Source organism: Coturnix japonica, chromosome 17 (assembly GCF_054131305.1).
Source record: "Coturnix japonica strain WE chromosome 17, WE-NBRP24, whole genome shotgun sequence".
NCBI classification, from domain to species: domain Eukaryota; kingdom Metazoa; phylum Chordata; class Aves; order Galliformes; family Phasianidae; genus Coturnix; species Coturnix japonica.
Genome location: NC_140679.1, coordinates 12,553,011 through 12,615,925, shown reverse-complemented (window position 1 = coordinate 12,615,925; position 62,915 = coordinate 12,553,011). Strand labels below are relative to the sequence as shown.

Genomic DNA, 62,915 nt, shown 5'->3' with positions numbered 1-62,915 from the left:
TCCCTCCCAAAGGTGATGCTGCATCAGGGAAAGAAAAGGAATCCGACTCTGCTCTTCTTGCCTCCTCTCCCCTTGTTCCTCTTGAGAGGCACATGAAAATCATCCTGTCCAGGAGAGGCACCTGTACTCATCACCATCATTGAGGTTCCATGGAGTGGGAGGTGAGGACACTGTCCAAATCCATAGCAAAACATAACAGCTTCTCCTTTGTCTCTCTCCCATCCACTCTGGAAAATGATCACCCACATCAAGTGTCTCTTACATAGTGGAAACCCATCCTTCCCCTGCTCTGCTGCCATCTCTCATTCCTGCTGCCTTGTCTTGGTGCAGATCATTTCCTTGCTTCCACTCATCAATTTAAACATGAGTTAGAAGCTCTCAGCTGCCTCGTCCCATCAGCACACACACACACACACACACACACACACACACACACAGGGTTTGCTTCTGCTCCAGCTAATCAAGCAATTTCTCCCTCTAAAAGTCCTTGCAACACTCCCATCTTCGACTGCTTTGTGCCTCAGTATCGTATCCCTTTGTTATCCACCTAAGCACCCCGTAGTTAATTACAGAGCTCACGCTTTTCTCTTGGCTCTCCTGCTTCCTGCTGCTTCATGATTCATTACTTGTCAATGAGGCTGCACGGTTCCCCTGGCAAAGCTGTGCAGGAATCCTCCCCTCTGCCCTTTGGCGGAGCTTTCGCTGCTAAAGCGTGTGGCTGTGGTGCTAAATTGCTGCCGAGGTCCAAAAGGTTTTGTTGAGCCAGCGAGGTCCTGATACCCAGCATGGAGAGCATCAGTTAAAAAGCAAAACTCACAGGCTGAGATGGTTCAATAGCAGAAGGAAGGAGTGGGAAATGATGCCCTCATCACCCATAACCAGGATGGTGTCAGTGTGTGCAACCAGACTTGGGCAATCATATGGGGGACTTGCCTTCTTCTTGGGAAGCACTTGGAAATATCCTGCTTACCTAATGTGTCTGCACTGATCTACCAGTGAATAGCATGGGGATATTGTTGATGAACGCCATGGGAATCCACTGGAGAACACCATAGGAACCTGTTGGTGAATAACATGGGAACAGACCATTCACCAGCAGTGATGGTGGCTGAATCAGCGCTCACAGCTCTGCTCCATCCCCTGCTGCACATGGACAAGCTGCTTTCCCTGGAGCCGGGCTCAGGCTGCACGATGAGAGCCTTCATCCTTCCCCTTTGTAGTTGGATAATAGCGATGATTTCGGTTTTGTTTCACTTTCCTCCTTGTCACCAACATTTCTTTTGTCCCTTTCTTCCTTCACAAGCGTTAATTTCCCTCTTTGTCTCAGCTGTAGCTGTTTCAGTGCATTGTCTTCGCCAATTGAAATGAATTCCTCCTCGATTGGCAGATCTTCGATCAACAGCATCTGGAACAAGCACAGCTGAAGCAGCTGCCTGGCTGAAGAGAGAGAGACAGAGACAAGAACAAGTTGCTTTGAGAAGCACCTCCAACACAGAAGAGCTCTGCAAACTTCAAGCCATATTCTTCATGACAGGCATTACTTGGAAGTGGGAAGGAACAGACAGCTGGGCAGGGAAGGCAATGCAGTGCAATGCAATGCAATGCAATGCAATGCAATGCAATGCAATTCAGGCTGGGCAGAGCTATGTTGAGGTGCTTGAAAAGTGGTCAGCACATTGAGCCCAGTGCTCACCAGCAAGGGACTGGTAGCCCTGGTGGGGTTTACATCATTCAACACATAGGGAACTATCACCCTAATAAGCCAAGTTAATTATAGTGATAAATACTGAGGACCCAACTCTTCTGTTCCATAGGTTGAGAGCTGTTCCTGCACCTTAATGCTTGGCACAGCAGGTCTGGGCTGTAATGTGGTCTGACACCTGCAGTGAGCATCGGGGCCAGCAATGCCTTTGGCAGCTCCATCCAGCAGCCGTTCCCTGTCACTTGGGTTTAAGACCATCCCGTCCTCTGCATTCCTGCAGTCATTCCTGCCCTCCAGAGGCAGGATGCGGGCAGCGCCTCCCAGCTCAGCCCGGAGCTCCTATTGGGGGAGCATCATCATCATCATCTTGATTTGGGTGATGGGAAGTTGGAAAGGACGTTTCATTGATGGGAAGGAGCCCCTGTGGCTCTCTGATAACCCCTTCAAGTTTCCACTTCCACACGTTATACCTTGGAAAGCCAAATTGAATCAAAGAGTTCTTAGCTCACAGCTGCGTTACGTATTACAGCTGCAATTGGTGCAACGAAGCAAGAACAAAAGCTGAACGTCTCCTTGTGATGCAGAACGAGATCTAACAAAGGGCACAATCAGCAGCAGCTGCACATGGAGAGAAAAAAGGACTTTTCAGCACTTCTGCTTCCAAAGTTAAAGCTGCCCCTTGGGCTGTGGGCAGCACAAAGCAGCCAAGGGGAGCACATAGAGCCCGGCCAGCACCAGGATTGCAATGGAAGCTGATGGCATCTTGTTATTGAGCTTACAGGACTGTGCCCAAACACCATGGGAAGCTCCAGCTCTGGGAAGCTGACTGATAACCAGCAGAATGCCTTCATTAATACCTCGATTAGCTTATCAGATGTAGGGCACACTGAGCTGGACGAGGCTGCTGATGCCTCAGCAGAATCCTTTGCAGTGCTGGAAGGAATTTGGGAATCATTGTGGATTAAAATTCCTCCGGCCCATCCGGTTTGTCCCTGTGCAAACACAGCAGCTCCGAGCATCCCTGCATTAGGAAGCAGCGCTCCCCATGCCACGCACTGAGCTCAGCTCTGCCCCATCCTTTTCCTATTCAATGGCGCCCCCTAGCGGCCATCTCTGGTATTACACTGCACTACCACGCCGCGCTTATTAAGCCCCGCCCCCTAAGCCTGCTAAGCCCCGCCCCGTCAGCACTGCGCATGCACCCGAGGGGTCCGCGCATGCGCACTGCAGCGCGCCGGCCTCATGCGCTTGTGCGCCCAGCGGCTCATCCCGCAGGATCCCGCGCGCGGGAACAGGTGAGCGCCGGTCGTTCAGTGCGGGGGGCGCGCCGGCGGGAAGGAGGGGCGCGCCGGCGGGAAGGCGTGGCGGGAGTTGTCTTGGCCCCCATCCTGAAGCGCGCTGTCAGACCGGCAGGCAGATGAAGTACATCCTGGTGACGGGAGGGGTGATCTCGGGTATCGGCAAAGGGATCATCGCCAGCAGCATCGGCACCATCCTCAAATCCAGCGGGCTGAGAGTCACCTCCATTAAGATCGACCCCTACATCAATATCGACGCCGGAACCTTCTCACCATACGAACACGGTGAGCGCCGGGCCGGGGGGAGCCAGAGAGCTGCGGAGGAACATCCAGACCCACCCCACCCTGAGTGCATCCCTCAGTGCCGCAGCCCTGTTGTTCTGGAGCACCCCCTGGGCATAGATCCCTCTGCATTCCTGTTTGAGGATCTCCTGTTGCTGTTAATCAGGAGCAGAGGCTGATCCTTTCGGTGTCTAGTGCTAGATCAGACTCTTCAGCGGGGTCTGTGTGGTGATTGGATGGGGGGAAATGGTTCCAAACTGAAAGAGGGGAGATCTAGATGGGATATAAGGAAGAAGTTCTTTACAATAAGGGCGGTGAGGCGCTGGGATGGGCTGCTCATTGGGGTGGGCTGCTCATTGGGATGGGCTGCTCATTGGGGTGGTGCTGCCCATCCCTGCAGACACCCAAGGTGAGGCTGGAAGGGCTGTGAGCACTGATGGAGCTGTGGGTGTCTGTGCTCGATGCTCAGAGTTGGACCAAATGGCCTTTAAGGGTCCCATCCAACTCAAACCATTCTATGATTCACAGCCTCATTGCAGGGAGCTGAAGGGAGCACCGAGGTCCTGCTGAGCCCCCTCCAAACCGAACCACCACATCCCCCAGCTGCTCCCCCATAACACTTTTGTTGCAGTCCCTCTGCCGCACACAGCCTTCAACCAGCAGCCACATTGCTCTGAGCTCTGTGTATGTTCCTCTGTGCTGCAGGAGAGGTGTTTGTGCTGGATGATGGCGGGGAGGTGGATTTGGACCTCGGTAACTATGAACGCTTCCTCGACATCCGCCTCACCAAAGACAACAACCTGACAACTGGGAAGATCTACCAGTATGTCATCAACAAGGAGAGGAAGGGAGACTACCTGGGCAAAACTGTCCAAGGTGATGTGAAGCTTTGTATCTTGATGCTGAGGAATGTGGTCTGTATTCCTGTCCTGCTTTTGGATTCTGTCTCAGTTTGAGGCCTGGCCCGTCCCTGTGATGTGTATGATCCTGTTAGATGAGAAATATAACACGAGCCAGCAGTGTGTGCTTGCAGCTTGTAAGGCCAGTGGTATCCTGGGCTCCATCAGTAGAGGGATGGCAGTGGGTGGGGGGGATTGTCCCCTCCTCTATGCCCTCATGAGGCCCCATCTGCAGTGCTGTGTCCCGGTCTGGGGCCTCCAGCACAGGAAAGATGTGGAGCTGTTGGAGAGGGTCCAGAGGAGGCCACAAAGATGATCAGAGGGCTGGAGCAGCTCCCATACAAAGACAGGGAGCTGTGGGGTGACCTCATTGCAGCCTTAGTGTGTTTAAAAGGGGGTTATAAACAGGAAGGGGGGGTTATAAACAGGAAGGTAATAAACTTTTTACATGTATAGATACTGGTTGGGCAGTGAGGTGCTGGCACTGCTGCCCAGAGCTGTGGATGCTCCATCCCTGGAGGTGTTTAATGCTGGGTAGGGTGGAGCCCTGGGTACCTAATATAGCACTAGACCCAGAGGCTGGCAGCCCTGCCTGCAGCAGGGGGTTAGAACTCAATGATCCTTGGGGTCCTTTCCAACCCCAGCCCCTTTGTGACCCTATGGATGTGCTGCCTGACCTGTAGCTAGGACTTAGATCTGTCTTTCTGACACAGCCAGTCCTAAATGGGAACTTCAGACCGACATGGATAATTTGCTGTCTGGCTAAGACAGTTACTTAAGGCAGTTAACTCATTTAAATAACACTATGGTGTCATTAGAAGACCTAAAGGATCTCTGAGGATCAGATCAGCCTCTATCCTTCTCAAAACCCCCACACAGCTGTTTTGGATAAAGATTTCTGTAGGCAGTTTAAAACAAGCTGATTCTCTGAGCTCAGTGCGTGGAACTGTTTGTACTGGAAGCTTCAAAGAAACATCACTCACATCTGTTTAAATGGAAGCTGGGCTGCATTTCTTGCCAAGGCACCTCTTGCAAATGGCAGCCAAAAAGAACCATTTCAAACATATCCAGCCTTGAAAAATGCACATCGGTGCTTTGGGAAGAGATTTGGGAAGCAGCAGCTGTTAGTTATTGAGAATTTCATCTGCAATGAGTGGAGATGGGGTCTAACTTGTTCTCTTGGCTTCTTTCTCAGTGGTCCCCCACATCACGGATGCCATACAGGAGTGGGTGATGAGGCAGGCGCGCATCCCTGTGGATGAAGATGGAGTGGAACCCCAAGTTTGTGTGATTGAGGTGTGTGATTCAACTGAATTGTATTCATGTGTTAGTGCACTTCAATGGGCCTTTAATGGATGCCACGATGCTAACTTGAATTCTAAACACCTTTGTCTTTCCCAGCTCGGTGGCACAGTGGGTGATATTGAGAGCATGCCCTTCATTGAGGCCTTCCGCCAGTTCCAGTTCAAAGCCAGGAGGGAGAACTTCTGTAACATTCATGTCAGCCTTGTTCCACAGGTATGGAGCTCATCCAGGTGGATGCTTCCTCTGAACCACCTGTTTCACTGCATTCTGAAACCCTTTCAATCTTACTCGGGTTTCTTCTGGTTGCTCTCAGCCATTGGGATTAAAATACAGATTGAATTGAAGCTGGTGTGAATTGTCTAAGAGCCAGGTCAAAGGAGATGAATAAGGATGGGGGGTCCCCAGTCATGTTGTGTAGCATCAGAACTTAATGCAGCCAATTCTGCTCTTTGACCAGCCGAGCTCCACAGGAGAACAGAAGACAAAACCCACCCAAAACAGTGTCCGGGAGCTCAGAGGTCTCGGTCTCTCCCCGGATCTGGTAAGCTTTGTTGTTTGGGTTTGGGTTTGGTATTGAAGCACTGACAGTGTGATCTGGCACTCAGTGTAGCAGCTGGGGGTTGGAACTCCATGATCCATCAGGTCTCTTCCAACCCAAAGCCATTCTGTGGCTGTGTGACCCTATGCTACAGGGGCAGCCTGGCCTCTTTAATGCTGAGGCTGGGAGCTCTTGCATTGGTCCTACACCACAAAGCTGTTTTCTCTCCCAAGTCAGAGCCTATGGAAGGATGGCTTTGTTCAGCTTTGTTAGCGGGTGCCTGAGTGCTTCTGTTTTGCTTCACAAGGGTGATGTTGCTGCTCTGTCAGATCGTTTGCAGGTGCTCCACTCCCCTGGATACCTCCGTGAAAGAAAAGATTTCCATGTTCTGTCACGTCGAACCAGAGCAGGTAAGTATTGCTGTCTGCAGGTACACGCAGTAAATGTTCTGCCTGTTTGTTGGGTGCTGTATCTGAGCACAGAGCTGATGTGTTCCAGCTTTGCCTTTCTGGGAGCTGCATAATTCATTTGCTTCTTTGTCTTACCTACATCTTTACATCAGCAAACATTACAACAATGGTCCCTTTTATGCTGGCATTTTGTTATAAGTAAATAAATACACTTAGTCTTGGAATTCAGTGGCATCCAAGGTATTTTCTGTCTAGCTTTTGACCTCTAATGATGTTATTCTTCCACTCAAGCCTATGTGAAGGGAATTGCACAGGAGTTTAAGTGGGGCTCGCAGCTCTGCTGCCGGCCAGGGGCTGTGAGTAAGCTGGATCTCACCATGCACTTCCCAGCCCTAATGCTGTTGGTATTTGATGCACAGGTCATCTGCGTTCACGATGTCTCTTCTATCTACCGGGTTCCTCTGTTGCTGGAGGAGCAGGGGGTTGTGGATTACTTCAGGCACAGGTTGGACCTCCCCATTGGCAGGCAGCCCCGCAGGATGCTCATGAAGTGGAAGGAGATGGCTGACAGGTGAGCTGCGGGGTTGGGAGCCTGGTGGAGTTCCTCTGCTTGTAGCTTCTGGGGTTATGAGTGTAACCCTGTTTCCATTCAGTGTCGTCTCCTGCCTTGTTTTCCTCCTGGGGGGAGAGGATGGAGGTGAAAAAGCTGTTACTGTATAGCACTGCAACCTGTGTGTGGGCATGTGTGGCAGTCATTGGCCACGTGGATGAAGAGCAATGTGTTTTGGGTGCACATTCAAGAGAATGTTCTGTAACTCAGTGATGCTGGGACACCACAGGGCTCCATTGGAACACCAAGCTGAGGGTTTTCAGTCTGCACCTGAGCCCTGACACATCTCTGCCCTGGGAAGGAGCAGAGCTGAGTGATGCTTCCCTCCCATTGTAACACAGAGCATCTCATTTGGGCAGGTAGAGCTCTCATTGAGCAGCGTGATGGAAGGTACCTAGCAACTCTGGCATAAAACTCCATCAGAATCCCTTAGCTGGGAGCTGGGAGTTCACCACGTCAAGTGCTGGGGGCACAAAGGAGGCAGCACAGCATAAGCTTTTTGTATCCTTGTATTCCTGGCTGTTGCTTTGAGCTCTGTCAGCAGTGCAGGGATGCTGTACAGGAGAAACAGGCAGAGTTGTGCTTTGATCTCTCCTCATAAATTACTGCTGGCTTTTTGGATCCTCCTGGAAAGGCACTTTGGATCTATTCCTAACAGCTTTTCCTCTCACTTTGCTTTTTGTTTCTTACGTTCTTGCTTTGACGTTTTTAGGTCACACTTGCCATGGGAGGCCTGCTCTTCCACAGGAGGTTTCTCTTCCCATTGGCAGACATGCTGAGCTGTTCCTGTCACTCCAAAAGGATTGTCAGTGCTTTCTACCCCCATTTTCTCTTAGTAACCCTCACATTTTGCTTTACCTTCAGGTATGACCGTCTCCTTGAGACGTGCTCCATTGCACTTGTTGGCAAGTACACCAAGTTTTCAGACTCCTACGCCTCCGTCATTAAAGCACTGGAACATTCTGCACTGGCTATCAACCATAAACTTGACATCAAGGTGTGTTATTTCCCCCTCCCAAATCCACCTGCAATGTCACCCCTCTTCACATGGTTTCTCAGACCATGTGAGAGTGGATTATTCCACTGAGCTTTGAAGCTGTGTTGGGTTATAGCATCCAGACATCTGCAGTCAGGTATAGAACAGCAACATCTGTGGGTATTTCTCACCAGTTATGTTTAATGATGGGGAAGGGGGTCTGGTGTCCATGCATGGAGGCCTTGCATCGCCTTATGGAACTGTGTAGCTGTGTTCCAGGCTTCAGAAAGAGAAGGGGATGGTTGTCGCAACTGGAAAACCCATTCCTCATTGTCTTTTCCTTTTTGCTCAGTACATTGACTCTGCTGACTTGGAGCCTGCCACCCTGCAGGAGGAACCTGTCCGATACCACGAGGCCTGGCAGAAGCTGTGTGGTGCCCAGTAAGATCCTTATGTTTCTTTGGGCCGTGGCTGATGTTTGCTGCTGTTGATGCTCTGGGAATGAAGAGCTGTGCTGTAAGCCTGGGTCTTAGGCACCGTGCACAGCTATGCTGCCCCCAAAGTCTTATTGATGGAATTTAGGAGAGAGGCAGAAGAGGTGATAAATGGGATGGAGGGGAACTATTAAGAAAGGGGGGGGCATCCTCTGAAGGGCAACAGGAGGGAAAATTGATATGCACAACAGAAAGGAAGTGGGGGAAGAGGTGGGCACTGCTCAAACCAAAGGGGGAGGGAGGGAGGGTAGAAGTGTGCCATGCAGTTCTGTAGGGAGATATGAGGAGGGGAAAAGTTGTTTTGCAGTGCATGGAAATGCTGAGAGCCAAGGAAATGAGAAGAGGGGCAGGTCCAAAGTGTCATGGAGGAGAAGCTGTGGGAGCTGTGCTGGTGAGCCCTGTGTGAATGGAGTCTTTCATCCTGGTGCAGTGGCGTTTTGGTTCCTGGTGGATTTGGTGTTCGGGGCACAGAAGGCAAAATCCAAGCTATTTCCTGGGCAAGAAAACAGAAGAAACCCTTCTTAGGTGAGAAATGGTTTTCATCCATATGGAGAAGTAAAGCAAAGAAGATTGAATAACAGTGTAATGGACTTCAGTATGAGCTTTGATGACTTCCATCACTATCCAGACTTCAGAATGTCAAAGATAAGTGCTGAGGGCAGCAGTGCTCTGTGCTCAGCTGTGCCACCACCTGGAGCAGGACATCATATAGTTGGGGTTGGCTGGGGTGGTAACGCACTGGAACATGTTGCCCCATCCCTGCAGCCATTCAAGGCCAGGCTGGATGTGGCTCTGGGCAGCCTGGGCTGCTGGTTGGTGACCCTGCACACAGCAGGGGGTTGGATCTGGATGATCACTGTGTTCCTTTTCAACCCAGGCCATTCAGTGATTCCATGGGGTGAGATGGCAGATCCCTGTGCTGAGGTCTGAGCTGCAGGGCAGGCTGTGATGATCTCACTGTGTTTGCAGTGTTGGTGCACGTGCTTCACTGCGTGGGCTCAGAGATGCTTCATCCCCACCTCATCTGTGTTCTGCCTCTTCTGCAGGAGTCTGCTTGGGAATGCAGTTGGCAGTTGTGGAGTTTGCACGCAGTGTTCTTGGTTGGGCAGGTAATTGCACAGCACCATCTGTGAACTTCTATGAGAGGGACTTAAAAAGTGTTTCTAAGTCCTGGATTTAACATTGCAGATGCGAACTCAACAGAATTTGATCCCAACACCACTCATCCAGTGGTGAGTAATGCCACAACTTGCTTGCTGTATCTTCACTATGCTTGAGTTGGTTTCCATCCCTTCTTAATCTGCATGGAAAGTGCTGTTTCCTGCTTGGCTGTATGGCACCTGCTGCTTCTGAGGGCTCTGTAGAAACCAAAGTGTTTTCTCAGAGGGGGAAAGACAAAGCTGCCCCTTTTAAATGGCACTTGGAAGGCTGTCTGATTTCATAGGGGGATGGACCACATGCAGTGATAACCAGGTCCAGTGCTGTCAGTATCAGCTTAATGATGACATCAGTAATGAACAGAAGCAGACAGCAGTTTGTGGGTTGTTTTTGTGAGCTGTGTTCTCAGGCTGCATGCAATCCCACCACCCCCACACTGTATGTGTTCCATATCGCCTTCCTGGAACATCACTCTGTCTGCTGCTCTGCCTGGTCAGGACATCATCCCTTGGGCTGCTCTCCTTGTTTTCTGCAGGGATTTTGCTTTTCCCCTGTTAATGTTCCGTTGTCTACATGGGGCTGTTTGTGGCCATCAGCCTCATCCTGCTCTGAATATTACCCCAGGTGATCGACATGCCAGAACACAACCCTGGGCAGATGGGTGGAACTATGAGGCTTGGCAAGAGAAGAACTCTCTTCCAAACGAAGAACTCAGTCATGAGTAAGGGATTTCCTACCTGCCTTGTTCTGAGGGCTCATGGCATTGCATGGAACCGGTTGGTGTTTGCTCACAGATGTTCACTTTGCTTTTGGTGCAGGGAAGCTGTACGGCGATCATGATTTCTTGGAGGAGAGGCACAGACACAGATTTGAGGTACAATTGCTGCTGTGGCTGCTGGTCTCCCATGTACAACCCAGGCACAAAAGGGGGATGGATTCTCTTCCTTCTCGTCCTCCAGGTCAATCCAGAGCTGAAGAAATCTTTTGAAGAGCAAGGCTTGAAGTTTGTCGGCCAGGATGAGGAAGGAGAGCGGATGGAAATCATTGAGTTAGAAGGTGAGTGTGTCACAGGGTGAGCTGTGGGTGTCAGCATCTTGTAGGAGCAAGAATCGGGGTAGGGAAGACCCTGTTATCAGCAAGCACATTCAGCCATAGACATGCAGACTTGTTGCTGATGCATTTTGCTTTTCTTTCCCTTGTAGAACATCCATTCTTTGTGGGCGTTCAGTACCACCCTGAATTCCTCTCCAGACCCATCAAGCCATCCCCGCCGTACTTCGGGCTGCTGCTGGCGTCTGCAGGAAGGCTCGCACATTACCTGCAGAAGGGCTGCAGGCTCTCACCCAGGTGGGTTGGAGAACAACCACAGGCCTCTTGTGGGGCAGCACAGCTTCCCATGGGGTGAACTGGAGTGTCATTGATTGGTTCTGAAAGCTGTTTGATGGATTAAAGGCTGTTGGCTGTCACCAGGAGGCTGGAAGGGAACACGTGGTGCAATGGCTGAGCAGTCTGTTTGCTGGTAGCCTTGTTGGTGTGCTCTTAAAATATCTGTTCCAGAATTAACCTCAGGGTTTGCCAATTGAAATGGACACACGTGGCCCAGCCCCAGCTGGATGGCTCTGCATGCCTCACTTCTCATCCTCGGGCAGAAGGAGGCATTGCTCCCAATGCAGAGCTCTCATCCTACAGCATTGCCTCTGTCCTCTGCAGGGACACATACAGCGACAGGAGCGGCAGCAGCTCGCCTGACTCGGAGATAACAGAGCTCAAGTTTCCATCCTTCAATCACGACTGATGCTCGGTAACTCCTGCTGCTCCCAACCCCTTCCCTTATGGAAAGGAAAGCTCCTTGGCTGCAGTGCTGTGTGTGTGGATGTGCATCTGCTGCCATTCAGCATCACTGATTCCTTTTCTTTTCCTCCAGCTGCGTCGTGGCTGAAGAAGAGCCCCCATTTGGATTTCTGGGCCCTCTCACAGCAATACATGACAGCTCTCCGCTTCTGCCTTCCCTAAGTTATGGTTTATACACTTTTGTTACAGCATCCTGCCTGTTTCCTCAGCTCTTCTTTTGCTTTTCGCCGTTGATGTTGAATTGCAATGGGAGGAGCCTCAGTGAGCTCCATCCTGGTGGTACAAGAGTGAGATTTGGGTACAAGGGGGGGGGAATCCTGTCTGCCTTCTTGCAGGGATGCCATTAGCACAGAGCAAAGCACGGCTGCCAGGAGAGTGCGCTGTGGCCAAAGGGCAGATGGGCAGCAGCACACGGTGCCCCCAGCTCTGCTGTGCACTGCTGGGGCAGCAGCTGTGCTCTCCTTTCTTTTCCTGCCTCTTGATGCAGTGTGAGCACTGCTCCCTCTGCTCTGTGGCCATGGAAGAGAAAGGAAGTTCCCCACATCAGCATCTCCTCTTCCCCCAATCCCCCCCCTCCTGCCTGCGCACACAGCAGGCAAAACTCTTAGTTATTCTTTTATTTATAAACAAATAGAAGTAAAATAAGTGCAGAAGGAAAACACGGGCTGAGCCCATGCGGGGGCCTGGCTGCAGCGGGAGCGGCGCAGGTATGGGTGGGGGGTGCAGGACCCCCATCTATGGGACCCCCCTGTGAGCAGGGAGCGCAGTGCTGGCAGTGCTGTATGATGAAAGCCTTTCTGTCACTTTGGGTTTGCAAGTTTTGCCTTCTTTTTGCTTTGCAACATTCCCCTTTGGGGTAAACCTGCCCCTGCCCCCCTCCATCTCTCCCCCCCCCCACTGCAGTGAGGGAATGTGGGGCAGCAATAGGGGGTAACCCCAGGGATGGAGAAGTGCAGTGGAGCTCCCTGCTTGCTCTCAGGGCAGCATAGGGGCTCTGCTTGGTGGCCCTGCCTGCTGCTGCATGGGGATGTGCAGGGATGGACCCTGCAGCCCCGGCCAGCAGCTCAGAGCCGAAGTGCCATCACAAATAAATACATCAGTCAGAGCCCCCTGCCCACTGCTGGGCTGGGCTGGAGCTGCAGGGAGTGGGACGGCTGTGAGGAGATGGGCTCTGCACCTCCAGCTGTAAATCCTCAGGAGCTGTGAGTTCAACATACAAAAAAAAGTCCTAGTTTCCAATGGACAACTCCTCATCATAAAAAAGGCGAAGGGAAGAGAAGGGCTGATGAGTCCCATAGTGCCCAGCCCTGCTCCTTTTCCCCCAGCCTCTCCATCTCCTGGGCCTCTCCCCAGTCCCAAATAAATACAGAGGACCCCTGGGGGAGGGGGGCAGCGCTGTGCCTCTCCGTGCTGGCGTGGAAGACGGGCAGTGCTGGGGGTGGGCACCCACCCTGTTCCATGTGGCCAAACATCCAGGGGGGCAGGAGGGGCTGAGGGCACAGGGCCGGCTCTGCATGGTGCGTCCCTGCAGCTGGGCTGCGGCGGTGGCGTGGGTGGGTGCGTGCGGACGGACTGCTGAGGGTCCTCAGAACTTGCCTTGCTTCAGCTTGTCGATGTGGTAGGTGAGCTTCAGGGCCGGGCCCAACTTCAGCCCCATGTACTTCATCATCATGTCACTGCGCAGCAGCAGCAGTGCCTTCCCATCGATCTCCTGTTGGGATGAGAAAGAGCAGCGCCATCAGAGCCAGGCAACCCAGCACCATCCCATCCCCTGACTGGCAGGACAGCCCTTCGATAGGAGCTTCAGGGCACTCTGAGCTGTGCTTGCAATGTGCTTCTTGCCAGAAGAAGTTTGCAATGAAATGAATTTTAGGATTGCAAAGGGAAGAGCTCGGTGTGGTTCAGTGCTGTGAGCTGAGCTCTCCATGCACACAGAGCATCAGAGCTCAGACTGGGCCATGCCCTACACAGCCATCCCTGCTCTGCCCCTTCCTGGCCTGGCATGGACACAGACACACTCACGTGCTTTCGGAAGAGATCAGCGTGGGGTCCCAGCTGTGGATCTGCCTCCCGGATGAACTGCATCACCTCCTCCACCGTCCAGCATGAGGGGTCGCGGCTGCTGAGCCGTGTTCCATCGCGGTACCGCTCGGAGCCTGGGGCACAGTACATGGCAGTGATGTACGTGCATGCAGCAGCATTACCCATGTGCATGCAGCAGCATCTGCAGCCACACATCCCTGTTCCCCCCAGCCCTGCCTGAAGCAACAGCTCAGATGGACAAAGCGCATTGCAGCCCCCTGATGGATCCCAGTTCTGGCACTGCCCGGTGCTCTCCTGCAGCGCTCCCTCCCCCAGCCCATTCCCATCAGTGCCCCAAAAGCTCCTACCTGTGGAGCCGAGCCTGCCCAGCGTGGAGGTGCTGCCCTGGCTGAGGCTGCAGGGCTGGTGCAGGTGCCGGTATCCCTGCAGGCGGAACTCCCTGGAGCTTCGGCTGTGAGCGGAGGCGTTGACGGCGTTCAGGGCAGAGTCCATGGGGTCCATGCGAGGCTCGAGGGGCCCGGGGGGTCCGTCTCCCAGCACGAAGGTTTCACCTGGAACACAGCATGCTGCAGTCAGTGCATGCGGCCGTCCCGTCCCACCTTAAGGGCAGTGAGCAGCTTGGCCAGCTCTGGGCCCAGTGCCCCACAGCCAGATCCACCCCATAGCCAGACCCATACAGTGGCTGCTTTGATGCCTGCAGCCCAGCGTCCTGCCACTGCACCCAGAGAAAACACTGCATTGCAGCCCTGCACAACTGGGGCAGCAGTGCAGGCTGTGGGGCTGCAGGGCAGCACATGGCACGAACCTACAGGGCAGGGGCAGTGCTGCTCACACCTCAGCACAAATGAGGACATGAGGAGCACAGCTGTGCCTTTACTGCAGCACACACGACCCAACCCCAGCATAGACCCAGTGCTGCATGAGCCGCCCTCTGAGAGGCAGCTTCTGTGTCACAGAACACCCAGCAAGTCCAGCAGCACTTAGTGCCCCATATCACAGGCAGCAGTGCCCACAAACCAACTGCACATGGCGCTTTCTGTGTGCTGGGAGCCCCTCTGCCTGCACTGCTGCTGCCCATGGTTGCACCCCATCGGCAGCACAGCACAGTGTCATACCACAAACGATGCCACGAGCAAAGGTGAGGTTGTTCCTTCTGTCACCCAAGCACCCATCCAGGCTCTGTGAAGCCCTGCACCCCCATGCAGGAACAGTGGCCATGCAAGGCTGCGTCGGTGCAGCGCTATGGGTGCAAAGCTCACCCTCAGAATGCCTCCAGTCCAACAATGAACAGAGTCACTGTCCCACACATTACAGCAGTGTGCTCAAGGAGCAGTGTGAGGCTGGATGGACCCCCAACCCAGCATGACGACCCAAACTCACTTCTCCCAACACCAACAACTGCAGCCACTTTGGGAGGTGCAACAGGGAGGGACAGCACATGGCCCAGCATGATTGCAAGGAACACGAGGGGAAGGGCAGCTCCCAGCTGTGAGGCTGCATTGCACAACCAGCCTGTGCACAACCAGCCCATGCACAACACCGCAGCAAACCTCAGAGGCAGACAGACTGAAACAACAGGGCTGCATTAGGAGCAGTGACACAGCAACAGCTGCTCTCTGTGCAGCTCCCCTCCTACACCCCTCCTGTTCCCAGCTCTGTGCCCGCACTGCTGGGAAGAGATGCTGTGCTCACCTTCCAGCGGGTGACGGTCATTCTTTGGTAACTTGGGGGAGAGAGGAGCACTGTATGGAGGGGAATCTTGGCAATAACGCTTTGTACCCCGGCCTGGTCCCTGCAGAGTGCCGTCTAACGAACTGCTTCTGTCTAAGGAAAGAGAACAAGCTCTGTTCAGAGCAGCAGGGAAGCAAGGCAGGCCGTGCTACAGCCACCCATGTGCCCCACCACCCCCAAGGCGCAGCCAGCCCACACAGCACTCTGCATGTTGCTCTGTAAGTTCTAGAGATGGGGGGGCCGAAGCTCACCAGTGCTTTTTGCTGTCTTCACCCCAGGTGCCACCTTTGCTCAGCTCAGCCCCATCCCATCTCCCTCTCTCAGAGCCCCAGAGCACCCGGCAGCACGGCGCAGGTTCTGGCCCCATGGTTCCCATGTTGAGAACCATGCAGTCCATCCCCAGTGCTGTGGCCAGCAGCATAGGGCTGGCATCACATGGTGGCACAGAGGTGGCACAAAGGACAGGTGCTCACCCAGCAGGAGATGTATTACAGCCAACAAAGGAGGGATGGGGAGGGGATGGGCAGAGAAGAACACGACGGAAGGAAAATGCCCTCAGTGCAATGGATGCCCTAACCCTGTGAAGGTGATCCAAGTGTGGGACCCCAGGTACGACGGACACACATATACACACGCTGGGCAGGCACCAAACAGCAGCAGGTGGCTCTTGGGGGGGCTCAGCCCAGCCCCCACCTCACGGCAGCTCAGGATGCTGCAGTGTGGGCTACAGGGCACAGTGCTGTGAGCTGTGCTGTGAGCTGTGACCCTACAGCCGTGCAGGCAGTGGGCACACATAGGGCAGAGTGGGAGCACTGCACTGGAGCATGGAGCAGTGCTGTGCAGCACCCACCAACAAACCTGCACACCACTGCAGCTCAGCACCACTTGGTGTCCTTGCTAGTAACCATGGCACAGAGACCTGCTGCTTTATGCCTTTCCAGGCTGGGCCAGGCAGGACAGCACCCGCTCAGAGAGAAATGAGAAGGAGCCGAGCACTGGAGTCAATGCAGACGCTGAAGGCGCAAGGCGCACTGCTGGGGCTGTCGACACAGCAATGGCTGGAGCTGTGCAGGAACACAGCAGCCCTGAGTGCTGCTTGAGATGAGGAGACGTGGTTACCAAGCTGCCAAGAGCAGATGCAAGCTAGAAACCAGCCCTGGCTGCTGTGCAGCAGAGCTCCCAGGTAACACTGGTACCCACACATGGTGGTTCCAACATTCCTCCTGTCTGTGCTTTCACACTGACCTGTGCATGGCACTGCACACCAGCCCTGCTCAAACCAGCAGCCATCAGCTCTGTCTGCTGGCAGCTCCACTGCTCCCTGACCCACTCCTGCTTGGCCCCACGGCGGCACACGGGGGGGTGGGAGGTGACACAGCGACAGCTCTCACACTCAGCACATCCTCATCCTCCCACAACCTCTGCAAAGGATGGAACGCCCCTCACCAGAAACCACTGCATTTGGGCACCTCAGAAAGACAATGGAGCAACTGCTCCCTGCAGAGCTCAGTGCTGAGCTGTGCTTGCTGCTCACCCATGTACCCCCAGTCCAGCACAGCACTCTGAGCTGCAGGCAGCAGCATGGAGTCGCTGTAGAACACACTGCTGCCTCCCGAGCGATGGGGAAAGCTGGGTACGGGACCTGGGGTCCCCCCGGTGCCACCCCCGCCCCAGCTCCTACCTGGTAGATACCTTTCGTGGTCGTACTCGTGTGAGCGCGGCGCGTGGCTGTGTTGGGAGAAAGGCTGGTTCCCAAAGAGGTTGTCACTGCGGAGGTTGTGGCACAACTTCTCCAGGAAGCGGAGGACGTAGGTGATACTGTTTACTGCAGGCAGGTTCAGAGTGTGCTGTTCCCGATCAAACACAGCTGGAGATAGAAACAAACAGAGCCCAACACGTAAGGCCCTGACAAGGGCAGGGGGCCACACCACCAGCTGCTGCATCTCCGCATTGACACTCTGCACCAGAGCTACCTGCACAGCCCAGAGGGGCTATGGGAGTGGGGCTGTGGGATGGGGGGCGGAATGGCCAGCTCAGCAAGGGCTCAGGGAGCATTAAAAACCAGGGCTTGGGGAAGAGAGACTTCATGGCACGGATCTTCCTTCCAACAGGAGCTGTGGAGTGCCCACCCATGCTGTGCCATCCTCTCCTGGGGCCCAGCAGTGCTGGGATGGAGGTGCTGCCTGCTCCCCAAGAACATGCCCCTGCCCTGCACCAGCTGATCAGCAAGAAGACAGAAATCTTCTGTCTGTTCCCAGCCCAGGGCTGTGCCAAGCTTCATCTTCAAGTGAGCAGATTCTTGCCATGACATCTCCGAAGACAAAGTGCTGCAGGCCAGTTCTCACCTGAGATGACCTCTCCTCCATGGCCTTGTTTTAAGAAGGAGAAGACTGTTTTCTGATGGTAAGCACAATCGATGCAGGCCTGCACTGCTTGCTGCAGGACAACAGAGGCTCGAGCTGGTCCAAAGTGGTCCGGCAGCCGCTGTATTTTCTTCTTGTCTAGGTGGGGCCCAGCGCTGCCGTTCTTGTTCAAGTAAATGCAAACTGCCAAGATGAGAAACGTGTTTGCTGTTAACCCACTCAAGAACGCACGGTAAAGATGCCTAACATCCAACCCGAGAGATGCCTGGGTTTCAAAGGCTGTCAAAGTGCTCCCAAAACATGAATGAGTCCAGCACGGCCGCTGCCCAAGAGCTGTCTTGCTTTGGGGAACCACCCTGGAGTGTCCCTGCAGGTGCTTCTGCTGCTGCTGCTGCTCCTCCTGGGGCTGCTCCCCAGCTTTCAGTCCCCAAGGGTCTGCTCCAGCTGGGGAGAGCAGCTGCACTGTACACAGTGAGCAACCGGGGGAGCGGGCTGCTTTTGCTCTGGGGAAACAAAGGGCCCTACCCACATCCATTGCTCAAACATACACAGGACCGGCACTGCGCTCCTACACAGCTGCACAGAGCTGCCACTGCTCTGCTCCCTCCTGTCCCTGTGTGCCCCAACACCCTGCCCTGAGCAGCACAGCCTCGCTGCTCAGCAGGAATGGCTCTGCAGCACGCTGCCTTGGAGCTGCGTGGGCCCTGCAGGGCTCTGTGGTCAGCTCAGGGATGGGGAACCCCACGTCCATCACAGCCACTGCACATCTCCAATACAGACGGAGGCAGAGGAAAAGCTGAGCTCACGTGTCTCTCCTGTCCTCCCTATGCAGAGCTGGGCCACCTCCACTCACATGCTGGCTCACATGCTCACAAAGAAGTAGGAGTGCCCTGCTGTGTCTTGATGGCTGCAGTCCCACGTGTACAATCTTTCCAGGGGTGCGGCCCGAGAGCCTTACCTGTGGGAGCCTGCATGGCAGAGCTGGGGACTGTAGCAGCGTCCTGGGGCACAGTGCTTGTGTCGGGTTCAGGGGTACTGGTGGTTGGAGAGGTGGGTGCTGGGCTCAGCAATGTCCTAGGTTTCCTCTGCAGAAAAAGAGGATATTTCTCCTTTTACCCCCACTCTCCTCCACCACCCACGATCGCTACATGCTGCTGTGCATCCAAGATACAAGGCACCATAGGCCACGGCGCGGTGATGACGGGGAGCCTCAAGAACCGACGCACTCAACACCTGTCTATCCCACACAAGAGCAGCAAGAGGACGAGCCCCAGCCCTGCCAGCCCTGCAGCTCATGCTGTGCTACCCCATGGCCAACACAGCTCCAGAGCTTCTCCATGGGAAGGCCCAGCAGGGCACAGCTGCTCCAAGGTGCTCCCAGCCCCATGCTCCCCTCTGCTCTCCTAGTGCTGCACAGACACACGCATGCAGCATCCCACTGCCTCACACCCGCCTGCATCAGCACCAGCTTTTACCTTACTGCCAGGCTTGGGGCCTCTCTTTCTGGGGAATTTCAAAGGCTCCACTGATTTGGAGGGCGCAGGCATGGGGTGGTGGATTAGCGCTTTGGTCGTTCGACCACGCTTCTTCCCTGCTTTGCGACGCCCTTGCCCTTGTTGATGCCCCAAAACAGTCTTTGTGCTACTGTGCATGCTAGGCTTCTCCGAGTTTACTTCGGAGGCAGGTAAAGGGCTCTTTGGAATCACAACTGAAATAAAAAGAGAGAAAGCAAATGTAATTAAATCAGGCGAGGATGAAAACAAGAGCAGCCTCCATCTTTAAACAGCATCATTTGGGAAAATCCTGGACTGGCCACAGCCCCTGACACAGCCTTTAAATACCAAAGGGATGAGAGTAAGAGGAGGACAGTGTGCGCTGTGTGCATGGCAGAGCCACTCTACAATTGAGGGCTCTGCAGAGCAGCTGCAAAGCTTTCACGCAGAGTGAGAGCCACGGGACAAGGGGAGGGCTGCCAGGTGGGAAGCATGGTGTCAAAGAGCTGGGGACAAACAGCCATCCTCAGAGTGAGGCATGGAAGGAATGACTGCAGCCCTGGGCAGCTCCAGGGGTAGTAGGGCACCCAGAGGCCCCACTGCTGGTGGACACAAAGCAGGGAGTGGAGCAAAGTGCTCCTCCCCACCAACAGAGAGCACAGCCCTGCAGCACCCGCTGCCCACACAGCAGGAGGAGCTTGGAGGGCATCAGTGCAGCTGACAGGAGATGGGGAGGGACGCAGCTGTGGAGAACAGAGTGGTGAGCACAGAGCAGTCCTTGATAGCAGACCGCAAAGCCCAGCAGAGCACAGCTCTGTGGGTGCTCCCTTTGGCCACTGGCACAGGAAGAAGCCCTCTGCTCAGAGCTGATGTTTGAGGGGTCCCACTGCATCACGCCGGCTGTCCTGCAGAGCACACAGCAAAAGAGACCTTCCACGTGTCACAGAACAGCAGAACCAACGGCATGGGGTGAAGTGCCACAAGAGCGGCTCAACACGCAGGATGGCTGCCCAGCAGAGCAGCACTATTCAGCCCAGCACGGCAACAAAGCCAGGTGAGATGAGAGACCAGCTGGGCACCACAAAGCACTATATAGAGTGGGGATGTCCAAATGCTTGTTACCAGTGCAGGCATTGTGCCGATCACGCAGATGTGCTTAGCTCCAAAACCCAGCTTTCCATTTGTTCTGGGTACAGGAGAGATATCACGTGCTTTGCACCCACTGGGCAGCAATATAACATCAGCCTCCTGGGCTGGCAGAGCACTGCTCCCAGACAGAGCCCTGGGGACAGCACTCACCACCACTTCCAATTGCACACAGGACCCCCCATGCACGACAACCCACCCAACTCCTTGCCTGCTGAGCCATCCACCACCTTCCATGCCATAGGAAATCAAAGGGTGAGCTGAGCCACGTGTCCTTTTTGTCATAACACAAAGGTTTGGGTACGGGATGAGACAGTGCCAAGTGGGTGTCCCCCAGAGCTGCCCATCAGCCCCCCCACCCCCAGCAAACCTGCAGTCAACATGAACACCTCCTGCTGACAGCAGCACCTGCTTCTGCATCCCCTTCTCCTGCCAGCTCCCCTCCTGCTCCCAGCAAACTCAACATGCCTTTTTTGCTGTTATTTGCTCTGCAGGGAGCATCCTTCTCAGCGTGGGAGCAGCAATGCTTTGCAGCAGCCTGCTGCTGGCTGTGCAAGGAGCTCTCAGTGCTGGCAACCCAACCCCAGCTTGTGCTCCTTGTGCTCACGGCGCCTGGGCCCAGCCCTGCAGCTGCCAGCAGCAGCCCAGTTCCAACCCAATCAGGAGCACTGAGCCCACTGGGGCACATGGTTCCAATGCAAGGGACAAGAAACTGCTGCACCTGTCTGCAGTTACCTTCACAGCAGGTCTCCCCCATGCTGCACCCCATGCCCTCTCGCCCCAAGCACACTGCAGTGCAATCCCCAGTCACTCTGACCCCCCGGATCAAACCAAAACACCCCCATGGTGCTCAGGCCACTCCGGAGTGTTCCTGTAGTTTCATTCTGCTCTTGTCTGAAGTGCATTTTGAGCCTTGGCTTCCTGGTTAAACATTAGCTGGGCACCTCTGATGTCTCAGAGCACAAAAGGTGCGCTTTGTTCCATCTTTTCTTCTTTTTAAAGCCATTCAGAAGTTATAAAAGGATCAAGAAGAGCACTGTGACGCTTGCTCTGTGCAGTGAGCGGGGCTGGGTGCTCAGCACCAAGCACCAACAAGGACACATGATGTGGCAGCACTTCCCCAAGTGCCAGAGCTGGGCTCGGGAAGCTGCCTGGGCTCCAAAGCACTTTCCTCCCCCCTCCAAAACATGGGGTGCAAGCAGAACACACAGCATTGGATGCTCTGCGGATGAGCAGAGGCAGGACGGCCTCCAAAGCACCTGGGAGCACTGCAGCCTGCACTGCATGCTTGGGCTGCAGGGCTCATTTCTTCAGCAGCATCAGTATGAACTGCAGGAGAGAATCAAGCAGCACAGGACTCTGCCTTCTACAGCACGGTATAAGAGAGGGAGCAGCACTCCCAGCACAGACGGCACTGCAACTCCACAGGTTATGGGAAAACTTCAGGGTAGACGACAGAGAAAAAGCACAGATGTGATGCTGGTGCAACACCAGCTCCCAAACAAAAGTTCTGCTGTGACCTGCAGCAATGTGGGGCCACTCGTGCTGCAGCACCCGCAGCAGGACACTGCTCCCAGCACTGAGTGCAGCACTTGGCTGCACTCCCAGTGATCACCTCTGCAGGAAGGAGAGAAACCAAGCAGTGGCAACCAGAACAAGAAGTGCTGCAACACATTAAACAGAAAGCCTGGTGCCTGAGCATCAGCTCCACCAGCACACACTGAGCACTTAAACACATCCCAGGGCAGTGAGGGTGCTGAGAGATGGAGGCTGTCCTGAGCTACACCACTGCCTGCCATCAGAGTGCTGCAGCCAGGGGGACACATTGCAGGGAAGGCTGCAGAACAGCCCTGGCCTTCAGCAGCAATGTGCTGCTCCATGTGTACAAGCAGAGCTACAGATGCCACTCCAGCAGCAGACATCTGCAAGGCCGTGCTCTGGTAATGGGGGGTGTCCTCCCCACCCACCCCTTCCAGGGCACTGCCCAGAACTGACAGCTATTAACCCACCCTCATCTCTTCCTTCTTATCACAGCCACTATTTCCCTCTACAGTTCGCTGTACCCTGAGCCATACATCACTCTCCATCCTCACCCTCCCCAGACGTGACTTTTAAGTAAGTGAGCCACGACCCTTCTTCTTTAGGTTGACCCTGAGAATCAATTTTCTGCTCTGTTCATATTGGAAAGGGGCTCTTTGGATTCTCGCTCCACTGCTGCCCATGACCCTGGAGCAGTTTGCTTCTCCACCCCAGTTAAGAGCAGTGAAAACTGGAGCTGCTCAGACTCCCTGAGGAAAGACAAGTTCAGCAATAGCAGAGCACACATGAAGGCCTTTTCAGGAGCATCACACAGCATTCACATTTTGCTTCTGCCCATGCCTGTGTTCTTCCATGTTCACAGAGGAGACACATAAGGCACGCCAGGATAACCACCATGAGCACAAACAGGAGCAGCCCCATGGCGTAAAATCAGTAAGGCTTGTGGTTCCCTTATTGTATCCTCAAGTGTAAGAGTGCTAGGCAATGAGTTGGCCTTACCTTTTGTTCCAGGGGGCTGCAGATTATCTCCAGTCAGCGAGCACCAGCCTACGGGAAAGATGTCCCGGGAATCATATCGGCACCAGTAATCGAAGGCACCTCTCCAGCCATCAAATGTTATGAGGACCTCAGAACCTCTCACCTCCCCAATGGTGGCCGGGCAGATGAAGTGAGGGTTCTTCCTGTCCACCGCCTCCAGCTTCATACCTGTCTTGAAGAAGTTTTGGGATGGAGATGGTGGTTCCTATGAGAAAAGGAAAACGAGCTCAGAGAGCGGCAGTGCCCGCCTGGAGCAGCGCTGCCCCTCCATTGCCACTCACCTCCACGAGCAGATGGGGTGGGTGTGTGCTCTGTGAGCTGCCTAGCTTGCATCCCCATGCTGCTGGGCACAGCCCATACAGTGCTGTGTAAGCACTGAGCCCTACCCTGAGCCAGCAGCAGCTGCATGGAGCTGCCAGGGGGAGCAGCACGTGGCAATGGTGGTAGTGTGCTCATCTCCCATGCAGGAGGGGGATGTACCAGAAGGATATATTTGCTCCCAAACAGCCAAATACCTTGTGAAAAATCCGGATGGGAGCCATCTCTGCTCCATTCAGAGTCTTCAAGAGGAACATGGGCCAGGAGGAAGCGTTCAGCCGGAAGCCTGCAAGGAGAGAGCAGAGATGGGCACTGTCAGACTGACATCCTGGGCTGCAGCCACAAACAGCTGCTCTGACAGAACAGGGAGAAATCAAGCCAACACAGATCTGCAGTGTGTGCACAACAACCTCCTGATGCCATGCAACCCAATGCTGCAAAGCTCGCACCTCCTGGCACACCCCACAGACCCTCTGCCACCCCCATGGGATGCACAGCAGCTGCCACAACCTCAGAGAGAAACCGATGGGACCTCTTACACTGAGTGTGCACGGAAAGGGAGCAGTGGTGTGTGTGTGTGTGTGCGCACAGGCGGTGCTACAAGGAGTGCAGGAATGCCATGCCATAAATTGCAGGCTCACACACCCTGCAGGCAGAACAGTGCTCTGCTGAGTGCTCCCCATGCTGGGCACAAGAGCATCTCTCCTGCTGGGACCAGTGCAGGGCACAGCACAGAGCTGGGCACAGCACACTGACCTCCTTTTATAAGGTCAGAAGTGACTTTAGCTCTGTAGCTCGATTACTCTTATTGCCATCTGCTGGCAAAACTCAGAGCAGGCAGAGCTGAGAACACAGCTCTCCTCTGAGGCACAGAGGGAGAGCTTCAGAAAGTGCATGCGCTGAACCTGCACTTGAGTTGCAAGAGTGTGAGCTGCTCATCTGTGCACCAACAGCTCCTGCATCTCCGCCCCAAAGCATCCCCACCTACAGCACAACGTGCACAGGACTCAGAGCTGTGGGCATGCCTGACCAACAGCCCAGCGAGCCGCGGGGGATGACAGCACTGTGATAGCGATGGGCAGTGCAGGGGCTTTGTCCCAGAAACATGAGAAAACCAATCCTGCTTGTCCCCATGGACAACACAGGCGCTCACTGAAGCTCAGCTCACCCAGAGGAGGCTGCAGCATCCCTCCGTTCTTCTCACAGTTCCCGATGGGTTGGATCTCAGCTGAGTCCACCAGCCGCCAGAAGTCGTTCTTGTTGTCGCTGCCGTCGAGGCGCAGGCGGAGGCGGGCGCCTGTCAGCCCCACCACTGTGGCAATGCACGTGGACGTGGTGTTCCGCGGGTCCTGGGCTTCCAGTTTCATGTTGATCTTGAACTCGTTGGCAGGAGGAGTGTAGGACTGTGGAGGGAAAGAGGAGACTGTTAGAGCCAGCACATCCAGCACTGCGAGCACCGCAGCCTTGTGAGCACCCCACGGCTCTCTGCCATCCGGCCCTTCAGTGCTGTGCTTGCATTTGCAGCACCTAAACCTGTATTGTTCACCTTTGCTTCAGCACATGCTGATTTCTGGTAAGCCTCAGATACCCTGAAGCATCCCCCGTGCCAAAAAGGGGCCCACCCCCAGCACAGCACTTCTGGGCTGCAGACTGTCTCCCTCAGGTTTCCCATTCACCCTCAGCCCCTCACCTGCTTGAAGCAATGGGCAGGTGCTGGGACAGCACATGTCTCCTTCAGGTATTTCTCCCAGGTAAAGTGACCTGAGGGAGAGAAAACAGAGAGTTCAAACAGGAGCCAGGACGAGGGAACAGCTTGGACACTCAGCGTCTGACACTCAGCAGAGCAGAGATTGATTCTGGAGCTCCTTTAAGCAGACCAAGTATGATATGGACAGGCAGTGCTTGCAGGCAGAGCATCAGCTTTGCGCTCTGATGTCTTCACCTTTACAGATATTTCCTACAAGCAAAGCACTCCACACACCCAAGGGTCAAACTGCAGCAGCTGTGAGTGAAGAGTGAGCAGTGCAGCTCTGCACCCTCGTGCCCATGTTCTCATCCCACTGCATTTAATGTTGGTCTGAAGCTCAGAATGTAAATAGAGTTTCTCATCCTTTGGGCTCCATTGGTACGTTTCAGCCCCCGAGGGGATATCAACCCCCTGAAATGATGCTCTAAGGAATAAAAGGAAGGGAAAGGAAGGGATGTGTGCTCTTACCTTGATACTGGGAGGGGGACTCTGGCGGGCGGCTGTACTTGTGCTTCTTACCATCCTTCCAGTCTATGGCTATGACAAGAAACAAAGCACTTGTGTCAGTGAGGGGCACAGCCTCCCACACACAGTAACAAGCCTGGTAAGAGCTGCACTGCAGTGGGAGTAAAGCTTGCTACACAAAAAGCACTGTTGCTGTTGGCAAATCCTCCTTCATGTGTCTAAAAGATGACTGTCTTTAAAAAGGAGAACGTACTACTGCTGCCCTCACCCTGCAGCCAGCCCCATCCTGCTCTCCTGCAGCCAGCCCTGAAGCTCATGCTTCATTAAAGGACAAGCAGTGATGGGAGGAGGATAACACCGCTGTAAGAGAAGCCAAAGGGATGCTTAAGAAAAATAAAGGAAGGAGATAAACTGAGAGTAGCAATCTCCTGCCATGAGCCCCATGTGCACGCACAGCTGTGAACAAAGGGCTGTGGAGGATGTGCCCTGCTCTGCTGCTCCCTTCCCCCATGTTCAAAGTGCTGAGATGAGCTCCCTGCTGGCCATGCACATGGATGGAACACCACTGAAGGAAAACAATGGGGTCTGCAGAGCCCAAGGTCAGCATGCTCAGCTGCAGGCAGCCTGCAAGGCAGAGCCCTGAAGCCTGTCTCTGCAGCAGGGATAGCAGCAGCCAGCACTGTATGGCTGCAGCCACATAGGGTAGGCAGCTCCATGGCTTCATGCCTGTGTTGGAGGAGCAGCAGCGTGTGCATGCACAAGCAGATGGTGTGGGCACAGCCCTGCTGCTGCTGCTGCACACAGCCATGGCACAGCATGCTCACTGCTGCACACAGCCATGGCATGGTATGCACACTGCTACACATAGATACAGCACTGCAGGGCTTGCTGAGTGTGAAGGAGAGGTTGTGCATCATCCTGGGGACTCAGTACCAGCCAGGGCACCCTGGCTATGTCCATCATGTCCATGCACACTCTTGCTCTGCTCTGCTCCTAGTGGGGCACTGACAACACATTCCCTGTGCCCCCGTGGCTCCCCAGCTGTGTCCCTGCTCAACCCTGTGCAGCACAGCACAACTCACCTTTCTGGGGCCCTGGTTTCCGCATTCTATCACCGCTGCCGTCCTTATCGTGGGAGCGACTCGCCTTGAAGTAACTGAAGACACCTAGGACAAAAGAAAGAGCCATGAGAAAATCCCCCAGCTGTGGAGCATGTGAACATCTGCAGCACTACCTGATGGCACCACTGGGAGAACAGCAATGCTTTCACTCCCACATTGCACAAACGCCTCCTGATGAACACAGACCCGTTGTCTCAGCCCCAAAACCAGCAGCCCTTCTCCCCATGGGGACAGCAGGCACAAGAGGAGCAGCAGTGGGACACCACTGTGGCCCTGGGATGCAGCTGGAGAGGAAGGCAGAGTCCTGCTTCCTATTGCAGTGCAGCCAATGGGCCACCAATGAGCACTGTCTGGGTGCTGAGTTCAGCTTTCATAGAACAAAACTATCACACCGAGAAGGATTTAAATGACTGAGTCTGATTAGGAATAATAAAGGAGAGAGCCCAGGAGAGCCATAAAAATAAGGGATAGCATGAAGGGAGTGCAGCCCGGCACAGCGCAGCCGCCTCTCCTCTCTGCCCCTCTGGGGCCCATATGGATCACACCAGCATCTGCCAAGGAGGCGCCGTCACAGCCAAAGGCAGCTCTCCATCTGGGGCAGCGATCCCAAAGCAAGAAGCAAAGAGCAGCCCCATCCAATGGACAGCCTGAGGAGGCTGGGAGAAGCACCCTGCCCATACTGCTATGTCCTCATGCTCCCACCCCACTGCACAGCCCTGCTCCCATTGCACTGCACAGCCCTGCTCCCATCCCATTGCATAGTCCTGCTCCCATTGCACTGCACAGCCCTGCTCCCATCCCATTGCACAGCCCTGCTCCCATTGCACTGCACAGCTCTGCTCCCATCCCATTGCACAGCCCTGCTCCCATCCCACTGCACAGCCCTCCTCCCATCCTATTGCACAGCCCTGCTCCCGTCCCACTGCACATCCCTGTTCCCATCCCACTGCACAGCCCAGCTCCCATCCCATTGCACAGCCCAGCTCCCATCCCACTGCACATCCCTGTTCCCATCCCACTGCACAGCTCTGCTCCCATCCCATTGCACAGCTCTGCTCCCATCCCATTGCACAGCCCTGCTCCCATCCCACTGCACAGCCCTGCTCCCATCCCATTGCACAGCCCTGCTCCCATCCCATTGCACAGCTCTGCTCCCATCCCACTGCACAGCCCTGCTCCCATCCCACTGCACAGCCCCGCTCCCATCCTGCTCCCAGCCTCCTTGTTTTCCTTCCTACCCGTGCGGGGAGAGATTAATTCATCTCTTCCTTCGGAGGAGGAAAGGAAATTGCAGCAGTGCAACATGTCAGGAGAGAGCAGCAGAGCCGGGCTCGCCGAGGACGTGCATTAATTACCGCCTGCTATTTTTATCCTGTGCAGAACTCCAGGCTTGGCTGCGACTGAAGGAGCTCAAATCCCCCGAGATGCAACGCACCCTGAGCTGCAAACGGAGCAATCCAGCAAGTGCTCAGCAAAACTTCTGTGTGCTCTTAAGCAGAAGAGAAGGAGCGATGTGACACAGCAACGTCACCTCCAGTGGACGAGCTCGGCACAGAGCAGAGCTGGCTGCTCCTGCTCACATAACCAGCATCACCACGAGGCCTTGCACCATGCAATGGAGCAGGGCTGGAGCACAGCAGTAAGTGCAGCTCCCCATCCTGAAAGCACTGGATCACCCAAGGATGGAAATGACCCCCAAGGTCATTCAGTCTGACTGTCCCCTATTGCTAATGCTGCCCACTGAGTGCATGCCTCAAACTCTCCTTCAGCAAACAAACAGCAGAGCTGCATTCCTTTGCCCCATAGCAGCGCTCAGACCTACTGAGAATGGGGTCACTGAGCCCCATGCAGTGCCCAGCCTGATCACAGCACAGGTCAGCAGCAGAAGGGCAGGTAGAAACCCCTGCAGGGTAGAAAGAACATATGAAATGGGGACAGTGACACGGCTGATGTGAGAATAAAGCCTTTGATGCGGTTCAATTGAGCTGTGGGGATGGGGAGAGCAAAGGTGTGTCAGAAAGGAACAGCATCGCGGCCATGGAGCGCTGGGGGGAGCGGCTTCCCTGTGCTGCCACATGGCTGCTCGCAGCCACTCAGCGCCCGCTGCTCGCTATAAACAACAACAGTCAACAGAAAGGGAGGCAAAAATCAAAGCCGGGCCCTTAAGCTGCTTCTCTGCTTTATCCTATGGGAGCTGCAGGCCCTGCTATGGCCACGGCTGATGCTACGCGGCACATCCCAGCACCGCCCGGCTGCTGGAATCGAGGCCGCGGCTTTAAACGAGCACCAGGGGTTGAACGTGCTTCTTTTTAAAGAAGAGTATATAAAGAGTGTATAAAGAGCTCAAACCCTGCCCGGATCCCGACCCAAAGCACAAACTGCCCGACCCTATACACAAACTCTACCTGACCCCCAACCCGACCCGATCCCCAGGGGCTGCAGAGGCCCGACGCGTCCCGGGGCAGCACTGAGCGATGTCCCCCCCGGGGTTGATGCCTCTCCCGGCTCCATCCCTCGCTGTCACCCCGCAGGGCCGGGCTGTCCCGCACCGAGCGCTGCGGGGCCTAACACAGCGCACAGCACGGCCAGGGTGCGGGCTGCCAAGGCTCCGGGGTGGGCTCGGATGGAGGGAGGGCCGCGGGCGGAGCGGGCCGCAGTGACAGCCGAGCTCCGGGCCCGGCCCGCCCCGCACAACGGCCGCGCTGCCCCCTCCCCATCCCCGGCCCCGCCGCCCCTCACCTGCCCGGCCCCGAGCGCTGCGGGCTCCGTCTCAGCGCCGCGCCGCCAACGCCGCCATGTTTGCGCTGCGCACTGAGGCGGGGGGCGGCCGCCGGGACACAGAAGCGCTCAGCCGCCCCCTGCCGGGCCCCGCCGGCACACGGAGCCCCCCGGCACCGAGAGCCGACAACGCGGCTTTGCGCGGCCTGACACGCAGCTCCGTGCAGCCGGTCAGCCCTATGCACACACTGAACGTGGTTGTGCCACATCTCTGCTTGTTGGATTGCCCGAGGGTCCCGATGTCACCTCCAGAGCTGCTCATGTCGTGGATGTAAAAGATGGGTTGATGGGCTGTGCACAGCAGAGAGAAATAGGGAAAGGCACTTTGGAGTGGTGGGATGGATAGTAATGGGATTGGATGTGATAGGATGGGATGAGATGGGATAAGGTGGGATGGAGTGGTGTAGAATGGGATGGGATGGGATGGGATGGGATGGGATGGGATGGGATGGGATGGGATGGGATGGGATGGGATGGGATGGGATGGAGGGGGGGATAGGAATGCGGGTGCAATGGGAGTGGGAATGGGGATGGGATGAGATAGGGTATGATAAGATGGGATGAGATGGGCTGTGATAGGATAGGATGAGATGGGATAAGGTGGGATGGAGCGGTGTAGAATGGGGTGGTATGGGGTGGGGTGGAGATGGAGATGGGGATAGGGTAGGGTGGCATCAGATGGTTTGGGATGAGATGGGTTGAGGTGGGATGGGATGGGAATTGGATGGGATGAGGTGGGATGGCTTGTAATGGGATTGGATGTGATAGGATGGGATGAGATGGGATAAGGTGGGATGGAGTGGTGTAGAATGGGATGGGATGGGATGGGATGGGATGGGATGGGATGGGATGGGATGGGATGGGATGGGATGGAGGGGGGGATAGGAATGCAGGTGCAATGGGAGTGGGAATGGGGATGGGATGAGATAGGGTATGATAAGATGGGATGAGATGGGATGTGATAGGATAGGATGAGATGGGATAAGGTGGGATGGAGGGGCGTAGAATGGGGTGGGATGAGGTGGGGTGGAGATGGAGATGGGGATAGGGTAGGGTGGCATCAGATGGTTTGGGATGAGATGGGTTGAGGTGGGATGGGATGGGAATTGGATGGGATGAGATGGGATGGCTTGTAATGGGATTGGATGTGATGGGATGGTATAAGGTGGGATGGAGTGGCATAGAATGGGATGGGATGGGATGGGATGGGGTGGGGTGGGGTGGAGATGGGGATAGGGTAGGGTGGCATCAAATGGTTTGAGATGGGATGGGTGGAGGTGGGATGGGATGGGATGGGATGGAGGGGGGGATAGGAGTAGGGGTGGGGTGGGAGTGGGAATGGGGATGGGATGAGGTAGGGTATGATAAAATAGATGTGATAGGATAGGATGAGATGGGATAAGGTGGGATGGAGTGGTGAAGAATGGGATGGGATGGGATGGGATGAGGTGGGGTAGAGATGGGGATAGGGTAGGGTGGCATCAGATGGTTTGGGATGGGTTGAGGTGGGATGGGATGGGATGGAGGGGGGAATAGGAATGGCAGTGGGATGTGGGAATGGGGATGGGAAGAGGTAGGGTATGATAAGATGGGATGGGTTGGAATGTGATAGGATAGGGTAGGGTAGGGTAGGGTAGGGTAGGATAGGATAGGATAGGATAGGATAGGATAGGATAGGATAGGATAGGATAGGATAGGATAGGATAGGATAGGATGGGATAAGCTGGGATGGAGTGGCATAGAATGGGATGGGCTGGGGTGGGGTAGAGATGGGGATAGGGTAGGGTGGCATCAGATGGTTTGGGATGGGATGGGTTGAGATGGGATGGGGGATGGGATGAGATGGGATAGAAGTGGGGATAGGAATGGGGGTAGGATGGGAGTGGGAATGGGGATGGGATGAGATAGGATGTGATAATATGGGATGGGATGAGATGGGGTGGGATGGGATAGAGGTGGGTACAGAGATGAGAATGGGAATGGAGATGAGTACAGGGATGGGATTGAATGTGGTTGGGGATGGGATGGGGATGGGATGGGATGGGATGGGATGGGATGGGATGGGATGGGATGGGATGGGATGGGATGGGATGGGATAGGATGAAATGGGATGGGACCCTTGCAAGAAGGTCTGAGATAGCTCATTTGTTATGCTTCTCTTTTATCCTTTAGGGAAGTTAATGCCCACTTTTGCATGGCAGGAACGGATGGCTGACCTCCACCTGCTGGTGGCAGGGTGCAGCAGCACAGCAGCAGTGTTAGTGCTGTCCTGGCTGCAGTGCCACACTTGGTGCAGCCTCTGCAATATTTAGGGCCCTGCCCAGGGCCAAGCAGCTTCTGGCTGGCCTGCAGCCGACCTGTGGGACGCAGCCAGAAGGCCACAGTGCATGGGATGCCCTTAGGGAAAACCAACAGGATCAGTTCTCAGAGCAAAACACAACCTGCATTTACCTCTTTCCCCCCACAACAGACTGTAAATAAAAGCAGTGATCAAACAAGGCAGGACTTCGGGGGGCTGGCACATCACCCTGGGGGCAGCTGCTCCCACAACAGGCTGCACAGCTCAGCATGCAGGTGGGTCCTGAATATTAACATTGAAGGAGACCCCCACCTCCCTGGGCAGCTCGTCCCAGTGCTCCATCACCTTCCTCTGCTCCAGTTTGTGGCCATTTCCCCTTGTCCTGTTCCCGCAGACCACTGAGAAGAGGTTGGCCACATCCCTTTCTCTCCCACACTGAATATATTTATAAGCACTAATCACATTCTTTCTCAGTCTTCCCCAGGCTGAGCAGCTCCAGGTCCCTCACAAGGAGATGCTCCAGGCCTTTTCAGCTCTGTTATCAGGATGCCATGGGAGTCAACACCAAAAGCCTTGCTGATGTTGAGGCATGCGACATCCACTGCTCCCCCTGCACCTACCCAGCCATCATTGAAGGCTATGAGGTTGGTCAAGCATGATTTCCCCTTGGTGAATCCATGCTGAGTGCTCCTGATGAGCTCCTCTTCCAATTGCTCTGCATGCACCGTGTACCCCCTATACCGTGCACTGCCTGCAGTGCCATGCATGGCCCGCACGATGCGCTGCCTGCAATTGCTTGCACCGCCCAGGGGAGATTGCAGAGGGAAGAGCCCAGAGCGCTGCTCGTTGTGTCCCTGTCCCCGCTGTCGAGCTGAGCTGCTCTGGAAGAACCAAAGGGCAGTTGCCCCCTCACAATGCAGCGTGCACAATGCACGATGCAGGATGGAGGGGGGAGCTGAGTGCTGTCTCTGATGGGGACGGCCCAGTTTCCGTGGCAACTGAGCGGTACCGGCTGCGGCCGCGTGGCCCCGGCAGAGGGCACTGCGCGTCCGTGGATGCGGCACGGCCGTGAGTGGAGGGACCGGGAGGGAAGGGGGGGACTGGGGGCACAGGGGGGCACTGGAGGCAATGGGGGCACTGGGAGCAGTGAGGGCAACAGAGACACTGGGAGCATTGGGGGCAGTGGGGGCAGTGGGACTGCGTGAGCAGTGGGAGCATTGGGAGCATTGGGAGCAATGGGGCTCTGGGGGCACTGGAAGTACTGAGGACACTGGGAGCACTGGAGACACTAGAGGGCATTGAGGGCAACATAGACACTGGGAGCATTGGGGGCAACTGGGACACTGGGAGCATTGGGAGCAGAGGGAGGCATTGAAGGCAATGGGGGCACTGGGAGCATTGGGGCACTGGGAGCATTGGGGGCAGTGGGGGCATTGGGAGCACTGGGAGCAATGGGGAACTGAGAGAAGTGGGGGCACTGGAGGCATGGGGGGGCAACAGGGATACTGGGAGCAATGGGGCTGTGGGAACAGAGGGGGCACTGGGAGCACTGGGAGGAATGGGGCCAGTGGGGGTACTGGGGGCACAGGTCTGTGGGGTTGTCAGTGCAACACAACACAACACAACCTGACACAATGCAGTGGAACACAACGTGATGTGACACAACACAGTGTGATGTGACACAACACAACGCAATGCCACATGGTGCAGTGTGACACAAGATGGCTCAGTGTGGGTCGGGTGGTGCCCCCAGCTGTGCCCTCACCCCACACTGGGTAGCATTGCATTGGGGTCAGGGATGTGTGGTACCATCCACCCCACAGTGCTGGGTGTGTAGGCAATTAGCCAGCCCCGCCTGCCCTAATTACCAGGGCAAAGCATGCCATGCTCCCTTCTGACCCATCTGCTGTGGGTCACAGCAGTCCCATGGCCAGGGGGCATCAGTGTGGCCCAGCACGGAGCAGGCAGAGGTTTTGTGTGTCCCATTGTCCCACATACAGTGGTGCTGCTCCCCCCTGCTCCCGCATGACCCACACTCACTCCTCTGGTTTCCATTTCCCACCACACATCTGGGGTTGGGAATGGACTTGGGGATGGCACTGGGGTTGGGGCTGTGATTGCTGTTGGGTTGGCACTGGGGTTGGGGCTGGGAATGGGGCTGGGGTTGAGGTTTGTGCTGGGGCTGGAGGTGAGGCTAGGTCTGGGAATGGGGCTGGGGTTGGGACTGAGAATGGAAATGGTGCTGGGGGTGGGATTGGTGATGAGACTGAGGTTGGGGCTGCGAGTGGTGTTGGGGGTGGGGCTGGGAATGGTGTTGGACTGGGGTTGGGCTGAGGCTCTTAGCGCAGTCCTATCCCATCAGGTTGTGCAGTGGAGGAGCCCAGCCCCGTGCTGGGCAGCACTCCATGTTCCCGGCCTGCCGCAGTGCTCAGTGCTGGCACAGGGCTCTGCTGGAGTTACTCATCTCTCCCATCAGCAGCCCGCACCCAGCGCCCATCTGCGACTGCAGGACGGTGCCTTTCAGCAGCAGCATGAGTTGGAGCCTGAGTGCATGCAGTGGGACCTCAGCTCTGTGCCCATCGCTGCATCCCTCTCCGTGCTGCACACGAGCGTGCAAAGTGCTGGGTGTGTGGAAATGGCTGGAAAAGCGCTCCCTGCTCCTGCTTCAATCAGAGGAACGGAGCAGCTGTTGGAGTGAATGGGCCCTGCACTAAAGCAGACGTCTTAATATCTTTTGCAGAGGAGGTGCATTGTGATTCACTCTGTGCATCTCTATTACTCAGCGTTTGATAGGGGCTTACTTGTCTCAAGTGCTTTTCATTATTGCCCTAATGCTATCTATTAACATATGGGATGGAGGCTCTTTTCTCATCTGGAGCGTGCATCACTCTGCTTTTAAGGATGATGGGGCTCGCAAGTACATAACACTTTGCTGCCTCCATGACGGAGCTCACCAGGAGGAGGGAGGGGTGAGTGGGGGTGAATGGCCACAGGGGTGTGAGGACAAGCAGTGTGAGCAGAGCTGCAGCCATGCACTGCTCCACTGCCACAGCTCTGCATGGCAGCGGGGTCAGTTACCTGCTTTAACTCCTTGGGGGGGTCTTACAGGTGCAGGTTCTGTGGGCAGACTTTGTGGGGGAAGATTACAGGTGTGGTTTATGGGTGGGTGCTGCGTGATGGGCAGAGCAATGCTGGGACAGTCCCATGTGCTGCTCTTACTTTGCACATGGCTGCAACTCAGAGCTGAACCATCTACTGGACAGGAGATGCAGCCTGGTGAGAGAGCACCTCTCTTCCCTATGCTCAGGTTGAGTTCTGCCTTGCATTTTGTTGAGCTAAGGCAAGAAACAGGACCTGCATGTCCCAGCAGCCAGGTTGGGACATGGGACTTAGAGCACCTGGAAACCCCAATGTGGCACAGTCATGCAGCAGCCGCCTCCGAGCAGCTTGATGGATGGCGGGCCGGTCCCACCCGCAGCCAGATGACAGCTCCTCGCATCAGCCACTGTGATAAATAGCAATTACCAACCGGAGCTCTGCCACTCACATTTGCCTAAGTGAGGAGCAGAATCATACATCTCTGCTGATTACATATCAATGATGCGCTGGAGGCCTTCACAACTTTTAGATCCGCTTAAGATATGCCGCCCTGATTTAGATGGCGATTTGCATACAATTTACCCATAAAGCCTTACTTTGAAAAGCATAATTACTTTCCTTTTTTTTTTTTTTTCTTCTTCTTCTTTTTAATATTCTTCCTTCTGATTTGAATGTTAGCAAGGCCATACCATGAATTACCGCGCTAATGAAGACAAACACGCGCGGGGTGTGCAATGGGAGCACTGCTCCGTAACCTCCCTGCACGCAACGTTGTTTGTGGTGGTGGTTTGGTGCCAACACTGTTCTTCCCATGGATGCTTGTGCTATAGGGCTGGAAGAGCTGTGGGGTGCAGGTTTGGGGCTGTGGGGTGAAGCTGTGCCCAGAACTGTGTGGATGTGGTACTGATGGCACAGCAGGGTGGGCTGAGTTTGGATCTGAGAGGTTCCACAGTGACTCGATGATCCTGTTTTGTTCAATATCTTCATCAGTGACCTTGATCAGGGGGTAGCATCCATCCTCTTCAAGTTTGCTAATGATATGAAGTTGGGAGGAATGGCTGACACTGGAAGGCTGTGATGCTATTCAGAGAGACTTGGATAGGCTGGAGAGTTGGGCAGAGAGGAACCAGATGAGGTTTAACAAGAGCAAGAGTGTTGCACCTGGGAAGGAATAACCACCAGTATCAGTACAGGTTGGGGGATAACCTGCTGGAGAGGAGCTCTGCAGAGAGGGACCTGGGGGTCCTGGTGGGCAATGGGTTGTCCATGAACCAGCAGTGTGCCCTGGTGGCCAAGAAGGCCAATGGCATTCTGAGCTGCATTAAAAGGAGTGTGGCCAGCAGGTCAAGGGAGGTGATCCTCTGTCTATTCTGCCCTGGTCAGGCCTCACCTGAAGCATTGCTTCCAGCTCTGGGCTCCCTGGTACAAAAAAGACAGGGATCTTCTGGAGAGAGTCCAACAGGGGGCTGCAAAGATGATAAAGGGCCTGGAGTGTCTGGCAACTAGTCTACCAACCTGGTCTAGGGAGCCTGCTTTGCTGGGGGGGTTGAACTCAATGATCTCTAGAGGTCCCTTCCAACCCCTACAATTCTGTGATGCTGTGATTCTGTGACCCACCAGGCCCTGGGCTGGTAGTAGCTGGATGCTGCAGTTTTGGGGTATCAGGAGTTTGGAACAGGGGCCATGAGACTGTCAGCACTTCACCCAATCCAACCCAACCCATCCCAACCCAACCCAACCCAACCCATCCCATCCCATCCCATCCCATCCCATCCCATCCCATCCCATCCCATCCCAACCCAACCCAACCCAAACCTCTCTGCTTTGTGTTGCTGAATGTTTAACATCTCTCCAGGAAAATCATATCCAGGGCCCACATGGGATGTGGGTCAGAGGGTGAGTGGAGGCAGTGGCAGCAGGCAGAGCGGTGTGGCTAATTGTGGGGAGGTTCGGAGGCAGCTCCATCACATCTATCAGTACTGACGGAGGGAGGAGAGCTCTGATAATGGAGGGCTTTTTAATCTAGGAGATAAAAAATGTAATGAGATTCAATGGCTGTGAGCTGGAGCTCGAAAAACCGAAATTGGAAGGAAGATGCATCTTTTAAACAGGGAGTGTAATTAACCATCGGAGCAATTTGCCAAGGGATGTGGCGGGTTCTCCATCATTTGTGGTCTTTAAATCAAGTCCTTCTGAAAGAGTTGTTCTCCTTCCACCAGAAGTCATGGAGTTGGGCAGTGCCCTTCTCTGCCCAACAAACCTGCACCCTTCAGGGCTGTGTGCTGCAGGGCAGCTGGGGGCCATGGGATCCTAACAGCTCTTTTTCCCCTATTGGTTTCCCAGAGCTCTGTGTGCCCCATGGGATCCCCTCAGCTCTGCATGCCCTATGGGATCCCAGCACTACTGGATACCCCATTGGATCCCAACACTGCTGTGTGCCCATGTGATCCCCACAGCGCTGGATTCCCGTGAGATCCCCACACTGATCCATGCCCCATGGGATCACAGCTCTGGGTACCCCAATGAATCCTAACACCACTGGATGCTCTATGGGATCCCAACACTACTGGATACCCCATTGGATCCCCACACCTCTGGATGCCCCATGGGGACCCCACACCACTGGGTACCCCATTGGATCCCAGCCCTCCAGTACTGCCAGGTCTGGGAGCCCAGCTTGTTGCTTTTAATTCCCTGCTTCTCCTTCTTCTTTCCCCCCTTCTTGGTTTCATTCTTGATATTTTTTCCTTTCTGCCCTAATTTTTTTTTTTTTTTCACCTATAATTTTCTCCATTGACTTTAATTAAGCTCTCCCCAGGCTCGCTCTGTAGGCAGGCTTCCCTGGGTCTAATTAGACTCTCATCATAAGTAATCTACATGGAAAGCAAACATGTGTGTGTGAGAGAGAGCCAGTGAGATTTATAGAGAGCATGCAGGGAGCAGATGGGTGCATAAAACACTACAAATAATTCTGGTGCAGATGCAGAAAAGGCCGTTGCTGCGATGGGGATGGGAGCCTTCCCCACGCGCTCCCATAAGTCAAACCTCTGTCTCTCCCTCTCTCAAGGTATCACTGCACTTCCCACAATAAAATCAATAGTGCAGATCAGAGTAAATCATCTTTGACTGGGAAAGCAGGACTCGTTGATAGCAGCGATTCCCAGATGAGCTTAAGGAGATGTCTTGTGCTGATCTGCTTCTCACCGTGTGCTTAAGGCACAAGGTGCGTGCTGCCTTGGAGCTGCCTGCCCATGGATGGGGAATGGGTCTCTCAATGCCTTTCCTGGCCTCAGTGCTCCAACAGCCAACCTTCTGGCTGTGGCCAGCAGTGATTACACCATGAAACCCGCTGTCACACTGGGTCATAAAAACCAAAGATGTCAGTGCCCAGAGAGGCAGGTTGGACAAATCCCTGCACAACAGGGCAATGATGATTGCCACAGCACTGCTGGACTGACCCAAATGCAGCAGGCAGTGCCTGAGTCTCTGAATCACTGAAGACAGAAAAGCACCACAGGGAAGGATGGCTCAGTGCTGGCGCTGCATCTCTTAACAGCTGTTGCTGACCTGGTTGGAAATGGTCCAGGGTCTGGGATGGAGATCAGGTCTGGCACAGTCCAACCACAATGTGTATAGAGCGGCAAACACCAACTTCTCCCATGCAAGCATCTCTTGGGCTGCTCAGCCCAGGCTCTTCAGCAGACACTGGAGACAAAGGGGCATTTCCAGGACATGAATTACCTTCTTAGCCAGTGATATGATGCTCTCCTCTCCTCTCCTCTCCTCTCCTCTCCTCTCCTCTCCTCTCCTCTCCTCTCCTCTCCTCTCCTCTCCTCTCCTCTCCTCTCCTCTCCTCTCCTCTCCTCTCCTCTCCTCTCCTCTCCTCTCCTCTCCTCTCCTCTCCTCTCCTCTCCTCTCCTCTCCTCTCCTCTCCTCTCCTCTCCTCTCCTCTCCTCTCCTCTCCTCTCCTCTCCCCTTCCTTTTCCCACTCCTCCTCCTCTTCCCCTTCCCCTTTCCCCTTCCCTTCTCCTTCCACTTTTTCTTCCCCTTCCCATTTCCCTTCCCCTCCCACCCTACCCTATTCCCTGCTCCACACTTACAGGTGTGGGAGAGCAGAGCTCCAAGGAAGCATGGATTTCTGCATGTAGCCATATTCCAGATGAGCTCTGCCTGTGCCAATACAGAGCCTGAGCCCTAAGCCCACCCGACATGAGGACATCTCTCTGGTCACAAAGTCATCTAGCATCATTGCTGAGGGATGCAGAAACTATCAACCAGCTCTTTTTAGACTCTTGACATGTGAAATTAGACCAACAATTGAGATTACTATTATTTTTAGGGTGATTTAGAAATGTTTGCCCCATGTAGATGTGTTGTTTGACATTCTCCTTGGATACAAAGAGGCTGAAGTGCACTTCACTGTCCTCGTGTGCCACAAATGCCTCCTTCCAAACACACAGAACAGAAATACTCACTGATCGCGTCACCACCTCTTCTCTCTTGCTATGAGCAATTCTGAGGTCTCCATTTTGCAATGCCCTTTGCCACCACTAGGATTTATTTCATCCCTAATACACTTCTAAAATCTCTTCACCTTGCCAGCCCTAGGGATTTCTGTGCCTGCTCCTTGCACAAATTTGCCCTAGGGGGAGTTCAGGCCAGACATTAAGAACAACATCCTTACCATGGGGGTGGTCAAACATTGGGACAGGCTTCCTGGAGAGCACGATGCCCCATGCCCATTAATGCACGTGAAGTGTTTGGACAATGCCCTCATTAATATGAGGTTAACTAACTTTTGGTTAGCAGCCAGAGAGTTGGACTGGATGATCTTTGCAGGCCCCTCCCAACTGCACTATCCTATCCTATCCTATCCTATCCTATCCTATCCTATCCTATCCTATCCTGTCCTATCCCGTCCCATCCCATCCCATCCCATCCCATCCCATCCCATCCCATCCCATCCCATCCCATCCCATCCCATCCCATCCCATCCCACTTTATCCCATCTCATCCCCATTTCCATTCCATCCAATCCTCATTCCATCCTGTCCTGTCTTATCCAATCCCATCCCCATCCTGTCCCCATTCCATCTCCATATCATCCCATCCCATCCCATCCCATCCCATCCCATCCCATCCCATCCCATCCCATCCCATCCCATCCCATCCCATCCCCATCCTATCACGTATAGTCTCTTCCCAACCTATTTCCATCCTCATCCCCATCCACACCTCCACCTCATCCCATCCTATCACATCTAATCTCATCCCCATCTCATGCCAAGCACTTTGGGAACACAGGCACACAGAGCTGGTAGAAGCAGGACAGATTCTTGCCCCTGGGGTTGGACATTACCCAGGCAAAGCTGAGGGTCTGAGCAATGTGTGAGCAAAGGTCTGAGCCAGAACTGTGGCACTGCTGGCCCTGATCAATTCTCACCACCATTATGAGGGGAAAGCTTTGGGTTTTGGCTGCACCTTGGCAAGGATGAGAGCAACGTGGGGCCTGGTGAGGAGAGTGTCATATTGCCACTTCGCATCTGCAGAAGGCAGTTTTTCCTTCTAAAAACGACCACGTTCCAGGGGTGCAGCTCTTGTTATCTGCCTCATCCCAGTGCTGGACAGATCCTGCCCAGCACCATGATGGTGGGTATTCCACCCACCCAAAGCCATGTGTAGCCCCAGCTGTGCTGTGCAGCCCTCAGCGCCGCTCCGATGAACCACACATGGAGAATTTCTTTCAGATATTTAAATACATCTCAGGGTTCAGATCGCAGCTTCTCAACAGCAGTTAAATAAGTAACACATTCATATTTTGTAAACTGTTTCTCACAGCTTGTTTATTTAGGGTTATAACTCGATTTGGGCTCCTTATGGAAGTGTGACTCATTGTTTAATGTGTCAGCTCATTAGCAAGACTTGTTTTTGCCTTATATTTCTGTGCTACCACTAATTGCTGAGCCCACTGTGAGCTTCAGCTTCCAATGACACTGTGCAAAATGCAAGGAGGTGGATCAGCACGGAGATAAAAGGCAACAGGATCCAATGGAGGAAGCATTTGGAGTTGTACTCCAAGGATTGACCTCTCTCCCTTGGGCAAAGCCTCCAGCTCCTTGGGGCTCAGCAGGAGTTGGGCACAAACATATAGAGGAGATAGATGGGAGCACAGCCAGCCTGGAGAGGGATGCCCCATGTGGTCCCTGCAGTTGTATGTGTTGGCCATGGGATCACTGGAGAATGCCTTGAATGTCTCAGTGCACTCTAACAGGCAAAGTGGGTGTTCTGGACACTTGGAGCTCGACCTTCCCTGCTGGCTGGTTTCCCTCCTCCATTCCTTCCTTCTCTCTGCGTCGCTCAAGCCAGATTTACTCAGCTTGGCTGGCACTGGCTTCCTTCTAAGCACACTGCTGCTCGTTTCCTATGTAGCTTTATGAGTTTTCACAAAGCGTTTAAAGCAATAACAACCACGTTTTAGCGGGGAGAACATTAAAAAAGCCAACCAAAAAGCAAAATTGGATGGGCCAACGATGATGTCAAAGAAATGGAAAGGAGCCAAAGTAGCTGATCCATCTGCTGAGCACCTTCCCCTCTGCAGAGATGCCCAGGAGGGGTCCTGGAGGGGGCTGCAGGGTGGTGGGACAGCCCTACAGCCAGCGGATAGGGAGATGGGGAAGGGTGGGGGAAGTCGTGCTTTGCAAAGAAAAGGAAGCAGAATTGGGGCAGAACTGTGCTTTTTACCTCCAAGGAGGGCTTTGCAAACAATAGAGATTAAAAAATAAATAAAAGCCATAAAAAGTACTCGACAACGTCCTTTTAAATTACATTTCCCCCCCTCCCTGAAAATATGCAATAAATCCCTTGCAAGAGTCATAAAAGCACCTGAAATGCTCTTGGAAAGATTTATGGGCATCTCACCACTCTTCTCAGTAAAGTGAACGTGTGGTTTCCGACTCCATTCCTCACCTCCCATGCTCTGGGTCCCTGAGCCCCTTTCCATCAGCCCACCCTGCGATGTCGGGTGCTTGGAATTACACCTTCCATAGAACAAAGTGCTATTCCTGCTCGCTATGTGCTCTGCTTGCTGGGGCTTTCCTCCCCATCCACGTCGCTGGATCTTGGCTTAGATGCACGCTAAGGATCTGTCCTCGGAACTTTTCCATGCTGTTTCATCATCTAACAATAATCCCGCTAAGCGCTTTGGAAGCTCTGCTGATATGGAGAATGATGGGTTTCTCAGCAGGGAAAAAATGTTTTAATTCCTGGATTGAAACAGTCGTGACCTGGGAGATGCTGGAGCTGCTTTCCCCCTTTCCACCTTCCTAGTGGGGCAGGACTGTGGTGGCTGGACATGGGTATTGTAGGGGCACTGTGGACACCCTGCTTTGCTTACCGTGCTGATCTGTGCTGCCTGCTGGTGTGCTGTGGGGAAACCTGCAACCACTCAGACTGCGAATGTCCAGTAAATTATAATAAAAAAGAAATAGAGAGGGTCTCATTTTATGTTCACACTTTTTGAGCTGTGTTTTGCGAGTGGCAGCAGAAAAGCTGTTAACAAGGAGGCAGAGCCCAGAGAGGAAACTGGGATCACTCAGGGCTGTGTGCCCCACCTGGGCAGGGACTGAAGCACAAGTAGTGTGGAATCACCTCCTCCCACACCTCCTCCTCACTCCACACCAGCCCAAAGCATTAAGAAATGTAGCCTCCAACTTGGGAATGGGATTTGGTGCTTGCTTGGTGCATAGTCAAAGTCTTCGCTGTACACTTGATTATTCACCACTAAGAAAAGCATTTGTGAGAGTCCCAGACCCAGCACTGACAGAGCCCAACTGGGCACAGTGATTGGGTTGTTCCTCCTGGGAACACTGGGGGAGGATGGGTGGATAGGTGGGTTAGAGGGGTGGGCAGAGGGATGGAGGGATGGGTGGATGGAAGGAGGAATGGAAGGATGGAGGGAGAGATGGGTGGATGGAGGGATGGATGGATGGGTGAAGGGATGAATGGGTGGATGGATGGAGGTATGGATGGATGCAGAGTGACTTTTTAACATGGTCTAACAGTGATAAGATGAGGGGGAATAGTCTTAAACTACAAGATGCTGGAGCTGTCCTGCAGCAGGAGGTGCCAGGCTGATCCTTGAAGAATGTGAGGGCAGAAATAAGCAGGGAGTTGCAAGCACTGGGGAAAAGCCAGCGGGGAGATGAGAGGAAGGACAGAAACATACGGCCTCTGAAAACTGAGAGTTCAAATACTCCCAGCAATTAATTGGTTGTGTGATGGGAAGCATGAGCTGACTACAAAAACGTTCCTGTGCTGGATCATGTGTCTGGAAGCACAGACATGCACGGGTATTTGCAGGGCAGTGCTGATGTGATGCTTTCATGTGATTTCTTCATGCTGTGGTCCTTTCTCTGCAACATTAATCTGCCTTAAGCTGGTCCCATTTCACCTCATCCATCAGCACCTCCACCCCTACTGCCACCAGAGCAGCGGGGATGGCACCCACTGGGGAGGGGGTGCTTGTGGGTCAGAAGGAGCAGACAAAGCTGGGTGGGAGGTGAGGGCTGAGCACAGCGCTGGGGCTGATTGCCACCTCCTCCTCACCTCCTGGGGGGGAACACGACTGCTGCCAGCGCCGGGGCAGCGTGGATGTGAGCGCTGCGGAGAGACATTGGTGTCCGCCGCAGCCCCTCTGGGGTTCATCTCTCTAAGAATAAGTGTCTGTGTCTCCACAGCCTCCGGAAAGCCAATCAACAGCACTCGTTAGCTGCCATTTGGGCTCCCAATGTCTCCAGCCCATAATTCAGTGGCTTGCATGCATTAATTGTCAGGCTCGGAGCGCTGCAGAGATGCCCAGCCTGGCTTTCTTGTGGTTTGCACTGGCGCCTGTCAGCACAGCTCGCTGTCCTGCAGCTCTGCTGCTTGGAGTGGCTGTGGTGTCCCAGGCTCTGCTCCCTGGTCACAGCCTCAGCCGTCCCAGCAGACCCATGTCCCTGATCTGATGGGAGGAACAGCCCTGGAGTTGCGTGGGAGCACAGCACAGCCTTTCTCTGCAGGGCTCCTCCATGAGCAGGGAGCTGCCCCACCACCCACAGCCTCTTTGTGCTGTGCAGACAGGAGCTTTTCCTTTTGCCCTTTTCCAGCAGCAGCTTCTGGACCTCCTATGACTGTGCCTGGAACAACCTTGGTCACAAACCTGTCCTCCTCTGCACCCCTGCAGTGATGGAGGTAGAGGTCACTTTGGAGCCAGGCCAGCAGGCAGATGGAAGTTCAGGTTCCCCAGCTGACATCATTATGGTTTCTCAGAGTGTAACTCTGGGCACACATAGAGGTGAAGTAGGTCAGCAGGGTGCTCAGGGGTCAGAGCACAGGGGAGGTGATGCTCACCTGGGGGAACCAGGCTTGAAGGATGGAAAAGACCACACAGATAGCCCAGTCCAGCCCCAGCCCACCCCATTGTGCCCACTGACCCCATCCCTCAGTGCCACATCCCCACAGTTTGGGACCGGTCCCCCAGATCTCCCATGTTGGTTCCCCCTTGTTCTGGTTCTGGTTCTCCCATTGGTGCTTCTTATGGTTGTGTCAGAGTGAGATGACCCACAGACCCCATTCACACAGGTGGAGCTCTCCCTGTGAGCAACACATTGGGTAATTCATCTGCATGACCTTTCCATTGCAGTTTCTCTTCCCTCTCCTCACCTCTTGGCCCAGCAGGCTTTTTGGCACATCCTTTGCTTCTGATGTATCCCAAAAGCTTTTATGGCTGGCTCTTACACCATCACCAAGGACATGTGGCTTTGGGCATCTCCATGTGAGCTGGGAAAGGAGGGCTGAGCCTGGGGTAGTGGGGTGGCACAGCTCCCCACTGTGATGGGAGAATGGGGAATAAAAGACCAGCGAGCCTTGGGAGTCACCTGGAAGATCATAAAGAGAAAGCGAATCTATCCCTCCTTCTTTGAGAGCTCCTCTCAGCTCAGCAGATTTATTGTTGCCTTTTGAGGTTTTAACAACTCGCTAGGCCATCGCGCCGCCATCCGCTGCAGTCAAACTTCTGCTTTTTATTCCCTAACATGAAGCAGAAGGGGAAAGAATAGTGCTGAGTGGGGGGAGGCTCATGATGGTGGGCGCTGTGCCCTGGCTGTCCACTGAGACCTCAGAGCTCAGCGGGGCCATATGGGTGCAGCGCTCACCAAGGAAGCTCTGCTTGCTCAGCTCTGAGCTGGGCTGGAGGAGCACATTAGGGGCAGCCCTTCCACCTCTACCAATGGAAGGAGTTCAGCTCATCTGGAGCTGTGTGCCTGCTGGCTGCAATGCTCAGCACCTGGTGCCATGCGCTGTGCTGGGGCGGCCTGGGATGGAGATCCCGTAAGGATGGAGAGGGAAGCAAGATGGCACATGCAGGGCTTGTGCAACCGTGTAGTGTGACTCAGGGACAGATGCAGCACCAGAACCTGTTTTCAGATGTAACTCGCTTTGCTAACGAGCTGGGAATCTGGGGCAGGAACTTCCCACGTGGGGAGGGGTGCACATGGGCATGGCTGGGCTCCAGGTGCTGGCCCTGAGCTCAGCACCGAAACTCAGCCCTGGTGTGGGGGTGCATGGGGTGGCAGTCCCTCCAGGCCCTGCTCCTCCTAATGCTGCACAGAGCATCAGAGCCACCCCGGATGGGAGCAAGGCAGTGATATATACAGACTGGAAGGAGCAGTCCTTGAGAACAGCCCTGCAGAGAAGGACCTGGGGGTCCTGATGAATGAAAAACTGAGCATGAGCCAGCAGTGTGCTCTTGCAGCTCAGAAAGCAAATGGCATCCAGGGCTCCATCAGAAGAGGGGTGGCCAGCAGGGACAGGGAGGTGCATGTCCCTCTCTACTCTGCTCTTGTGAGGTGTCACCTGCAGTGCTGTGTCCAGGTCTGGGGCCCCCAATACAAGAAAGACAGGGAGCTGTTGGAGAGGGTCCAGAGGAGGCCATAAAGATGATCAGAGGGCTACAGCAGCTCCCCTACAAAGACAGGCAGAGGGAGCTGGGCTTGTTCAGTCTGGAGAAGAGAAGGCTGCAGGGTGACCTCATTGCAGCCTTCCAGGACCTGAAGGGAGCCTATAAACAGGAGGGGAGTCAACTCTTTGAAAGGGGATAACAGCAGGACAAGGGAAAATGGTTTGGAGTTGAAAGAGTGAAGATTTAGGTTGGATGTCAGGGGGAAGTTCTTTACTGTGAGAGTGGTGGGGTGCTGGAACAGCTGCCCACAGAGGCTGTGGATGCTCCACATGTTCAAGGCCAGGTTGGACGGGGCCCTGGGCAGCCTGGGCTGGTATCAAATGGGGAGGTTGGTGGCCCTGCCTGCGGTGGGAGGGTTGGAGCTTCATGATCCTTGAGGTCCCTTCCAACCCAAGCCATTCAATGATCCTGTGATTCACAAATCACTGTGCAAAAAGCTGCTGCCACTCAGTCTCAGTCTGTCAGAGCCCAGCACTCGAAGCAGAAGGACAACTTACTTTTCTTTAAAACGAATCCAGCCTGGAGCAGGATTACGTGGATTAGCAGCTGAGCATTCCCCTGCTGCAGAACGCAGGCAGCCAGCAGCTCCTGCTGCTGGGAAACCTGCCCTCTATACATGGCACAGTGTGACATGGCCTCTTGCCTGCAAGGATCTGGTATGTCTGCCATGCCAAGGCAGTGCACAGGGCAGGCTGCTGCACTACAGAAGGTGCTGCATGCACTGTGTTTGTTGCATGCAAGAAGTGATGCGTGCAGGAGGTGATGCGTGCAGGAGGTGATGCGTGCAGGAGGTGATGCATGCAGCTGGCCTGATGATCCCAGAAGAAATCTGGGCTAAGTGGGAGGTGTTGACACACAAAAGCAGCAGCGCTGGAAAAGCACCTCTGAAAGCACCTTCCGTGGGAGCAGCACAGGGATGAGGTGTCTATGCATGGCGGTGGGATGGGTCAGAGAACCCCCCCACCCGCAGCAGCACAATGGGATGGGAAAGTCCATAGGAAGAAGCACGGCTCCATTCAGCCCTCAGCTCCGGGAGCACCCGGTTTGGCGATGTGCATTGGAAGACCGCAGGGTGGGACGGTGCTGACCCGGCTGTTGGAGGGCAGCCGTGGGGCGGAGGGGCCGGGAGCAGCGCCTGCAGGGAGAGGGCAGAGCTCCGTGTCCGCGTTCCTGCGGCTCTCGGAAAGGAGTTCCCCTCCCTGCGGGGCGGGGGCCGGGAACTGGCCGTGCTCCTGCGCTCGGGGTCAGCGGGAGCGCGTCGGAACATCCTCGGAGCAGCACCTGCCTGCCCCTTCCCAGCACGATATGGGAGAAAGCACCACTGAGCCCTTGAAAAAGAAAAGGACGTGCAGTTTTCTGCAGGCACATCTCTGTCCTTCCTGCCCCTCTGTCGGCCCCCACCCCCCCGCCTCGGGGCTGCAGCCATGGGTAGCAGTGAGCATCACCTTCATGCACGCATGGGGTGCTCACCTGGCACAGCACCACTGCTCTGGGACATGGCAGAGGAAGGGCTTGGATGGGTTCCCATGGAGGTGCAGCAGCACCAGGCCCACCCTGGTGACTTCCATGCAATGCATATACAGCAACGGTGCATGCACACACATGAGTGTGTGCACAGGCATCACGAGTGCAGGCATGAGGTTGCACACATGGGTGTTTCAGCATGTGCCTTCACGTGTGCACACATCTATGTGCCCATGCCTCTGCTGTGGGTTGCTGCCCATTGCCTTGCATGCAGCCCTGCTGCCCTGCAGCCCTACGTGTCTCCATGCACACAGAGGGGTTCCATAAAGGATCAGCCCTTCCCCAGAACTCACCAATCTCGCTGCTGTTTTCCCCAGCAAAGCAGCGTAGAGGAACCACTTTGACTCTCTTGTTTCGACAGTGTCAAAATGTTTATCCTGACGGTGTCAAAACACCAAACTCATCGCAGGAGACTGAAAAATGGTTCATTTTGACTTTGTTATTTCATTCCTTTAACTTCCCGTTTATGTTCCGTGGAAGCACTTTCTCATATGTGCAGCCTGAGATCCTCCTGCACTGCAAACACTACAGGGATCCATCCCTGCCTGCTCCCAGCTCAGACACTGGCCTGTGCTCTCCCCATTCCCCCCCCCCCAGGTCCCCTTTCCCTTCCCTACCTCCTTCCTCCCCCCCTTGGCAGCATAAGTATCTTGGTGGTGGGCAATGTGAGCTTAATGTGGTGAGACAACATTCTGTTGTTGTCACCATCATCACTATAGAATCATCGTCATCTCCACCATCATCATCACCATCATCACCACTGTCACTATGGAATCATCATCACCACCATCATTTTTACTATAGGAATATCACCAATGTCATCATCATTATCACCATCATCATCATTATCACCATCATCACCATCACAACCATCATCATTGTCACTATAGAATCAACATCACCATCATCACTGCCATCGCTGTTACTATAGAATCACCACCACCACTGTTGTCATTGTCACTATCACTGCCATTGTAGAACCATCATCACCATCACCATTGTCACCATCTTTGTCACCATCATTGTCACCATCATAACCATCATCATCATCACTATAGAATCACCACCATCATTGTCACCATCACTGCCACTGTAGAATCATCACCACCATCAATGTCATCATCATTATCACCATCATAACCATCATCATTGTCACTACAGAATCACCACCATCATTGCCACCACCAACATCATCATCAACATCATCATCATCATTATTGTCACCTTCATTGTCCCTACAGCATCACCCCCACTACTGTCATTATCACCACCATCATCACCATCACTATCATTGTCACTATAGAATCATCACAAGCATCACCACCACTATTGGCACTACAGAATCACCACCACCATCATCATCATTGTCACCACCATCACCATCATCATCACCATCATCATCACCATCACCACCAACACCATCATCATCACCATCATCACCACCATCATCACCATTATTGGCACTATAGAATCACCATCACCATCATCACCATCATCATCATCATCACTATAGAATCCCCACCATGCTTCTAATCAACACCATCATGCTTAACACCCTCATTACGGCGATAGAACCATCCCCACCATCACCATCCTCACCACCATTATGGCTATTAAGGGTCAGTTTGGAGCAGGAGGGGGATACACCCACATCCCGGCGTATCCTCTATACACAACCCGGCCTCACTTTCCCCCCGGGGCCGCCCCTCAATGTCCGCCCCACGCACCGGATCACGCACGTGGGCGGTTCCCGGAGGGGGCGTGGCTTAGCGGTGGGCGTGGCTACGAGCGGGGTCTCCCCTTCCCGCCCGAGGGGGCGTGGCCTCGCTGGAGGGGGCGTGGCCTGTAGTAAGTGGGCGTGGTCTCCCTCTGCCGCCGCTGCGTTGCCCGGGGTGACGCGCGTTCCCGCCACGCCCGTGACGTCACCGGTGTGGAAAGCCAATCGGAGAGCGAGGGGGCGTGGGCGCGGGTTTCCTCCAGCCAATCGGGAGGCGGCGAAGGCGCGGGGCAACAATGGGGGGCGGGAGAGGCGGGGCGGGGTGGCGCGCCCGGGGCACACGTGGGGCGGCGGCGGGGTCGGGGCCGCCCGGGGGGGGGGAATGGGGGTGGGAACGAGGACCGCCCCGCACGGCCCCGCCCCGCACGGCCCCGCCCCGCAACACGGCGGCGGCGGCGGCTCCGGCGATCGGCTCGGAGCGAGCAGCCCCAGCATGCGGCCCGCGGCGGCGCGGCGGCGGCGGTGGTGGAGGGGGGGGGCGGGCGAGAGGCCGGAGCGAGGCCGCTGAAGACGGGGGAGCGGAGGGGCGGAGGGGCCCGGAGGGGCGGGGAGCCGCCCGCCCGCCCTCCCTCGCTCGGCGCTGTCAGGTGCATGGCTCCGCGGCTCCGCCGGACTTAGCGCCGGGCCGCCCCCCCCCCCCCTCCTCCCCATCCCCGGGCTGAGCCCCCCATGGCCGCCCCCGCCGCCCTCCAGCCGCCCGCCGTGCCGGGGCTCCGCTGAGCGCACCATGCGGCATCCCCCGTAGCCCCGTCAGCGGGAGCTTCTTCGTTCCTTTCCCTCAAAGAGAAAAAAAAAAAAAGGGAAGAAAAAAAAAAAGGCAAAGAAAAAAAAAAACAAAAAAAAAAGCGGAAAAAAAAAGAACAAAAATTTCTAATAATAATCTTAATTATTATTATTATTATTATTTTATAACTGCGGGGGGTGCGGGGCGGGTTGGACCATGGAAGAGAAGCTTCAAGCGCATCAGGTGGACATCGACCCGGATTTCGAGCCGCAGAGCCGGCCCCGCTCTTGCACTTGGCCGCTCCCGCACCCCGACTTCGCTGAGGACGACGATGGGGGTTCGGCCGGAGCCCCCCCGGCTTTGGCTCCCGGCCCCGCCGACGGCCCCGAGCACGGAGGGGGGATCCCGGGGGAGCGCCGAGCCCCCGCCGCCGCCGCGCCGCCGCCCCCCGGAGCCGACGTCGGGCAGCTCCGAAAGGCCAAAACCTCCCGACGGAACGCGTGGGGGAACCTCTCGTACGCCGACCTCATCACCAAAGCCATCGAGAGCGCCCCGGAGAAGCGGCTCACGCTCTCTCAGATCTATGACTGGATGGTGCGTTACGTCCCCTACTTTAAGGATAAAGGAGACAGCAACAGCTCCGCCGGATGGAAGGTAACCGAACCGCCGGGCCGGGCCCTCGGCGTGGGGGAGCGTGACACGGGGGTGCGCCCCGCGGGGACGGTGGCACCGCTGGAAGGGACCGTGCCCGGCGCTCCCCGCTGCCCGCCCCCATCTCCATCCTCTCCCGAGGGCACGGAGACGGCGGGGACCCCCCCGGTGCCCCCCGTACTGATGGTGCCGGGAGTGAGGAGCCGCTTTCTGCTCAGCCCCGCCGCCTCCGCTGGGATCGGTGCGTGGTGGGCTCGGGGGCTCCGGCACCGCCGTAACCAACCGCGGCCGGTATCGGTCACCCGGCTCGGACATGGGGGGTACGGGGTGACTCTTTTGGGTGCAAACGGGGCCCTTTTGGGGCGGGGAAGCTGAGCTGTGTGCCACCTGCAGCGCGGAGCCGGTGGCACAGGTGGAGCTGTGCTCATAGCAGCCGTGTCCCCCTCCTACATGGCCGTGTCCGCCTCCAGCCACAGCCGTGTCTCCATCCCACGGTACCGGGAGCTGTAGGACCCCCCCTCCTCCCCCAATGCCGGGACTCCCGCACGGCCTCGTGTTGCGGGGTATCCCCACAGCCCCCGCCCGCTGGGGACATCACCGGGACACGCTGTGGAGCGATGCTGGGGGTGTCAGAACGGTGTGAGCCGCCGGGTGTCCCCGGGTGTCCCCGCGGGTGGCGGAGTTACGGCCGTGCGCTGCGTGGGGACGGTGCGGGAGTGCGGCCGTGGGCAGCGCTGCCGTGCGGGGATCGGCTCAGCCCCCCGCTGTCCGTGCGAGGGGCGAACGGAGCCTCCCTGGGTGTGTTGGGGACACGGTGACACGCGGGTGTGCGCTGTGGGTGTGCCCCTCCCGCACGCATCGGATCCGACGCGTTGCCGTCCCCGCAGTGTCTGGCCCTTCTCCATCCCATCTCATGGACCCCCCCGTCCCGCTGTCCCCGCGCTGCTGCCGGTGCTGCCCCCCGCCCCGGTCCCGGCGTGGCTTCTCCCCGCGTCCCTCCCGTCCCTCTGCCCGCTCGGAGCGGATTAAAGAGCCCCCGGAGATGCCTCGTCCCTCCTCCATCGCCCCCTTCCCCACCCGAGAGCAGCGGTGCGGATTTCCAGCGCTTCATTACCGAGGGGGTCCCGGTTAATGGGCCCGGCGCTAATTAACTCCCCGAGCCGGGCAGCGCTCAGTCGGGGTCGGAAGGGCGGCCCGAAGGCTCAGCCTCCCCTATGGGGTATCGGGGTGGGAGCCTTGGGGGCTGCGTTCCTCCAGGGCTCTGCTTGGGGGGAAACTGAGGCACAGAGCTGAACCGGCAGCAGCACCCGTTGGGGTGGGGGTGCTCCGATGGGGCAGGGATGTACCTATAGGGAAAGGATGTTTCTGTGGGGCAGGGATGCTCTGATAGGGCAAAGATGCTGTGAGGGGATAGGGATGTATCTGTGGGTCAGGGATGTTCCTATAGGGCAGGGATGCTCTGATGGGGCAAGGATGCTTGCATGAAATAGGATTTTCCTATAAGGTACAGATGCTGTGATGGGGCTGAGATGTTCCTATGGGGCAGGGATGCTGTGGTGGGGTCGGGGTGTTCCTATGGGGTAGGGATGTAACTGTGAGATAGGGATGCAGGGATGCTCCTATAAGGCAGGGATGCAGTGGTGGAGCAGGGATGTCCCTGTGGGGCAGGGATGCTCTGAATGGGGTTGGGGTGCTTGGATGGGCCAGAGCTGCTTTGATGGGGTAGGGATGCTCCTATGGGACAGAGGTGCTTCTATGGGGCAGGGATGCTCTGACCCTACATGGTCCCCCTGTACCACACTGTGCACACGCAGCCGGAGCTGCTGCTCCCAATGCAGTTCAGCGGGTGCCCATGACTGACAGTTCAGCTTAATTAGGGAGTTGTTATTTGATCAATTCCAAAGCACTTGAAGTTTGCTGCTCCAGCTCACGCCCTGCACTTGTTAATGGGAAACCAACACCCTGCATCAGCACCGCGCCTCAGGTTGGAAGGCTCAGCATTGACACTGCTGTGCTGTGCTGTGCTGTCCCACCCCACCTATGGGGCTGCAGCTCTGACTTGGGGTCCTATCTCTGCTCCCCCCCCCCCCAACCAGCTGTGTTTGCATGGAGCAGCTCAGCTTGCACACCCACCTGCACGTGTGCATGCATGCAGCAGCTCAGCTTGCACACACTGCTCTGCACGCTCGCATGTGTGCATGCACAGGGCATCTTCCTTTGCACATCCAGTTGTGCATGCAGGGAGCAGCTTGCCTTGCACGCGCTGTGTGCACGGGGCCATCCGCGTGCGCTCCCATGTGTGTGTGTGTGCACACCCATGAATTGCACTTTGCATCCCAAACTCTTCATCTCAAACCCTTTGCAAGCTGCAACCCCTGCCTGCTTCATCCCATGTTGTGCCCTACACATCCTATACCTATACCTATACCTATACCTATACCTATACCTATACCTATACCTATACCTATACCTATACCTATACCTATACCTATACCTATACCTAACTCAATTGCTGCTGGAGTTATAGGGGATGATAGTGTGGGGCTGGGGTCTTGAGATGTGGAATTGAGGGGTTTGGATATAGGATTAGGGGCTTGGGAATGTGGGACTGGGGGATGAGGAGATGTGATGTGCTTGGGGGACTCAGATATAGGGTTGGGAGGCATCAATGTGGGGCTGGGGCTTGGGAGATGTGGGGCTGGGGGCTGTCTGTATGGGGCTGTGATCTGGGGAAGGGGTGAGGCTGTGGGTTTGCCCTGATGCTGGGAGCTCTGGGGGTTGGATGGGATGTGGCTGATGTGTGACTTCAGGCTTGGAGCTGCTCAGCCCCGTGGTCTTATAGCACTGCACCATCCCTATAGCCATGGGGTGAGTGAGGGGCATGGGGAACCCCAGCCCAGGAGAGATATGGGGCTGCTGTGGGCTGTAGGGTGGGCTGAGATTTGGGGTCTGACTGATGGATGTTGGGGTCTGATCTGTGCACTTTGGGGTCTGATCCGTGCACTTTGGGGTCTGACCAATGGCCTTTGGTGTCTGTCTGATGGATTATGGGGTCTAACCCATGAATTTAGGGCATTGCCCCATAGTTTTGGTGGTGTGGCTGATCCTTTTAAGGGCCTGGCTGATGTTCTGCTGTTTAGGGTCTGGCCCGCGGACAAACTTTAGGCTCTGACCCACTGTCTTTTGGATGCTGGACTTTGGGGTCCAGCTCCCTGTCCCTGTGCTGTGGGGCAGCGTTTAGGGGCCGGAGGTGAGCAGAGAGGCAGCAAACAAAGGCCCCATTGAGACACAACGCGGCGCCGGGAGCGGAGCAGGAGCCCGGCCAGGAAAAACAGCTCCGGGAGTGGGAGCACAGCGTGTCCCTGGCTGCAGCTTCGGCCCTCGGTACATTCTGTAGTGAAGGAACCTGGCGCGGGACGAGCTGCATCGCAGCCAGCCCCACGAGCCTGACCCCGCGCCGTGGGTAACCGCTGCTATGGGGTCGGACCCTACGCCCACCCAACGCTATGGGGCCGGGGGGGTCCTGCCCGTGGGTCACGGCGCTGGGTGGGGGGTGGGAGGAGGAGGATGAGGGCCGGCAGCCAGCGGGTGGGCGCCGTGCCCAGCCGGCCGGGGATGCTTTGCAGGCGGCAGCAGCGTCTGATTCAATTACGGCGCGGTGTCACGCAGCAGCCGGGGGGCGGCGGGGGCCCCACGGGGACGCGGCGCGACTGAAGGGCTGCCAGGTGCCCCCGAGATGGGGTCACGACGTGGGGATGGGACCTTTCCGGGTCCCTATTGTCCCCATTGGGTGCCCCATTGCAACCCCCATGTTCTGTATGGGGGGGACGCTTTGCCTGCGGACACTGAATGGGAAACTTTGGGGTGCATGGGGAAATCCTGGGCTGTGCCTGGTGCTCTCACACCCCGAGCTCAGCCCTGCTATGGGCACACAGTACTGGGGGGCCCTCACCATCTCCCTGTACCTGAGGGATGTCACCAGCCCCACTGTGCAATTGGGGTCTGGCTGATGGATTCTGGGGTCTAATCCATGAACCCTGTGGTCATATCTGTGGGTTTCAGGGTCTGGCTGATGGATTTTGGGGTCTGATCCATGAACTTTGGGGTCAGGTCTGTGATCTTTGGTTTTTGACTGATGGACTTTTTGGGGTCTGGCCCATGATTTGGTGTTGGGGTCAGGCTGATTGCTTGGTCGGTGCTGCCAAACCCTGGGTTCATCCCCATTGCCGGGCAGGTAGCACTGAGGGGGGGGGGGGGGGCTTTAAGCTGGGATCCCCCCCCAACTCCCCATACCTGCAGGATGTCACCGGCCTGCTGTTCCCTTGGCAACAACGATGGCATCCCAACACCTCACACACATCCCTCACCGTTACCCGGGTAACCCAGAGTCTGTAGGGTGGGCAGGTATGGGGGTCCTGGTGGCACCAGAGTGGGATGTGGGGCAGGGGATGAGCTGTGGGGCCGGGTGGGACCCACCTTTGTACCCATCACAGCTGAGCTCTGCTCTCGTTCCTACTTGGGTTGACCTGGCAGCTGTGCCTGGGGTGGGAGTTGCAATGTGTGTGATATGTGTGCATGCATGGGTGTGTGCAAAGGTGTGCATGGATGTGCGTGGGTGTGCACCTGAGTGCAAGCATGGGTGTGTGTGTGGGTGTGCACACAGGTGTGCATGGCTCCCATGTCACTTCGGCCATCCCATGGGTGCTCTATGGGGCAGCAGTGCTGCTGTGGGTCCTTGCAGTGACATCCTGGTCCCAGGCAATAAGGCATTGGTGACGTTGTGCCACCCCTATCCCATGGAGATCTTATGGCTCTGGGTATTTCTGTAGGGTTTTTGGTGGTGTCTGGGGGGATGTCTCTGTGCTGCAGTGTGTGGGCACAGGGGGTGGAAATGGGAGGGATGTGGGTTGTGGTTCGGGGATGGTGGGGAGAAGGGGGGACATTGGGTTGAAGCAGGAGGGTATTTGGGAGGGGATTGGAACAGGGGGGCATTGTGGTTGGAGCATGGAAGATCACTGGGGGGTTACATTGAGACACTGGGGTTAGAGCAGGCAGGACATTGAGATTGGAGCAGGGAAGGTCAGTGGGGTTGGAGATGGGGGATGCTCGGATTGGAGCAGGAGAACATCGAGGTTGGAGCAGGGGAACACTAGGAAGCAGGGAAGGACATTGGGGTAGAGGGGCATTGGGGTTGGAGCAGAGGAACAATGGAATTGAGGCAAGGGAATGTTGGGGTTGGAGCAGGGGGACACCAGGGATCAGAGAGAACATTGGGGTTGGAGCAGGGGAACATTGGGGTTGGGGCATGGGGACACAGGTGGGGAGCAGGGAGGACATTGGGGTTGGGGTAGGGGGGGACATTGGAGTTGGAACAGAGGGACAGATTGGAGCAGGGAGGACACTGGGTTTGGAGCAGGGGAACACTGGAGTTGAGGCAGGGACATCAGGTTGTAGCAGGGAAGGACATTGGGGTTGGAGCAGGAGGATTTTGGGGAGCAGGGAGAACATTGGGGTTGGGGTAGGGGGGCACTGGGGCTGGAGCAGGGGAACATTGCATTGGAGGAAGGAGGGACATCGGGCTTGGAGCAAGGAAGGTCTCTTGGGAGGGGGACATGGATTGGAGCAGGGGGATGCTGGCCTTGCAGCTTGCGGTGCATCACATTGGAGTGGAGTTTGGGGTCTCTGCTTTGGGACAGGAGGGCAGCACAGGGCAGGGACCCCCAGCTGAGGTTGTGTGGGGTTTGCAGGGCTGTGCCCAGCAGCCGTGCCCCAATCAGTGCAGCAGGAGGTGAGTGGGGATGAGGCTGCAGCGCTTGGGCTGCGGGAGGAACGCGGTGTGGAGGAAATTGAACCCAGGGGAAAAAACACTGTAATTTCATGCAAAAATTACACGGCAGCTCGGTGTGATTTACTGCAGCTATTTCGGTGGGCAGCTCTGGGGTGTAATTAGAGCATTACGGATAAGTGGCTGATGGTGGTGGTGGGGGGGTGGGGGTTCTTCCCAAGCTGTCCCAGTGCCACTGAGGGGTCCGGGCCAATGGGACACCCCTATCCCCAAACCAGGGCGTGAACAGGGATGAGGTGAAGCGTCTGGGGGTCCCATTGCTATGGGTGCTCTGGGGGGACAAAGTGGGGCTGTGGGGATGGGGGACACAGTGGGACCCCGAGGCGGATGCTGCCCTTTTCGGAGGGTCCCCTGAATGATGGCAGCTGCTAAAAAGAAAATCAACCCGCTGTCATGGCAACGGCATCACTCCCATTGCAGAGCTTGGGTAGCAACCAGCTGTGTGGCAGCAGAGAGCTCAGAGCCTGGAGAGGCTGCTTGGCCTCTTCCCCTCCGGTTACACCTCCAGAGGATGGAGGGCAGCCCCACTCCGTGCCACCCCTCTCCGTCCTTTTGGGTCTGGGTCCCTATCCCCGGCCGATCCTCACCCCCACCCCATAGGGTGATAAGCGACAGCAATAGAGTGAGACGGGGCAGGAACCTTCAGGCCACCGCTGTGCTCCCTGCGTGTCACCACCTGCAGTGGGGCTCGGCGGACACGGCCCGTCACGCCGCTAATGGGCATTTGGTTCAATTAACGGCGCGTCAGCCCCGCTCCGCTCAGCCGGAGCGCTGACCCGAATACACTCGTCTCCATCGAGACCCCCATGGGGCTGCCCGGGGGGAGGGGGAGACACATCCCTCCCAGTCTCACCCTGGGGAGGGCACAGTGGGGCTGCCCCATGCCCAGGGTGCTTGTGGGGATTACAAAGTGTGATAGGATGCTATAGGTGGGGCGTGGATGTGGTGGGTTTGTGCACAGTGCTGTGGGGTGCAGCACAGATGTGCCTATGGGGCACTGTGGGTTTGTGCACGGTGCTATGAGGTGCAGCATAGATGTGACTATGGGGCACTGTGGGGTTTGTGAGTGATGCTATGGGGTGCAGCACAGATGTGGCTATGGGTCATCGCAGGGCTTAAGGCTGGGCGTGAGGCGGTGCAGTGTGGCCATAGGGCTGCTGCTAAGCGGTGCTATGGGGCGGTGTCACCCCCTGTCAGTGCCCCGTGCCCCCCCCAGGCGTGGTTTCCCCGCGGATGCTCCCAGCGATAGCGGCAATTTTTGTGTAAGAGGAATAAATCGGCACCAATTAACCCCGGAACCGCACTTGTTCGGCCGAGCGCTCGTTAGAGGCCGTACTGGGGTCTCGCGGGGGGGGGCAGCCGGACTGGGGGCTCCTCCAGGCCCCCATATACCCCCCATGGACCCACCGCCACCTCCGGACTGACGGCGCTCCCGGCGCTGCCAGATGCAGATCGCCCGGCAGTCGCTCCGCCGAACAATGGGGTCCGGCTAATCCTCTCACAATGGGACTAATTGCTAATCAGACCGATTTCACACCGCCCGCTCCCCTGACAATGCGGCTCGGCGGAGGGGGCGGCGGGGAGAGGGGGCTCCGTTGGGTCTTTAAGGGTGGAGGGTCCCTCCCTCCTCTGCTGGGGGGGCAGGGCGAGGGGTGGGTGCTGAGATTCGGGCATCAGACGGGAGGCAGGGAAGGGGTAGGGACACCCGACCCCTGGCTGTCCTCAGCCTTGAGTGTCCCCATCCTCCTGTTGTCCCCAGCCCTGAGTGCCCCCAGCCCCTGGGTGTTCTCAGCCACAGTGTGTCTCCATCCCCTGCGTGTGTCACATTCCAACAGTCCTTTTCAAGGTGTCCCCAACCTCTGGGTGTCCCCCACGTGTCCCTGTGTGTGGGGACAAAGTGGCACCAAGCTGCTGCTGGCCCTGCAATCATGATGGTGCTGCGTGCTCTGCTCCAGTCCCCTGCAGTTCACACTGCAGCACGGTGGCACAGCTCAATGCTTGGGCCATCAGGTGTCCCCAAGGAGGGCTTTGAGGACAAGGGGACCTCTCCACGCTGGAGGCAGCACTGTTTCCCATCCCGTCCCCTCTGCCTACCCCCTCCCCAGCTGTGCCCAGGGCCATCCAGGAAGGGGTTAATGGCCAGCCCATACCTGCAGTTGCATTTTAAAGATGTGAAATTAAAGCCCGTAATTTATTCTCCCCACACACGAAGGAGCAATTAGTTCTAAACACGGCTTAATCAGTCAGTGCGAGATTGATTTCTGTAGACTTGGATTTGGTGGCTGCTGGCGAGGAGCCAGCCTGGGAGCAATCTCCAAATAAATGAAGTGCAGAGAAGTAAGCCATTACATAATATGATAGATGAGGCTGGAGCTCACTCGCCTCTTCATTAGTATTCCTCTATACGCCGGCGACGGCACCGAACTTTCTCCCCAACACCTTCATTCCTTCCCCTCCTGGGCAAGCAGGGAGCTGCAGTGGTGTCCCATGAGCTGCAAGGCCTGAGATATTCTCCCACCTCACTTGGCTTCTGCCCTGTCCGTGGGCTCAGTCCCCACTTGACGTCCCCTCTGCTTGTTCTCCCTGCAGAACTCCATCCGGCACAACCTCTCCTTGCACACCCGCTTCATCCGCGTGCAGAACGAGGGCACGGGGAAGAGCTCCTGGTGGATGCTGAACCCCGAGGGTGGCAAGACGGGCAAGACGCCGCGCCGGAGGGCTGTCTCCATGGACAACAACAGCAAGTTCCTGCGCATCAAAGGCAAGGCCAGCAAGAAGAAGCAGCTGCAGGTGACGCCGGAGCGTGGGGACGACAGCCCGAGCTCACAGCAGGCCAAGTGGTCGGAGAGCCCAGCGTCCCATGCCAGCGATGAGTACGATGCATGGGCGGACTTCAGGACCAGGGCCAGCTCGTCGGCCAGCACGTTGAGTGGGCGCCTCTCCCCCATCATGGCCAACCGTGAGCCTGACGAGCTGGAGGAGGACGATGGCACGCCGTCCTCCCCACTGATGTACCCCAGCCCCTCCAGCACCGTGTCCCCCTCCCTGAGCGCCCGCTGCTCTGTCGAGCTGCCTCGCCTCACTGACCTGACTGGCACCATCAGCTTGGGGGAGAGCCTTGGGGAGAGCATGCTGGAGGACCTGCAGGATGGCTACAGCATGAGCCCCTCACAGCCACTGCCCCTGCGCCAGCGCAGCTCCAGCTTCTCCTTCAACTCCAAGTGCTCCAGCATGGGACCGGCCACCAACACATACTGTGGGACCATCTACAGCCAGCCAGCGCTGGGGCTGATGCGGCGCCTGCCCATGCAGACCATCCAGGAGAACAAGCAGGCCACCTTCTCGCCTGCCACCTCCTACCGGAACGCCTCCTCGCTGCAGGACCTGCTCTCCTCCATCTCCTACGCACACAAAGAGAGCATGGTGCCGGGGGACCTGCCCCCACCACCACCCGGCCCTGCAGTGCCGTCCCGTGGCCACAGACAGAGCCCACTGCTGTGTGGGGAGCAGGGCATGGCCTACCCGGCCCACCCGGCCCCGCTGCTGAAGGGCAGCACACTGTACCACCCACCACCCGCTGGCCATCACCCCGCGCTCAATGCCAGTGCCTTAGCCAACCCCGTCAGCCTTATGAGCCTGCCCGGTGACGCGTGCAGTGCAACGGCCATGCCGCACCACGGGCACCTGCACCCTTATGCCGCCAACCAAGGGGCGCACATGAGCCTGCTGGATTCGCCCTACGCGGGGGCTGTCCATCCCCCGGTGTTGGGTCAGGACAGGTTCCCAGCAGACCTGGACCTGGACATGTTCAACGGGAGCTTGGAGTGCGATGTGGAGTCCATCATCCTGAATGACTTCATGGACAGCGATGAGATGGACTTCAACTTTGACTCGGCGCTCCCACCGCAGAACGCGCTCAACGTGCCCACGCTGCCCGGTGGCCCACAGCCCACAAACCAGAGCTGGGTGCCCGGGTGACCCCCGCTGGGTTCCTGCCTCTGGGATGTCACCAGGGGAACGCTGAGACAAACTTCTTTTTTTTTTTCCTTTCTCTTCTGCCTTTATTTGTTCAGATGGGTAGAGCCATCGGGTCAAACTTGCGATGAAACACAAACCTTAGGGTCACAGATGGAGATGGGGCAGTCGCTGGGGGCAGACAGGAAGGGCAGCAGGAAGGGAACCCATCCCCAGAGGGTCTGAGCGCTGGTTCCAGCTTGGCCTGTTCTTGTGCTGGTGGCCCTCAGGCTGGGTGGAGGAGTGGGGACAGCTAGTGATGTGGGGACCTGCTCTGTGTGCACTGCTTTCTGGAAGGGGGAACACTTTGCTTGGAGACACCTTAGGAAGTGAGTCCTCCAAGCAGCAGTGTCAGTAGAAGGAAGCCTGCCCAGAACTGGGGTTTTTATCACCTTCAAAACCCTTATGGGGACCTGAGCTCTGCCCATGCACACAGGCCCTTCTGCTCAGTGCAGGGGCCAAGCAAGAAGGGTTGGTGGTGGAGGGAAGGATGCAACAACACGTGTACACTATGCATGCCAGCAGTCATGCTGCAGTGCTGTGATCATACTGCAGTGCCACAGTCATATTGCAGTACCATGGTCACACTGCAGTGCCGTGGCCATGCTGCAGTGCCGCAGCCACACTGCAGTGTCACAGTCGTGCTGCAGTGCCATGGTCACATTCAGTGTCATGTTCCTGTTGCAGTGCCATGGTCACGCTTCGGTGCCATGGGCAGGCTGGTTGGCAGCTCTGTGTACGGCGCTGGCGCTGCTTGCCTGGTGTGGGCTGTGCCATGGTGTCAGTGCTGGAGCTGGGTGCCCTGTGCATGAGCCGGGGGCAGTCCCAGGGTTGGGGAGGGGGGTGTATTTATTTGATTTCATGCACTCTTTTGCCATTGAGTTCTTGCATTGGAAGGAAGGGTCGAGCTTGGGGAGGGGAGGAAAAGACCACAGCAGCGCTTGTGCAGCACAGAGCTGCACCCACCACCTGTTCCAGCTGGGCTGAGTGTTGGGGCTGATACTGCTATCAGTATCAGAGTGGGGGTCACTCTGGGTGTCCATGGGACACAGCAAGGCTCCTGTTGAGCCAACACATTGTCCCAGCCCAGCTCTTCCCTGCTGGCTCCAGCATTGCCTCCTCACTGCGCTGCTGGTCCTGCTGGGTGGTCCCATTGGGACCCATGGGTGGGCACCCCCTGCGCCTCCCCCAGCTCCGGGTTTGGCAGAGCAGTGCCACCATTCACCTCCAGCCCGGGCACATGGCGGGCGTAGTCTCTAAAGACATTCTTACAGGTTAATTAATTATGTTTACATTATTTGATCATGTACAGAATTTAATATATTCTATTATATATAATCTTTCTCGAATGCTTTTTTAAAAAAGGATTATTCTTTGGGTCAGGATCATCCGTTTTGTACCACCACCTCTTGTTTCAGGCTTGTTTCAGTCATTGGAAACCGATTGTGATCGCAGAGCAATCCCTGCCCCCCCTCCTCCAGCTCTGCACATGGAGAGGTGGGGAGGGCACTGGAGAAAGGAGGGGGGGGTCCTGCCCTGTGTGCCCCCCAAGTGGCGGTTCTGTAGGCACAGCCAGCAGCTCACCAGCACCCGGCACACAGACGGGGATGCCCCATGTGTAGGGACCCTCTGAAGCCCCCCCAAAGGATGAGAAAAGCCCCCGGCCCCACTCGCACCCCCCGGGGGGGGGGAGGTCCCGTTGCGAAGCTGTCTTTGTGATTCGTGACCGTGGGGTTGTTGTGTGTGCGGTGGAGTCGTGTTGGTTAAGCGTCATGTGTACAGTGGTCGTGCGGTGCGAGGGATGGAACGCAGCGTGGGCTGAGCCCCCCCCCCCATATAAACAACCTGGGGGAGTCAGGCAGGAGCTGGGGGGCTCCGGGTGGGATGGGGGATGGGGAAGGCTGGAGCTGAGCGCGTGGCACAGGGTGACACCCATTGGGAGCTCATGCCATGCCGTGCTGGGTTTCCATCCAATGCAAGCAGCTCCCAGAGCACTGACCACCCCAACCCCCATCCCCATCCCCACCCCACAGCCTGCAGCTCCGCGCCCACCGAGCCAGGGGATGCTGAGGGCTCCCACCATCTTTCTTCATCCGGTGGCTTCGGTCCGTCCTTTCCCTCGTATTTATAACTGTACAGACTGGGGGGGGGAGGGTCTCTGACAGGCGTCATCTCTCACCACGCATCTATCGTATGGCAATGGTAACTTTCTTGGTTGTGCTATTAGAGTTTGTGTATGTGGCAATGTAAAGAACTGTGTATAGTGCATTGTACAGCATATTTTCATGAATAAAATTGTTTTAAATATGAACAAGGTCGGGCTGCTGGCTTTGGTGCTTCCATGTGTTCGGGCTGGGGATGCTCATGCCTTGCTCCCACTGGGTGTAGGGGTTCCTTGGCTGTAGGTTCCTTTTGTGCAGAAACCTGTGCTGAATGTTCTCTGTTCTCCTTCTGGGGAAGATTTCTATTTGTGGGTGCCCCATCCATGGCCTCGTGCACCTCCAAGGATGGAGACAAGGATTGGAGGTGCACGAGGCCATGGATGGGGCAGCCTGACTCAATGGGGGCACCCAGCCCATAGCAGTGGGGTTAAAACTGGGTGGGCTTTGACGTCCCTTCCAACCAACCACTCTGTGATCCTATGATTCTGGTGGGTAATGGGCTCAAGGGCTGGGGGAACT

At 56.0% G+C, this 62,915-nt stretch overlaps 4 protein-coding genes across 11 annotated transcripts; 3 read left to right on the top strand and 1 right to left on the bottom strand.

The window, feature by feature from the left end:
* Positions 1 to 2,925: 2,925 nt before the first annotated feature.
* Positions 2,926 to 11,714, top strand: CTPS1 (CTP synthase 1). 2 transcript variants are annotated; one of them, XM_015883684.3, is made up of 19 exons: positions 2,926 to 2,997; positions 3,116 to 3,285; positions 3,988 to 4,158; positions 5,377 to 5,477; positions 5,583 to 5,699; positions 5,944 to 6,027; positions 6,354 to 6,434; positions 6,854 to 7,005; positions 7,909 to 8,041; positions 8,373 to 8,461; positions 8,945 to 9,039; positions 9,561 to 9,623; positions 9,703 to 9,746; positions 10,297 to 10,393; positions 10,491 to 10,546; positions 10,632 to 10,728; positions 10,875 to 11,019; positions 11,383 to 11,473; positions 11,597 to 11,714. In XM_015883684.3, the coding sequence occupies exons 1-18, from the start codon at positions 2,945 to 2,947 to the stop codon at positions 11,465 to 11,467; spliced, it is 1,833 nt and encodes a 610-aa protein (XP_015739170.2). In that variant the 5' UTR covers positions 2,926 to 2,944; the 3' UTR covers positions 11,468 to 11,473; positions 11,597 to 11,714. The 2 variants fall into 2 exon arrangements, with proteins under 2 accessions (XP_015739170.2, XP_015739169.2); XM_015883683.3 differs by having other exon boundaries at positions 3,108 to 3,285.
* Positions 11,715 to 12,130: 416 nt separating this feature from the next.
* Positions 12,131 to 29,340, bottom strand: SCMH1 (Scm polycomb group protein homolog 1). Of its 7 annotated transcripts, XM_085518328.1 has the most exons (16): positions 29,267 to 29,340; positions 26,489 to 26,572; positions 25,410 to 25,478; positions 24,885 to 24,955; positions 24,363 to 24,597; positions 23,392 to 23,480; positions 22,980 to 23,081; positions 22,838 to 22,885; positions 19,136 to 19,368; positions 18,619 to 18,745; positions 17,643 to 17,843; positions 16,979 to 17,164; positions 15,259 to 15,390; positions 13,914 to 14,117; positions 13,546 to 13,679; positions 12,131 to 13,234 (listed from the first exon to the last, which is right to left on the bottom strand). In XM_085518328.1, exons 9-16 carry the CDS (start codon positions 19,310 to 19,312, stop codon positions 13,109 to 13,111), a joined length of 1,287 nt encoding a protein of 428 aa, XP_085374454.1. In that variant the 5' UTR covers positions 19,313 to 19,368; positions 22,838 to 22,885; positions 22,980 to 23,081; positions 23,392 to 23,480; positions 24,363 to 24,597; positions 24,885 to 24,955; positions 25,410 to 25,478; positions 26,489 to 26,572; positions 29,267 to 29,340; the 3' UTR covers positions 12,131 to 13,108. The 7 variants fall into 7 exon arrangements, 5 of the variants coding, with proteins under 5 accessions (XP_085374454.1, XP_015739167.2, XP_015739168.2 ...); XR_014935260.1 differs by having other exon boundaries at positions 16,990 to 17,164; positions 22,838 to 23,081; XM_015883681.3 differs by having other exon boundaries at positions 22,838 to 23,081.
* Positions 28,565 to 35,310, top strand: LOC107324023 (uncharacterized). The gene is made up of 7 exons (XM_085518674.1): positions 28,565 to 28,668; positions 28,961 to 29,289; positions 29,344 to 29,576; positions 31,776 to 31,879; positions 32,089 to 32,248; positions 34,081 to 34,573; positions 34,912 to 35,310. Exons 1-6 carry the CDS (start codon positions 28,565 to 28,567, stop codon positions 34,300 to 34,302), a joined length of 1,152 nt encoding a protein of 383 aa, XP_085374800.1. The 3' UTR covers positions 34,303 to 34,573; positions 34,912 to 35,310.
* A 14,098-nt stretch (positions 35,311 to 49,408) lies between these two features.
* FOXO6 (forkhead box O6) lies at positions 49,409 to 62,545 on the top strand. Its single transcript, XM_015883731.3, has 2 exons — positions 49,409 to 50,378; positions 58,810 to 62,545. The coding sequence occupies exons 1-2, from the start codon at positions 49,941 to 49,943 to the stop codon at positions 60,196 to 60,198; spliced, it is 1,827 nt and encodes a 608-aa protein (XP_015739217.2). The 5' UTR covers positions 49,409 to 49,940; the 3' UTR covers positions 60,199 to 62,545.
* The last annotated feature ends 370 nt before the right edge of the window (positions 62,546 to 62,915 follow it).

Excerpts from the sequence above, each read along its gene's own strand:
- CTPS1 (XM_015883684.3), top strand. The coding sequence starts at position 2,945 with ATGCGCTTGTGCGCCCAGCGGCTCATCCCGCAGGATCCCGCGCGCGGG. Across the intron at positions 8,462-8,944 it reads CAGAAGCTGTGTGGTGCCCA|TGGCGTTTTGGTTCCTGGTG; the intron begins GTAAGATCCTTA and ends ATCCTGGTGCAG. Across the intron at positions 9,040-9,560 it reads ACAGAAGAAACCCTTCTTAG|GAGTCTGCTTGGGAATGCAG; the intron begins GTGAGAAATGGT and ends CCTCTTCTGCAG.
- SCMH1 (XM_015883681.3), bottom strand. The coding sequence starts at position 26,513 with ATGCGGAAACCAGGGCCCCAGAAAG. Across the intron at positions 23,481-24,362 it reads GATGCTGCAGCCTCCTCTGG|GCTTCCGGCTGAACGCTTCC; the intron begins GTGAGCTGAGCT and ends CTCTCCTTGCAG. Across the intron at positions 13,680-13,913 it reads GGGCAGGCTCGGCTCCACAG|GCTCCGAGCGGTACCGCGAT; the intron begins GTAGGAGCTTTT and ends ACTGTGCCCCAG.
- LOC107324023 (XM_085518674.1), top strand. The coding sequence starts at position 28,565 with ATGGAGCGCTGGGGGGAGCGGCTTCCCTGTGCTGCCACATGGCTGCTC. Across the intron at positions 29,290-29,343 it reads CCCGGCCCCGAGCGCTGCGG|GCGGGGGGCGGCCGCCGGGA; the intron begins GCTCCGTCTCAG and ends CTGCGCACTGAG. Across the intron at positions 32,249-34,080 it reads CCATCATTGAAGGCTATGAG|CAGCCCGCACCCAGCGCCCA; the intron begins GTTGGTCAAGCA and ends CTCTCCCATCAG.
- FOXO6 (XM_015883731.3), top strand. The coding sequence starts at position 49,941 with ATGGAAGAGAAGCTTCAAGCGCATCAGGTGGACATCGACCCGGATTTC. Across the intron at positions 50,379-58,809 it reads ACAGCTCCGCCGGATGGAAG|AACTCCATCCGGCACAACCT; the intron begins GTAACCGAACCG and ends TTCTCCCTGCAG.